Here is a 72,089-nt window from a genome sequence, read left to right as displayed (position 1 = left end):
CAAAAAGAACACAGAGTCAACCATGAAAGAACATTTCTTAAGCTGTAAATAAAGTTTTTCAGTACGCAAAACACCCAAAAGAAGCTTGATAAGAGCCCAAAACTATAGTTTTAACCCCTTAACAATAATACTTTTAGACCAATTATGCGAGTAATAAATAAGAGTTAATGCTAATTACGTGCTTTTATGTATTTCAGGCATTGAAGTCAATTATGTGCAGAAATGTACCACTTTGGCAATATAAAGGAGCAAGGGTTGGTTGCTAAGAAGTTCTGTGATTAAAGGCCAAGACGGGCAGAAATAACACACAAAAATTAGTAGAACTTCCAAAGACCGTATCTTTGGACTCAAGCCTTGGAATTGGGCATACCTTATGTCAAAACGACCGGCTCGGAAAGAGATTTCCAATGGTCCAAACTTTGACCAAATCAGAGGAGCAGGAATGGATGAAAAGTCTATTGAAGTCAAAGCCAGCTGGAAAGGGCCTTGTGGATTGAAGAAATTGGGCTTTGGGCTCGATTTTCCGGCCCAAAGCATGGACCCTCAGCCCATGCACAAAAATGTGGATATGGTCTCCTCCATTTCCACACACAAGACTTAGCTCTTAAGTATCAATTAGTTTTAGGTTAGAAGGTAGCCATTAGAGTAGCCATTAAAGCTTAGTTCTAGATCTAGTTTTTGAATTAATTAATTAGTTTCCATTCCATTAATTAGTTTCATTTCTTGTTTTAGATTAGTTATTTGAATTATTGAATATCATTCATTAGATAAATAAAATAGTTAGTTCTTGTTAAATTCGATCTTGGTATTTAATGATTGTTTAGATCAATTTCGATTCTTGTTATTTAATGATTTCTTAGTTGTTAATTTAGATTTCAATTATTGTTTAGTTAAATTTAATAAAGGTAGAATCTTTATATTATGTCGTATTCAATTTCATATGGAAATGATAGTTTGATGAATCAAGACTAAACCTCTATTAGAGAGGTTTAATGAAGCCTTGATGAAAACTTGATTTTAATAGCTTAGAATTGTTGTAGGAGCCTATTCCACTCTAGAAGGTCGTTGATTCGCCATGAGAATGGGTGGACGTCCTCACATGCTAGTTATGAATTGGTAGAGATGCCATGTATAATTAGGGATTAGAACGCCCAATTCTTACCGTAAGAACGTAAGAATTAGATTACAACAATCTATGCTAGTTTCTTAAGTTGGATTCAAGATGGATTCAATTTTCCCCTAATTCTTATTCTAGATTCAAAACTTAGTATTCCGTAGCATTTCGTAGTATAATTCGTAATTCTCTCATTGACTTTGGTAGGATTGATAGTCGTAGGAAACTTGAATGCTAAAGAACTAGGAGTGGAACGAATCTTCTATTCCAACTCTGCTTTAATAGTATCGAGAGTATAAATCTTTGATAATCACGAGTATAGTTCAGTTTTAGTTTTACTTGTGTTTAGAGTTTCATCGCTTTATTCATTAGTAAAACTATATCAATTTTACGTATATCAAAGCTCAATATGTTGTAGATGTTTAGACTCAGAAGAACTGTATATCAGAATATCATCAAAGTAGATAACACAAAACTTATTCAAATAAGGCCGCAAAACTTGAGTCATAAGATGCATGAAAGTAGAAGGAGCATTAGAAAGATTGAAGGGCATGACCAATCACTCATATAAACCATCCTTCGTTTTAAAGGTAGTTTTCCATTCATCTCCAAGGCGAATCTGAATATGATGAAATCCAGATCTCAAATCGAGCTTGGAAAACACCTTAGCACCATGCAAGGAATCTAGCATACCCTCAAGGCCTGGAGTAGGAAAACGATATTTCACAGTAATCTTGTTAATAGCCCTGCTATCAACACACATCCTCCAACTCCCATCTTTCTTAGGAGTGAATAAAGCTGGCACAACACAAGGGGGCATACTCTCGCGAACGAATCTCTTACTTAATAACTTGGAAACTTGACGTTGTAATTCGGCATGCTCAAAAGGAGCCATGTGGTAATGTGGCAAATTAGGAAGAGGTGCCCCAGGAATCAAATCAATTGCATGTTGGATGTCACGCAAAGGAGGCAAACCTCCCTCGGTAGGCTCATTACAGACATAAGAAAAAGAGTCTAATAATGGTTGTAACACATGTGGGATAGTAGTAGGACATGAAACAAATGATTCTATAATAGCAACAAACATACCACAGTCACGCCCTACTGCTAGAACCCACCTTAACTGGTGGGCTGGGATAAGAGATAGGCCGCACTGGAGCCAATAGTGTTAAAACAATCCTCTCACCATGAGAAGTGAATGTATAAGTGTTATCGCGTCCATTATAAAGGGCAATGAGATCATATTGCCTGATAGGGTTATATACTAAAAGCATTACTTTTGTATTAACTCTACTTTTTTATATTTTGAATGAGAATCATATGGGCAAATGTTATGCATATTATATATGTTATTAGTTATATGCATGTGTCTAATACTTTATGTTGTATATGATATGGTGTGAACACACAGAAGATCATATCATCAGTACCTTATAAAGTATATAAATAATCGTTCACAACCTAGATGGATTTGGACAAACCATTGGTACGGTTGTAGTATCATCTGGTATTAGTCTATCTTGACTATATGATTACACTAGTACACTTTGTGTGTATTGAACAGGACCAAGTGAGGTTGTTTCTCCTTATACTGACTATATAAGAGAACAAACAAACTGTTATTATGGATGCTTGTCCTCCTAATCCGGATATAATAACGAGCACTTACATGCATTGTACATTGCTTTAAATCATCAATGAGTGAGATTCATTTGTGAATCAACAAACTCGATGGATTGGGTAATGACATTGTATGTAAGGTGTGCTGTTGATTATAGAAGGAATCCGTGTTCCGCAAGAAGTCAGGTTGATGATGTCCCCTTGAGGAGCTCAAAAAGATTGTCATGTAAACCCTGCAGGTGGATTTATTCCGACATGACAATGAGGTTGAGTGGTACTACTTAAGGACATAAGAAGTTGATTAATGTAGTTGTCAATAACTTGACTTAATCAACGGACATTCGATATCTTAAATACGAGGAGATCAACGAGCATATAATATGGAGCCCATAAACGCTGACACGTAATTTGGGATTAGGGCGGTAGTGCAACAATGGCCTTTAGTGGAATAAGTCATTTGTTGACGGACTTGGGCTGTGTGTTCTAGGCGAACATGGGAAGCCCAAGCCCGTCAGGAGGCCCAACCCTAATTTCTCCTCATGGTCCCTGTTGTAGCCTATAAATAGAACACTCTCTCTCTGGCCGAAATACACTATTCATTGTTCTGAAAAAGAGGCAAGAAAAGTAGATCTGAATTCGTTTCTGATCTTGAGAGAAAGAAGGGGATTGGTAGATCGTTGCCCACACAACGTCTAATATGTTCTAAAGGAATACAACAGAAGATCAAGGGGTTAATTTCGGATTTAATAAAGCTTGGATTCTCAGAGTTATCTAAATCGGATTCAAAGGTATGTTTTCCAATCACAAATCATGGACACCCATTAATTCCGCTGCGCGTGGTATTCGCGGTTTGTAGAAATAGTCATTCTGAAATAACGGTTCCTACAATTGCCATGGTCGACCAAGTAGCAAATGGCAAGCATCCATAGGTGCAACTGAACACCATACTTCATCCTTGTATGTAGGACCGATAGAGAAAGGAACCAAGCATCGGCGAGTAACTTTGACCGTAGCACCATCCTGTAACCAAGAAAGGGTATAAGGTTCAGGGTGTGGTTCATCCTTAAGTTTCAATTTGTCCACCATATCTGTGGAGACAATATTGTCACTAGAACCACTATCAATGATAACATTACACAACTTGCCATTTGATGTGCAACGTGTACTAAACATATTATGACGAAGCCATGACATAGGATCCTGCTTAACAATTGGAGTGATTAAGGAACGACGAACAATCAACATGGGACAACCAGAATCTGCGGGAGTCAAAGTTCCACAAAACTCAGTGGGTTCTACCTCAAGAAGAGTGAGATGCTCATCATCCTGTGTTAAACCAATGCGCTTGCGTTTAGGGCAATCGCTACAAACATGTCCAATCTCCTTGCACTCATAGCATGTACCAGGACCCAGTCTAGTAGAAGGGGGTGGTTTAGAAGAAGAGGCAACAGGAGTGGCACTAGCAGTAGTGGAATGAGAAGAGCGGAGTAATTTTTTAGCTTTGAGGGCATATTTAATGGCGTCAAACATATCATAAATATCCTTGAAAGCTAATTCCTCTCGAATTGAGCTCCGTAAACCATTCAAATATCTCCCAACTTTTTGATTCACGGACTCAGACAAGTCATGTCGAGTACACAACAAAAGAAACTCCTCAGTATATGCAGTCATAGTTTGAAGTCTCTGTTTCAAGTTCTGAAGATGCATGAACAAATCCCTTTCATAGTCATAAAGAATAAATTCTTTCTTTAACTCACGGCACATCTTGTTCCATGTAGTAATTTTGTGACGGCCTGCCTGTTCACGAGTTAATTGTAATTCATCCCACCAAACAAGTGCATAACCCGTTAATTTAGTAGCCACCAATTTAACATACTTGGGATTCGTCATGTTCTTATAATCAAAGACTTTTTCAATCTTATTCAACCAATCCACAAAGCCATCAGGCTTTAATTTGCTATCAAATTCAAGCACATCCAAACGTATATCACCCATTTGAGTTTTCTCCAAAATTCGCAAATGACGATTAATATCAAAATTACCTACATTATTTTGCCAATTGTGGTGTTGCCTGCGCCTTTGGTTTTGATTATTGCGGTTACCATGATGCGGTGGAGAAGTACCAGATGAAGAATCTGAAGGATCTTGCGAATCAAAATCAGGAGCGTTATGGCGTGGTTGGCGGCGATTTCGTCGCAGTGTACTTGGGGGAGAATCAGACGAATCATGGTCTTGGGCTAGACCATGGTTGGGACGTCGATGGGGCTAGTGGTATGACCTGTTATTAAAAACATGGGCATGGCCTGCGGGCCCATTAGTATTTTGTTTTTGGGCCCGATGGGGAAGTACACGACCAGGAAGGAGTTCATCTTTTTCCCGTCGAACATCTTTTCCTAGTTTCTCTTCTGCGTGTTGTCTTCCTAGTCTCCCTTGCTGATTTTGGCCACCACCTTGCTGATTTCTACCTTGACGGTGAGGTAATTGATAGGAGGAAGATGACGCCGATCTTTTCGAATAGGAGATAATGGGGTCAAAGGGGATTCCTCTCTGTTGGGAATGTCTATTTGTTGTTGTTTGGGGTTGTGAGAAACACCCAAATCGACAACTTTAGAATTGGAAGTTGAAGCTGAGGATTTATGGCGCGATGGTGCATGATGGCGACGATGCAAGAGTGGAAAAAGTGAGGAGCTTGACGAATTGGCAGAGTCATTAGCAAGATTGGAGTCTTGGGCAGGCAAGTTGTCATCTGCTACCTTCTCAATCTCTAAAGTCTGCTCAACGTCAATTGCTTTTGCTTTGCCTTTCTGATTTTGCATCATCTGTTGTATATCCAAAATCACGTCTTCTACTCAATTCAGCCTTGTATTAACTCTGGGAGGTCTACCACGACCTCGTTCTTGATTTACCATAGCAAAATAACCAAGAAAGTTGTTGAAATTGAAGAAAGTTTTTTTTTTTCTCTGTAGTGAATAGTAACCCACGATGAATAGTGTTCTGGTGAACAATAACCCATGATGAACAGTGTTTCCTTAATAAATAAATAAAATCCCAAAAATTGATTGGCTCTTGATACCAAATTTGATGTATCTTGTTGGCAGAAGCTTCAACAATGGATGAACATCAATAAGATTTAATAAAACAAACACCTAAATCTAGGGTTTAAACCTTCAAACATGAAGAACAGTTCACAAAGAATTAATAATCAATAATAACCATCTAACAATGAAGTCCTAAATGCCTTTATATAAGAAAACAACTACTAAACCTAATTGAAAACCAAATAGGAAACCATCTTATTCTTATTCCTAATTGAATTAGGAAACCAAACTCTATTCCTAAAAAGAAACAACTAGTCTAAATAATATAAATATGTAAGCATGTGTGTGGCACATGCTAATCATCGTGTGTCCTCACATCAGGATTAGTTATGTTTTCAGTGTTTGTTTCTTTCTTTTGTTCTAATCGCATAGGTCCACATTCCATACTATATCCCTTCTTCTAATAGATTCAATCCTGCCATACGTTTATTAATTATCAATAAAAGGAGCCAGCTCTTTCAAAAGCATCTGAATTAGCATCCCCATCTGAACCTGATGAGAAATCTATTAAGAACATACAACTTAAATGTACTTACTCTTTACCAATCACCAAACAGTACAAACCTTTTGACTTGTAAGTGTCTTGTACTTCTTTGTTAAATCCGAGCCTAGTGTAGAAACACTATGTCCTTAAGACAGATTTTCTCCCTCACGGTACTTGAAGGTTGATGAGAAACTGTCTCCCAAGATAGAACGGATTTCCTTTTACAGAAAGCTAACACATCAATTTTACAAAATCAGCGAACACAACATAGTATTTGACTAAGAACAAAGGAAGAAGAGAAAGATAAAAAAATGTGTGATCTGGTGTGTCTTTCTCTCCAAATTTGTCCACTATTTATAGGTGAGTAGTGCATTTTCAAAAAAGCACAATGACTCTTTGAAAAAGTTAGGCATCTCTTTGAAAAGTCACATGTTTCGAGAGGACGCACCATTTCGGCATAAAGCACTATTTTGAACTAGTGCTTATTTCGAAAGGTCATACCTTTTCGACATAACGCACTGTTTTCGAACCAGTGCACCTTTTCAAAAAGGTGTATCTCACTTTAAAGTTTCAAGAGAAACTAACTAGCCTGTTGGACCCAATTCAGATTGGGCCTGGTTTAAGAAATAAGAAGTCCGTAGTCTAAAAATAATATACACAGTAGCCAATCCCAAGCCCGAACCCAGACCCGAGCTGAGTCAGTCGGACGTGCAGGAGAGGTCGGACGGCACATGTGTGTGTTGTTGACCTTGACTACGTTCCGTCTCCAAGGAAAATTAGTGGTACCCCTTGGGGCCCAACCCATGCCAAGTAGCCACAATTATGCCTTATAAACTCAACAACTCTTTGGTCTTCTTCCCATGTGGGACTAATTGTTTTTTACACTTTCTCACATTCATTTCTCAATCATTTCATCTCAAGTGGGGTAACTTGGGAGACAAATTCCTCATTCATTTTTGCAATGGATTTGAGTAATTCCAAGTTCCATGTGTTCACGACACTTTGAACTTTCAATTACAACCATTTTTCTAACAAATCAGTCTCAATCAAACCAAACTCTCGAACCCATACAGAAGTTAAGGATGAACCTTATGATGAAATCTGTGTTCAAAAAGGTTTAGCCATAAAGGCGGTTAAAAAGAGTTCTAAAGTGGGGCTACATATGGCATGCAATTGCCCTAAGGTGCTCCCCTAAGACTTCCTAAGTCCTAGTTTCAGCCTGATACACTAACTAGTTACTTAACTGAATTGCCAGATTAACCATCAATCATTCCTTGTGATTCTAGGGGGTTTTGGATAGGAAAAGGGTTAAACTCAACTCAAATATGCTATATTATATAAGGGCATTCATTAGAATTGCTTTTAATGTGCATTGAGCGAGCTGTTAGTTTAGTGTTGTATGAGATCTCTCCTTCCAACAGTTTTTCCGTAAGAGATAAAGTCTCTTGAGCTCTCTTTTCAGGATGGAACGTTGGTTCAGGACAAGCTAGGGTCCCGTTAAATTAGACTTGGTAAATCCTGCTGTTCTGGCTGGCTAGCCTTCATCCGAACCAGGCTATGTACACATTCCCTCATTGCTTCCTTTGTCACAAGTTCTACGGAATCATCAGTAACTTGGACATGAAATTATTCCCCTAATTTGTAGACTCTTTTTTTGTTGGATCAGAATACAAAGCTTCATTGTTCATCTTCAGAGCTTCATGTTACTCATCTATAGGGAGAGTAGGTGTTATGTGACTTGGATATGTCGGGTCATCAAACACTTGAATTTTAATGCCTGGGATGTCCATTAACTCAGGTGGCATAAACTCCTTATGAGTTATTGAAAACTTAGACGCGGAATCCATATACTCACTAGGTGAGTCTGAGTTCCTTTGCTCTTTCTTTTACTTCGTAATCTATGCCTACTTTCTTTGGATCGTTCTGACAATGCTTATTCTTTTCTTTTTGATATAACCTCGTCTCCGGAGCCGCCTGCATAGCAATCAATCATCGTAGGCACTTCCTACTCCTTCGGCTAACTCGAGTGCTCCATTCTCCTTGAATACATCTTCCATCGTATTTTGAGACCTTTGGAATTGCTCTTCCGATGCAAGAACTAGAATAGGTTATGCTTGGTGAGATCTCCACTATCGGGCAAAAGAATATCTCCAACTATTACAAATACCGGATTTGAAGTGACCACAGGTTGCTTAGGAGGGTCCATTTCAATGACACCATCATTTAAGAACTTTTTTATCTTATTTTTAAGAACCCAACAATCTTCTATCGGATGACTAATAACCTGATGGAATTAGCAGTATTTGGGATCTCCTACTCGTCCCACCTCATCAGGTTTCTTAGGTTCGGGAAGCTCGATCAACCCTTGCTCTAATAATGATGTGAAGAAATCTTCAACATCCTCATTTCAAAAGGTAGACTTATTCTCCTCCTACGATTCCGAACTCTGAAACCGAGTGAAAGAACTGGGGTGCCCCTTAAGATCTATAACTCAATAGAATTCTCCAGTCGTCAATCACCCGCTTTGGTAAAGGAATGCTACATGTTGCCTAGCTTAATGAAAAGAAATAAAGAAGTACTATATATACGAGTAACACAAGTGTTCGGGGGCCCTCGCTCTCGGAAAATCGACTAAGAGATGCAGTAAGATCTAGCAACGCATTCTTCTCTGTTAAGTGATTCCACTCCACTTGATCGACGACTTAACTTGCTTTAAGCTCTGTTTACTACCATCTCAGCCTGCATCCCCCGATGCACCGATAGTTTATTACACAGAAAGAAATAGATGGGTAACCCTCATGCCGATTCACTCGTTCAACACAGTAAGTAGATTGAGTTTAGGCCTAACGGTTTCCCTCATCAACAAGCGGACACAATCAATGAGTGCCTCTGGAAGTGACTGAGTTTCAGCCGTATCTTGCTGCTGGGCCTACGCTTGTTAGTTTTCTAGTGGAGTTACGGCAGGGTCTAAATAGAGACAAGGATAGAGGTTTGGCACAGTCAGTTTATATATATATTTGTTGAGAGCATATTCAATGCATACACTTAATTTAGAGTTCAAAGTGATGTCATCAAGTTAAGAGATGGTGTTAATTGAAGTCTTTGAAAATTATCAACACCAACCCACACACTCTATATTATTGTTTTTATAATGAAATTTATCTTATAGACCTATTGGACAGTTATGCTAAAATAGTTTGACCACTCTCAACTTACCAACACCCCACATCTTTCTTCCATATTTGACCCCTAAAATAGAGTGTAGTGATACAAAAGTAATAAAATTGGTTGTTTGCACAATTGCACATGACAAGTTGGAGTAGCGTGGGCAACATGGGCAACTAGTATGGAGTGTCACTTGATAAAACAAATCAAATTCTATATTTGACCCCCAAAATGGAATGTGGTGAGTTTTCCACTTGATATAGAGCATGGGTTGGTGTGGAAAATTTGAGTTGCCCACTTGACACGTAAGACTATAGAGTAGCATTGAATATGCTCTGTGTGCTTATTTAATATGCATCACATTAAGTAGACTCAATGAGCACAATTTGTTGCCTTTAATTTGGCATCTTTTTCACTGAGATTTGGTTTTTTGTGAAAATTTTCACTCAAAAAATTTGCTTTTTTTGCAATACATCCTCAACCCTTGGTTTGAGTGGATGAGGGGTGTGGATTGGTGCACATTGAATGCATTTGACTTTTGGCGCATTGAAGAAAATGTCATATTTGTTTGTATTCATAAACATTATAAGCACTCACTGATTCACGTATCACAAGATGCTAAATGTCTATATAGGCTCAGTGCATATAATAATATTTATTAATCTCATTCTTTTACACACTTAGTGTCACATCCCGAATTTCGACAGAATTCGAAAAAATATTTATTTGTTCCCGACTCTTCGATCTCTGAGGTGTGACGCACTCTCCACTCCCAAAAACCCATAAACAGTTTAAATATGCGGATAATTTAAAAACCAATAAAAATTTCAAATTAACAAAAGTCCTCTTCATTACAAAAATTAACAAATGAAAATGCAAATAACTTTATCTCAACTGAAAATCTATATCACCTCAAAGGAAAACAAGGCCTATCTTGAAATGCGACGCTAACGCAAACCACAAGCAACAACCAATCTTCTTCAACACTAAACATGTCAATACTTATCAACTATGTTCATTTAATGAACACACCCGATAAACAAACATGCAAATCGGGTCAGCATTATAAAAATGCTGGTGTGAGTAACTCTAAAATACAACATATATTTATACATATATTTACACAATCTATAAGGTAGTTAGTTCCTCCACCGAGGCGCCTTAACTCCCAACAACTAATACAACATAACATACGCATAATAAAAATGCATTTAGTTCCTCCACGAGGCGCCTTAGGTTATAACTAAACTACTAACCAGCCAAACATTTACAATCATCTATCTAAAGATATATCATTAACCAACATATTACCATAATTATATTAATTAAGGCTTTCTTTGTGTGTCCCTAAAATTCACGTCGTATCTATGTCTTACCTAGTTTCCCTGCCTACCACAATCGCTTCCCAACGCCGAATATGTACATCCACATGCCTCCCCTTACATAATGAACCACTCCGTGCGTAACTACCACGAAATGGGATGCCGCGACACCGTAACCCTCACACGGAAGCCATTATGTAAATCGCCACTATTCGGCATAAAATATCAGCGTCTCGTTTTATTTTGCGAACGGAATAATCAAGCCACTATTCGGCTACGCCAGGATGGCCATTCAGATTCACTGAAATGCCAGAAGGGCCAATCATATCACATACGCCCATACAGGGCAAATCACATGAGTTGTGGTAGTCAGGTTCTAGGATTTTCGTTAGGTAATTTATTCAGGTGTCATACATTTATGACTCATAATAATTCCACTATATCACGTGCAGGTCAAATACCTTATTGCACTAAGCCACAATATTTAGAAATATCTTAATTATATCTCATAGCCACTTTCATTCTTTCACGTGCCAATATATTATTGTACTAAGCCACAGTCCCGTGGGAAAATATCTACACATACTATACTATCTCATAGTAGCATCTCACATATAAAATAATGGAGCGTTTATACATTTATGTCTCCAAAACTATTGCATTTAATATATATATCCCAACATATTATATAATGTCACAATATCAACATCAAATCTTAATTAGATAATGACCACCAAATTTATACAAGCTTCCACAACATTTTAGCATTTGATTTGTCCATACAATTTACAACATAAAATATAGCACAATTAAATAGTCCACAGTCCACAATCAAAGCCCAATATATATATGTTTTACACACTACTCACGTCAAATCTTAATTAGATAATGACAAACAACGTTATATAATTTCGACAATATTTTATTACTATATTTGTCCATATTCTTAAATATGAGAAAAACTGGAAAAAGTCAACATTCCACAGTCAACGGTCAAAATCAACGGTCAATGGTCAACAGTCAAAGTCAACGGTCAATGGTCAATTGTCAAAGTCAAACTGTCGTTTCCATGTTCAACAAGTTCCTGGTCATAGCCATGGTTCATGGCTAAGGTCAAAGGTGCATGGCTCATGGGCTCATGACTAAAGAAATGGTTCAGACCCAACTGGCCAAGCCCAAACCTTAAAACCCGGCCCCAAAAGTTTAAATGTTGAAAGACCCAATTTGGATCTCTATTCTAAATCCTATGGACTGGCCCCAAACAATATTAGAAACTGGCCCAAAACAGTTAAGTGGTTCGGTCCAAAAATTGAACTGAAACCGGCCCAAAAACTTTAAATTAAACTGGCCCAACTAAACAAATAGAACTGGCCCAAAACAAAGCATATAGAAAAATGGCCCAACCACTTAAAATAAAACCGGGCCCAACCACTTAAAATTAGATTTCGGCCCAGCAAGAAATAGAACCGGCCCAACATAAAATAAGGTGTTTGGCCCAACCGATTAGGCCCAAGCCCAAACCGATCTACTGTTTATCTTCTCCAGGCTTCTTCCTCCACCACCAGCCCAAATTTCGGCCACCACAATCTCCACTCCTCCGCCCATTTCAACCTAGCGGTTTGACTCCAAATGAAAAACCCCACATCTTTAATACATGGAAAAGTCGAGTTCCCTCACCTCCACCAGCGCCAGCATGAATTTTGGCCAAATCGCGCCGCCATTGACGACTTCCATAAGCTTCGACAGCACTACTGCCAAGCCCCCACTCAACCCTCAACAACCCATAACCACCCCATAACCAACATCACCACAATACCTTAAACAATTCAAACTACAAAAATCACCCCACCACAGTATAGCAGTATCAACCTTGGATCCGGCCGCCATTGATGTCGGATTCCAAGCTTCGACCGCCCCATCCATCCTAACAGTCAATCACCCCACTATCACCCATCATAATCCCACAATCATAATCCAATATCGCAACACAGTAAATCTAATACTACGATTCAAAATAAAAAAAATTGGGCGCTTCCTTTCTGTTGGACTCGCGACGCCGCCATTGACGACCTCTTCCGAGCTCCAACAGCACCCAAGCTCCAGCACGCCATCCCCCACTACCACCAAACCAAAAATCAACCCACACACAACACAGTATACCATTTTCAAACCATTTACACGACCACGGTTTGTTTGGGCTCGCGCCGCCATTAACGGCCCAAATCAAACTTCGACAGTTAAATCTCCATTTTCCGAATTTCAACAGATTTTAAATCAGTTTTTTTTATAACGACAGTTTTACCAATGACAGGACGAATATTACTAACAGAATAATTAACATATTTCGTGAAATAGAAAACTAATCTACTCACCTTAATCCCAAGCTCCACGAATCCTCCTAGTCCGAATCGTCGCGTTCCAACGCTCTAGAAATCCAGCTTCTATCTCTGCCTCCATTTTTATTATTTTTTTATTCTCTAAAACTTTATTCTCTAGAACAATGTGATTATATACTTGTGTCTGAAACCCAAGCCCAAAACAGACTCGAGCCCAAAAATCAAGCCCGCGTATCCCAAATCCAATCCAGCCGATTTTTAAATAAATAATTTAATTAATTAATAAATCAATAAATAAATATGTATTTTAAATACGGGCGTTACACTTAGATCGAAGGGTTGTTATGTATGAACAAAATTATATAAGTATGTTTGTGTTCACATAAGCTTAGGAAATATTCCCAATAACTCAATTCATATAGTGATTCAAAGAAACTAACAACTTCATTGTTATAACGTTGACAATTGAAGGTACACTCTGTTATGCTTCTTGTAAATGGTAAAAACTCTGTGGAGAAGTGGTTGCACTTTATTCTGTGGAGCTGCCTACATATCTCGTTCTTCTCTGATAGAAATAGAATAAAGCCAGTCGTAGTTCATGAGATCCAATTTGGGAGATGCATGGTATGAGAAGATGGAGGAGGCAAAGCTAATCTAGCCTCCTCTTGTCTAGGTGGGGAATGAACCTCCTCTGATGTGGTGGGTCCCTTCCTTAATGTCTTAAATGTGAGAAATCAATTCTGGTTTTTCTGTGCCCTTTGGCTATAACCGTCGTCTGTCATTAATATGATAAAGCTAGGATGAACGACCTGCGAAGTAACACATGAGCATCTACTCATAAGTTGGCGTAGAACGCTAGTTAAGATTTATGTTCTGGATGGAGATCACTTGGTAAAGGATTGTGATGGACACATGTCATATATTAATTGAATATGCATGAATATATCGTACTTACACAACCCCCTATTTGTAAGTCACTGAGCGAATAGAAGTGACTTGAAAATAGATAAAAGAGAGCACGTGACCATCACGAGGACGCCTCTTTTAAAGAATTTCTTGAATTTGGAAATTGCCTCGCTCCTTGTAGGTGAAATTGCATTTCTAAGTAATACTGCATCGGTAATGTAACAGATCTTTTTGTGATCTGGAGAACACTGTGAATAGTGTATTGGATCGTTTGTGATATGATATAATGTGTTTGTAACAGACTGTTATGTGATCTGGAGAATTGATAGATCGTTATGTGATATAATTATTTTGGAGATACCGCAGTTTGTTTAGATCGAATTGTGCTCATAGAGATTATTTTGTGATCTGATTTTCATTTGTACCCCTTGCCAAAAACCAATATTATAACCCATGCCATTTTTTTGTTTTTTGTTTTTTGTTTTTTTATTTATTGTTTTTTTTTTGTCTTTTCAAAGGGCAAAATGGTAATTTCACTATTATTTAATTGGTTTTTGTCAAATTTGTGGGTATCGGCGGGCCTTTGTGCAAGGAGAAATGCAAGGATAAAAGTAAACATGTAGGGGTATAATGGTAATTTTATATTTATAACTTAACAAAAAATATATAAAATTTTGGGAATGTTAACATGGCAGAGACACGTGCAAAGTGGCTAGTCGTTTGGTAAGGATCATACTTTAATTTGTCAATTCCAAATGTGGTGGTCTGTGGAATCCAATTTATTGTTATTATTATACAAATATCTATTATAATAAAACACAATGGCAAGATAAAGAGAGGTCGGGATCGCGTGGGTTCTAAGTTAGATTGGGACAGATGTACGATCTAGAGCATTTTGAAACCCCTTTGATGCTAATTCTCAATGACATTTAAGTCGATTCTTTATCTATATTAAACTTATTAAGTGTTTTTAAAGATTGTATTAAAAGAAATTAATCAATTACAAAAAAAAAATGGTTGTATTAATAGTAAAGATTAATACACCATCCAAGAAATTTTCAATTAATCAATTACAAAAAAAACGAGCTGTATTAATAGTAAGGATTAATACACCATCCAAGAAATTTTCTACACCATTTTTGAAATTTTGAAACGCCCGTAGTCTTTTGGAATGACTTTTTACACAATATTATACTCATAATCAATTTGTAACATTCTCATAATTATGAATCATCAATTTACCCATCAATGTACCTACGTTACATTTTAGTCTTTGGAATTATCTTAATTTTTCCACAATTGTTGTTCTTCTTAATTAAAACGGTAAGCAAGCTATGATATGAGGTTAATTAGTATTCTCACATTAATTAGCACCATTAAAAGGCACCTCTAAAATGTAACCACTACTCAATAGTCAATAAAAATGACAATTTCTCTTAGACTAGCTCTTAGTTTTATTTGTTTTTGCCATTGCTTTTCTTCTCTATTTTTCATTTTTCATTTTATTTTCTCATCAACATTTTATGTGTTTTCTTCGTTTATTGCTTCTGATTAAGTTTTAAATTATTTCCATTTAATTCTAACTAATTTGTTTTAGTCATGTTAGCCTTTTTTTTTTTTTTTTGGTGTGTAACTTTGATTTTGGTACTTTTACATATTTTTGTGAAGCTAATGAATACTATTGGCAGGTTTAATGCATTTCTAAAAACCAAGGACAATGATATGGGGTTCAACAATATGACGTAAATTCCATTGTTAGTTTGTTACGTACGTTGTTACTCTGTTCACTCCATGTTGCATATATGGTATTACCAATGTTTAAGACATATTTGTCTTGATACGAATTATATATAACACTAATTAACTATGTTGTTGTTGCTTTAAAAGCAGTACGTACATGTTTCTTCATCAATTTTAATCTATCTCGAGATTCAAGAAACTATGGCTTCATGATGTTCTCAGAGTTGCTAACCATGCAAGGTAAAACTATATTTGTTCATTTCTCTTGTGACTACCCACAAATATTTGTGTATGTTTTTTTGTCGTGCAATTTTAACATTAATAGTAGCAATTAAACATCAACGATTTCTTTATTTGCTTTCAACTTTTTAGCATGTTTGAATTGATTTATTTTGTAGTTTCAATTTGTTGATGATGAAAGTGTCTAGGTGCAAGACAATATAGCTTGATGTACGTTTTTTCTTTTCTTTTCTTTTTTTTTTCTTTGATAAACAACTCGAGGTAGTTAGTATGCTGGTAGAAGCTAGCCATAGCCCATAAGTCTAACACAATGTTATTCACGGAAGAAGAATGATTAATGTTCTCCAATGAGGCAATGAGTACAATATTGGTTTTGAGTTCAATTTGTTTTCATTTCAGTTTGAAATTTTTGTTTTTGTCGTTGTTAAAAATTTATGCTTTTTCCTATTGAGCACCGTTGTGACTATCATTCATTCTTTTCACTAAAAACCTTGCTTGCAATCTCTCTATTGGTAATAATATTATTATTTCTTGACCATATCGATGTGAGTTTCTTTTGTATCAAGTAAGATCGTTGGGTACTTGGGTAGATTTGTACATCTTTTTCAACCCTATTTCTTAAATTTTGATTTTCTATGGTATTCCTATGTTATTGATATTTTATCATAAATTAATTTGCTTATTAGTTTATTTGACCATATCAGTAGCGAGTTTCTTTTGTATCAAGTAAGATCGTTGGGTACTTGGGTAGATTTGTACATCTTTTTCAACCCCATTTCTTAAATTTTGATTTTCTATGGTATTCCTATGTTATTGATATTTTATCATAAATTTATTTGCTTATTAGTTTATTAACAATAATTTCCCCCACCTACTATTATGTCTAATTTGTTCTACCCAAAACGGTTGATATTATAGTTATATAACTACTCAAGTTCATGGAGAATCAATTAATATATATAAATTTACAGGGCGGAACGTACAAAAAATTTAACGTTTATGTTGATTGCATTGCTTTGTGACTTTTAACAAAGTGGCACTACACGGACCTACTTTAATTTTAGACCTACTATTGCGACTCACTATATTTGGATAACGTTAGTTTGCATTGCAATACACACGGACACGTATCTCTATGTAAATCAATGATATGATTAGGACTTTTGACACATCGGTAGGTTCAAATAGTAGGTCAAATAAGTGGGTCGGTGTAGCATTACTGTTTTTAATACCCGACACAATTGTTAAATTTCAAGAGCATAATACAATGATACGATCTATTAGAAGGCTAGGAGCATTCAACTAGCTTGGTTATATATTTATCGTTTGTGTTGAGAGTACTGCTTTTAATACCCGACACAATTGTTAAATTTCAAGAGCATGATACAATGATACGATCTATTAGAAGGCTAGGAGCATCCAACTAGCTTGGTTATATATTTATTGTTTGTGTTGAGAGTTTGTGTTTATTTTCTTGAAAAGTTGCCTCGCAATGACCTCATCTTCAAGGTCCTTTTTCTTAATACTTGATCTTATTTTGCTGATGAGAAGATTGTCTTGAAGTTGTTGGTAAAAAAATATGTAACACAAAAATACAATTTAGCATGAAAGGGTAATATATTGAAAGTTAAAATTACATCACATGAAGAGGTACCAAAATCTAAATATAAAAACGATATAGCGTCCACTAAATTTACAATAATGAAATTTGACACGGTAGGGTACTTTAGAAAGACCATGCACTCAATTCTTTAGAAAGCCTAGCAAACATGTGGCGGTTTGTATTCCAAACGGAATCATTGAAGTTTCCTTTTTCTTTACCAGAAAAATTATTTGATTTTTCAAGACTCCCATTAGTGGCAGTCGTTACTCAACTCCCTCTTCGGCTTCCTCTCCCCGCCCCATTACTAAATCCAAAATTTTCTTTTTCTTCACCAGAAAATTAATTGGATTATTCAAAACTGCCATTAGTATAGTCGTTACACCCTAGCCTCTTTTGTTTCTCCATTTTCCTTTCCCATTCAATTCAATTATTCAATAGAACCACAATTCACGTATAAAACCCCAACTCCCCACTCTCTCTCTCCCAAGATCGGTGGTTTCCGAACTTGCTCAAACTCACTTGTTGTAACCATCCCCCATAACTCTAGAAGGGCTCTATAAGGTATAAAACAACTGCAATTTCCAACATCATTGTCTAAGTCTTCCTGTCTTCGTCAATTTCTTAGAACTAACTTTTTTCAATCATTGTTCATTGGGCGAATCTTAATTCCAATTTCAGAATTCGATTTGGTACTTGCAGAGTTTTTCATTCTTTTTCTTTTTATTAATGATACAATTATATAGTTCCAATTCACTTGGTAGGTTTTCTATTTTCTGATTTTTATAATTGAACAAGTTCAATGAATCCGATCATGTTTGGTAAGTTTTCATTTTCATTTCATTTTGAATTCAGCTAATTTTAGTTTGAATGAAACTATGCAAGCCTTATTTCAGGGTGCGAAATGGTTTTAGATTGCATCGTTCAACTTGGATAACTAATTAATAAACTCCTTCTTTTTCTTTTTATTAATGATACAATTATACAGTTCCAATTCACTTGGTAGGTTTTCTATTTTCTGATTTCTATAATTGAACAAGTTTAATGAATCCGATCATGTTTGGTAAGTTTTCATTTTCATTTCATTTCGAATTCAACTATTTTAGTTTGAATGAAACTATGCAAGCCTTATTTCAGTTCTTAAATGGTTTTAGATTGCATCGTTCAACTTGGATAACTAATTAATAAACTGATGCAGATTGTTTTGTGTTTTCTGCTTACATACATTTCGTAAAGACCATTATGGGAATTAATGGTTTTCGTAGATTTATTGTTTTTTTGGTGTTCTCGACTGTGAGTACAATATTGAGAACTATTGATGCAGTCTGTGTGCTCCATCTTACTTTTATAAACCACATGTCATCAAGGTGTTAAATATACTCAGTTTGTGAGTATATTGGAAGAAATAATAACTAAGTTTAGCTTTTTTGTTGCCTCAAATTCATTGGAGGTTATACTTATGCCAACCGACATGTATATGCAATGTTAGATGCTTTAGTGAAAACCAAGAAAGGTAGGTGATTCCCAAAGTTGATATGCATTGATTTGATTTTTTCTTATTCTGATATACTTGCATGCCGTTTTGTATATTGACTCCAGGTGCAAGTGACGCTTACAAGGAGTGTTGTGAAGGACTGTATGGACTTGGTGTTTCAAGTCCTCATTAGACTTCCTAATTAACAACTAGAAAATTCAAAGGCAAGTATGTTGGAAAGTGGTCCCAGCTCACTTTCACATATTATATGTTACTGATGCTTAATCTTGATCTTTTCTTGGGTGAAAATATTTCAATTATCAAAGAGAGGGTGTGATAGTTGAGACATGTGCTCCAATTCTATGTGAGCAAATGGACATCATGCCAGATCTGCAATGGTGCTGAAGAAATACAAACTTAACATAATATTTTAGTCAAGCCTTTATGTAAAAGAAAACATGTTTTAGTGGGGATTAACCCGTTAATAATGGTGGAATGATTTTGTAATGTTATTAATTTTGGTGTTAAATTTTCAGGGTTACGAGTCAAAGCTTTAGTAGATATATCTACCAAAGGCTTTGCGTGATAACTGACTTAAGAAGCAAACTCATGTGCTCGATGTCGTAGTCTGTTTTTGTTACGTTGAAGCATTTGCTTGGCAAAGAGGCTTTGTTATCTCAGCTACCAAAGAAAGTTAAGACACGATGGATCTTCATAATTATTTTTATCCATGCATGGTCAATTTGAGAATGTTTTTTTATTTTTTATTTTGCATGTTTGCAATATTAATATATTATTATTATGGCATGTAGTCTTTTATTTTGAGTAAACACATTTGAAAATAACTGGTTATTCATCTGGTTGTTTTCACCTTCACTCATCTTCGTCAACACATCTATTTTCACCTCCACTCATCTTCGTCAACACATCTTCATTCATCTCTCCCAATCTTTGCAACTCTCTTACCAATTCTCCTCTACTCATTTATTTATTTATTTTCTTATGCAAATCCTATTTTCTTTCATCTTCTCTAAAGTTATTGAGTTATGAATTGATGAAGAAGAAGCTGAAAAAGCCATTAATGGCTGCTACTAAAAAATTCAAATACTATTTAATTTTTTTGCGTTCCAATTCCACTGTAGTTTCGTTGCAGTTTTGTTAGATAGTTGATTATCCATAATTTTGTCGGTATTCCATATATTTACTCAAAATACCACTGGTGGTATGATGTTTCGTTTCGATTCTGTTTCGGTTATTGTATGATGTTTTGTTTCGATTCCGTTTCGGTTATTTGGAAAACTGAAATAACTGTCAGAATTCATCCGTGATTCCGTTCAAAATCACGAACTATGGGTGCACCAACGTTAATACCACAAATAACATAATAAGCACTTCATAACAAATTGTGTCGTAGGCACGGGTGATACCTAGTCTATTATAATAAAACAAAATGGCAAGACAAATGGTGGTCGGGATTTTCTAGGAATCTGCATTGGATGGGGGACACGTGTACGGTCTAGAGCATTTTGAAACCTCTTTTAGGCTTATTCTCAATGGAATTTATAAGCTCTTATTAAACTCTTATTACCAAAGTAAACGGTTTCACTTTGAAATCAAGTATCTCTCTCAAACTTCCAGCCCTTAATTATTATTTTGGTAATTAATTTGCAAATGTCAAGTATAAATCCCAAAAAATAGCTCAACTTTTCAATAAACTTAAGACAAAACACTTTTTATAAAGGAGTTATTACAAAACGTTTTCCTAATTCTAAACAGCAATCAGCAGTCTCACATAATTCCCTTCACGCACCTTCAGAGGCCACGATTGCAGCTTGCTCATAACTCATAATTGAAATGTTTCAAAGCCAAAACATTCTCATATATATATCGTAAATGGTATATAAAGACACTCTCAAACCGTCGAACTCCCCTCTCCATTCTCTCTCTCTCTCGTTGATTTTTTTTCTTTCTTTGCTTGATGGTTTATTTCTTAATTTCAGGTTATTCATGAAGCATTCAGTTGCACAATTGATCAAAGAATATCTCAGTGAAAGAAGCTATGATATTCACAATTTATTAGTGTTTGGGTGATTGCTTAAGGAATATTTACCTATCAATTCAAAATTATACAACCTCTTGAAAGCTCAAGGTGTTTTTTCTCAGGTATGTTCTTCCATAAGCATCTCACTTACTTTTCTTAATTACCCAAATTCTATTACATAGCAATGAAATTGCATGAAGATGATACTACCTAATCTCAAAAAAAAAATTTGTCGTGTTCCTTTAATAAGCATGTAGTATATACATTTTACTTAATTTGATTTTGCCACAGAAATTGTACATTTGTATGCGTAGATTGTCAAATGAAGGCCTATTGGTGTCTAACAGTGAGTTGTCTTTGCTTTTCTATTATTTTGTTTTAATACTACTGATTTCTTCAATTTAGATTATTCATTAGTAGATTTTTAAATTTCAATTCATTTGTGTTAAAGTTGAATATAGCTGAATACTTGGGTATTTAAGAGCATGTCTCCGGTAGACCCTAGCTAGGTAGATTTTGGTCAACGGACTTGATATCTGATGTTGCCTGAGCACAAAGTCCATGCTCATACCTTGCCCACCCCCAAGTTGTTGGAAAAATTAATGAAAATTTGGCTAGAGTAGGTCCACTAAGGCCAGAAGAGTGGAGCTAGATTTCTGATCCCTAAGAGCACGAGTGTACGTGCACCTAAACCTATTGTTGGCTTCAGGTTTTCACAGCAGGCAAGGGCCAAATTTGGACCCAAAATCTGATTGTGCAAAATGAAGTGAAATTATTAGATTGTGAATTGCCTGCTGAAAATAACATAACAAGGAATCCAACCATTGGAAAACCCACAAAATGGAACATGGTTTTAGTCTCCGGAACTTTGAATTGTCATCAGTTTGAGAAATGCGCATAGATTAAATATCTATGACTGAATTAGGAATGCTCATTGATTGAAATGTGAAAGCTAAAGCTTTAGAGTGCAATTGCAGGCGAAGTATTTGTGTCAAAGCTGAATACTTGGGTATTTAAGAGCAAGTCTCCGAGCAAACCCTAGGTAGGTTCTCACCACTTCAAGAGTAGAGGTGTACACCACAAATGATTATTGCTTTGCTATCCAATTCAATCCATTTCATTTAGTTGGTTGCGTGGTATGTTAGCTGGCTACTTTGTTCTATTTGCTATTGTTACATGAATTTAGTATGTGCACTAGAAACTCTAAAATGTAGAAGTGTATAATCGTAGCCTGTTTCAGTTAATTGGTATGTTTGCAACTTCTGTAATTTTTCTTTTGGATTTTCAGTATAAAATTAGTTGGTGTTGCCTCATTTGGTAAGAAAGTTTGTTTCATTTGATAACCGGATCCAAAGTATTAGAATATCAATAAAACAGGGTAGGCTTTACTGAAATTCTTTACGACCTGGTGTTCATAACATTTAGATCCGAAGACGTGCAAAGATATTTGCCTTCAGCATAAGCAATATCATCTTCATTTTCCGTAATTTCGTTTTCATGTCCTAAACTTATTTGCATTGTTATTAGGAGGGTACGCTTCAAGTCAAATAACTATGATTTGCATGCAGACTCATTGCCCCAAATCATAAGAGTGTACGAAGTAGGTGGAGAATGTTCAATGTTTACACAATTCAAGTAATACCCAAATTAATTTTGATGTAATGAGTAATTTTGGTGTGATAAGTAATTCATGTTGTATCATCATGTCTTTATATTTATAAGAGTAAAAGTCTCGAAACTCAGCTAATAACTCACGTGGGTGCACTTTTTCTTGGCATCAAATCAGACTTGGTGACATTGCCTCCACTGGGATCCTTTTTCTTTGGACTCTTTATGACTCCCATTGAAACTATCTGACTCATGTCTCTCACAGCAAAACAACCATGAAGAGCATACTTGAGAAAGTCACCACCATGGACTAATCATTTTCATAAACCCGGCGCCACTGTTATTGAAGAAATGTGACTCCTTCTAAAGCTCTTACCAAATAGCCTTTCCATCTGGATGAGTAACTTAAAATGTGATAGCGATGTGGCAAATGAGAATATTTAGGACTGGAGCATATCCATTTCCAATCTGCCCCATGATATTAACTTGGGCACTGAAGTTTAGTCTCCCTGGTGGGATCAACTTTGAAATTTGATGCAACAAACCAATTGGATTGAGATCTTTCACATCAACATCCTTAACATTGAACCCGACATGGCCTCCACGGGGGCTCCTAGAGAACTTCTTGATACATCTCATCAAACTTAATTTGGTCAGTCCAATGGGAGCAAAGGTCGCAACCATCACTACTAGGTACTAAGTGCCTAAGGCTGAGTCCAATGGTTTGAACCTCTAAAACACTAAACCATAATAGCACAGTATATGCGGTTAGTGGGATAGCGTTGTTCCACCCAATGGTTTTTCTTTTGTAGCCGCCACTCACACTGGCGTGTAGGAGAGAATTTTTTTTTTAGTAACTGCTGGAGAGAAAAAAAAAATTGTAACCGCCATTCACAATGGCGTGTGGCTTGAAGAGAGAAAAAACAAACTTTTGTAACCGCCATTCACACTATCGTGTGACTCTTTGTTCTGTTGGCCGCCACTCGTTTTGGCGTGCAGAGCATACGATATATCGTTAAAATTGACTGTATACATCACTACACCATAATAGCCATTTTCTAACGGGCCTAAATTTACGTTAGTAACGGTTATATCTGTTATACACAGTATGACGGATATATTCGTTAGTAATGGAAGCAATCGTTAGAAAATATCAATAATAATATTTTTAATATTTTTTAGTAGCTTGGTCACGGTTATTCTAACGTTTACATCCTTGAGATAAATACCCAAAAATAAAATAAATTAACAAAAAAGAAAAAGAAAGAATGACAAATAAATGAAGCAGGCAACATTGGCTTAAGCTCAAGTTCTATTTTCATTCTCTCTCTCTTTGTAAAACCTTTGTAAAACCCTAACTAGTTGAATCAATGAATTTTCGTCTCTCCTCGCAAACCCTTTCAATTCCCTCTCTCTGTTTAAACGAATTCAGAGTTAAGTCTAACCCTTTTAATTCCAACTCTCCATGTAATCGGTTGGAGGAGGAAGACAAACATCTCGATATGCTCACTTACTGTAAAAACCCTAACTTGATTGGAGGAGAAAGTCGACAAATCAGTAGCAGACAAGCCGGGTTAACGAGAGCTTGACGAAGGAAGACGAACTAGGTAAACTCGATCTTAGACAAATTTGTGTCTCCTCTAATTCTTTGCACGACCTAATTAATTGCTTTTCTTTTTGGGTTTTTAATTTGGGGATTAGTGTATCTGACCCCTTGCTAAAAGGAGGTATCTTTGAAATTTGAGGTATGTAACGTACGTTATCTGTCATTTTTCTTTTGTTGCAACAACTCTGGAATAATTAAACCAAGACTTGAAGAAGAACTGAAGAACTATATGTATGTATATTGAAAACAAAATGATGTGTTTGTATTGAAGGGTGGATTTTTTCATGCTGTGACACGATAGGGGTCTCAAAACACGACTAAAAAGTGTCTGAATTACTTAACTTTTATACAAGCTAAGGTTTTATTTTGATGTAGTAGTGTGAAGAATAGGTGTGAAATTATGTGAAGTTTCCTGGAATATTGTGAACGTAATTGTTTGTCCTTAATTTTTTGTTTGGGTGTTAAACCTGCTGACTCAACTAGTATTCTATATTAAACCAATGAGCTTAGTGTCAACCTAGTAGGATGAATTCTATATATGAGGAAGGTTTGATCAATACTGGATGACGCACACATCTGTAGAAATATATGCATTTATGTGAGATACATATTTGTATCACTAAGTTAGTTTCCTTGTATTTAAGGTTGTAGAGCAGATGACAACTTGGGTATAAATGAAGGTGACTTGGAGCAACTAGTAGTCAACCGGCCCTGGTTAGTTTTTCTCTTTTATCGATTTTAAATTAAACTTTTCATTTTCGTTTATGTCACTAACAATGTGTATTTGTTTGATGATTGCAAGGTTCACAAAATTATATTGAAACTTTATTGTTGCTATCTATCGCTATTTGTGATTACGAGAACTCGGTACATACTATCTATCCTTTTGCATTTTTTCTTATTTGACCAATATGGAGTCATGCATGGTATCCTTTTGTTTAGTTCGATTGAGTGCTTTGCTTGTTGTATTGTGTTTGTATCCCCGATCATGTGTAGAACCCCTTCTTCTTCAACTTGAGTTACTTTCTGCTATGTGCCCATGAACTGCTCATCAAAAATCTGTGTAACAATCTCAACATTAATTTTATTTGCATGTTACGGGTCCTTTGTTCGGTGCTTGTTCCCACGACACCATAACAGGGATATTTGGCGATTCATATTTGATTGGGGTTACAACATCATATCTTTTGACATATTTTGCTTAATGAAATTTTGATTGGGGATACTTGTTTAAATTTATTTGTGTATTTTTCTCCCTTTGCATCTACAATGTGTTAATTATTCAACACAAACGTGCTTTCTAAGTGCTTGATTTGTGCCAGATAGTATGCTTCACACTTGTTTATGGCGTAATTACTTTTGTGATTCGTCTAGTTAATTCCTTATGAAAGTTAACACTTGTAGGGAGTTGGTTAATTTATGGAGTAATGGAGAAGATGGTGAATAGGGTAGCCAATAGGGTGTTATGTAATCTTTGTAGTTGGAAGGGATCCATTTGAATGAAACCGTAGCATTGTACAGTGGCTGAATTTAGGCATTAAGTCATGCCAAAGTAAGTGTTTTCATATTTTTTTTCCCTTCACTTAGTCAAGTATTAATTCATGGCTGGCGTAGTTAGATCTAACTCTTTTTTCTGTTTTCCTAGAGGTGGATGGAGTTTTACCCGAAAACAATTCCCACCCCAAAACCGTTTCCATTGAAATTCCATGTTGAAGAATTATGTTAGTTTCTTAAGGAAAGGTGCAATCATACACAATAGGGTACTGAAAGTATGTTAAAATTGGTGCTAGAGATATTTTGACCATTCCCAAGGGGACTTAGTTGCAGTTATGGTTTGCCATCATTTTTTGATAAGTAATGAGTTTGCTCACAATCATTCCCTTGGAGGATGAGGTTACGTGCAAGGCTTGAGCCTGCCATTTGTTAAAGGTACCGAAGTTTTTTCCTTTTAATTTTTATCGTTCAGTTCTTCACTTTCCATGTTCCTACTTACATTGGTTTTAGACTTGCTTATTCTTGACATATACTCTTCTTATGGTTATTCCAAAGCTAACCGTCATTTTTTTTTATCGAAAGTACAGTTTAATCAAATATCATACTGATATCGAGAAAATGAGAAGAGGCCTAAAATTATTAACAAGCCACCTAAGTCTCTCTCTCCCAAATTATTCATTACATGAAAGGATAGGTGTATATACATACTTTAATTTACTAAATTCATTTCTCTTGATGGGGTTGCTTTGGAGCCAAACATGGTTGTTCGAGGGTTGAGTAACATAGTTCTTGGTTGTGTACATGCCCCCGCTGGAAGTTAAAATTTCATAGAGATATTTTAGAAGTTCTCTTAATAATATATTATCATTTGTAGGCGTAATTATATTAAATATATGTGGGGTTGCTGAATTGGAAGTGGGTAGTTTGTTGTTGAAAGGGATTCTCTTGTTGGGGTTGGATTGGATATTAAATTATTGAATTGATCTTTGGTGCAGATATAATGATAGTACTGATTTTCTTTGATCCTTTTTGTCTTTCTCTATTCTTGCTTATACATTTATTGTTGTGCGCATTGTTTGATACACTTGCCAAGATTATCTAATATGCCCCATATGCTGTTTAATCGTCTTTGTTTTTCTGCGTTGGTATTTTGGTTGTGTTGTGCTTGTTAGGTTGGGGGTTTGTTTCAGGGCTTGCTTCTTCATCGAACTACTGATTGCAAGTCTGAGATGGGTTAGGGTACAATAATCACAGTATGCCGAGGCTTTAGATATGATGCAGAAATTTCCTCACTTACATAATGATTGCTAAGGGTAGGTAAGTGGCTACTTTCATCAAATTTTTACTAGCTATAAAACAAATGACAAGCTTGGGTTTCCTTTAGGTTTCTTAAATAAGTGGTCGGCAATTCTGAGATTCAGTTTCGTGTTACTAAAGACAAATGCAAGGTTCTTGGGTTTGTGAGAAATTCTTGTTATATTGTTTCTTTGTTTCAATGTCAAGGACGGAAAACATTTGGTAAGTCTTAAATATCGTTTCACTTTTTCTTTGGCCCAAGTTGCATTGCTTATTAAAGGTTGTTGCTTTGCTGCAAAAATTTCTTAAATTTTTTATGCCAAACTATCAGTTCTGCAGGTGGTTGCAATTGTGGAGCAACCCCTTCTTTTACACGTGAACAAATCAATCTCTAGTTGAGGATAATATGGAAGACTGTTGAAAAGCTAGACTATGCAATTTGATTTTAGTTGTTAATGTTTGTTGATATGTCTATTTTGTATATGGTTGAAATGAATTAAGGAAAGAAGTAGAAATCATTAAGAGTAGGATTTGTTTATATGTATGTAAATTGGGATTTGGATTGGAAGCTTTGTTTCTATGTAAATTGAGATTTGGATTGGTGGCTATATTTTTATAATAATGTTTAATTGATTGGTGGTTTTGTTTATTGTTATTCATTTATTGATCAAGTTTGTACAATGTGATCTTTATAAGTGAATAATCATATGTGCTAGTGCTAGAGCTAGATGTGCAGGGAGGAAAACAATTTTACCCAGGAAAATAAAAATATTATTTTTTAGTTGGCTATACTTTACTAACGGATATTTCCATTACAAAAACAGTTACTAACAAAGTGACACATATTACTAACGGATATATCTGTGACATAGCAAGTAACTAAAGCGCGCTAAACTTACTAACACATACATCTGTTAGAAATTACAAATTTAAACAAGCTATCAATAGTTGGCTATTCGTTACAAAGAATTATAGTAACGGATATAACTGTTACTAAAATTAATTTCAGTAACAGTTGTATCTGTTACTAAATTTGGCCTAAGTGACAGTGACACCCCAGAGCTAACGGATATAACCGTTAGTAAAAATATAAGTAACGGATATAACTGTTAGTAAATGCCCTTTCTGGTGTAGTCCATAGCAAAACTTATACCAATAGCGTTAGCAGGTCAGCGATTTCACGTACCATTGGATCACAATTTACGTGATATTTAGTGTTTTGCCGCACCATTGGACTTAGCCTAAGTGGCACAATATACCATTACCACCTTACTAATCACGACTTTTTGTTTAAGTGGCAATCTCTTTTTAGAAGTTTATAAAAAAATGTATGTGTATATGTAGCCGAAATGTGAATAAGACATTGGAATATATACACGACTTTGTAAAAAGTAAGGATGTTATTGTTGTTTTATGATGGATTGGTGATGGAAGTAGGCAAGTAGTATAGCTGAATAACCAAACCCTAGGATTCTTAACACTGTTAACAAGAAAGCTAGACAAAAGTCTTTGGATGCATCAAGACTTGCAATGGAATGTTTATTTCGATTACTTTATTTTGCATTCGAGTGTTTCGATTGGGGACATGTGTATGGCTTAGATCGTTTTAAAACCCCTTTGAGACTAATTCTCAATAACATTTAAGTGCTTTTACAAGGGTTGTATTAGAAAAAGTTCACTAATTACCAAAAAAAAAAGTTGTATTAATAGTTATTACATTTGAATTTCTACACTAGGCCATCTGAATTTTGAAATGCCATTTCCACACAATTGTCATGATGGGGGGACACAGGTGCAGTGTGGATCATTTTGAATGGACCATTTAATATTGTAAATTAAATGGTTCATTTAATAACACACTTACTGACTCCAGGGGTGTAACTTGAAAATTAAGGGGTTGGATTAAATTTTCCAATAAAAGAAATGCCCAATAACATCAGGTTACAGTGGGCTGGCGGTTTACAAGGGTTTTACGTCTTAGCACTCTCCAAGAAATGTAAAAGAAAAATAAAAGAAAGAAAATATTCTAAAATGGTTAGTTCTCTCAGCAGCTACAACACATGGTTCGTTCCTTATCTCTTTCTGAAATCTGTGAAAGGTCCCTCTCCATTTTTTTTTAATTTAGTTGGGTTCATCTTTATTTGTGATTGAATTTTCCAATTTCTTTCATGGGCGTACACTGTAATGATTGGAATTTCTGATACTGACTTTGGAGCAGGAAGAAACAAGACTACTTTCAGCGATATCTACTCGAAGGCGAACTTCATATAGGACAATGTTTTATACCAATACCCTTTGTCTTATCCTCTTCGGCTCGGCTTCAAAAATTATTGATTTGTAATTAGAATTTGTAATACAAAAGATGACGAGCATTTGATAAAAAAATCAACTTTAGTTTCTATTGTTTTGATTTTTGGTTCATCAATACCATTGTTTTGCATATAGACATGGTTGTTTGCACTCACAGGCCACAACCTTCCATATATAGGAACCAAGTGAGACTCATATATTTTTAATTTCAGGTGCATTAACATCTAAACATTCTTGGTGGTATTGAAAATTCGTGGGTATTATGGGTTTTAAGATTTGGACTTTTCACTAGCTGGAAGTATTGGGTTGATTTATGGTTTTGTTGGGGTATTACCTAGAATTGAAATTGATACACAGTTCGATACTAATCAATCAGTAGTAGTTAGTGTTTTTCATATCGAATATTTGATAAATTTTTACTGCGCTAGATTTAGATTCTTTTTCTTTTCCCCATTTTTAGCAAAACATGCTGCTTCTTTTCCCACTCCAATAGATGTAGGCCATATAGGTGCGTTGTGATAATTTTTTTGCTTCTTTTATGAGTTTTTCTGTTACAAGGTATGGCGATTCAGCCTTACCAAGATCTTGATAGCCTATGTAGAGGAACAGACCAAAGGAAAGTAAGGGGACGCATTACAAGAGTGATGTGATGGACTCCACTAATTTGAAAGATTAAAAACATCTCCTGGGCCTGAAATTTTTGCTATTAGATTCTAAGGTAGACACTATTCAGGCTTCATACTCATTGGTATTTTAAAGTTTGTGTTGCATCACTACTTTATTTTTTCCAGTTGCGGGCAACTAGGGCAACTAATATATTCGTCAAAATTTTCATAATGGATAGGAAGCAGTAGCATAGTTTTTCTCCCTGATTTAATTAGGAAGCAGTAGCTAGCAAGGTAGGTGTTAATGCTCCTTGATAGAGTTTTTTGAGTGGTAGAATATTACATGGACTAGAGGTATATGAGAAGTTATTACAACCATTTTATTCTTACTTATTGCTTTATTGGCTTCTTTGACATAAAGAAAATTTTATTGTTCCAATCTGTACCAAAACACTTGATTTGTTGAATCTACAATGTCCAGGTGCCAGACCCAATTTCATTGTGCCAAATTTGGTTTTTACAAAACAATTTGAAGTTTGGAGATAGATATATGAATTGATTGAATTGGGTGTAAACATGGCTACTCAATGGGTTTAACTAAGGTAGGTATACGTGGATTGAAGTTTGTGGGTAATGAGGAAGGGGTATTATATGTTAACTGCAGTGGGACAATTATCCATTTTTTTATAAAGCGTTGAAGGGTGCAAAACCTTTTTAGTTCCAAGTACTTATAGCTTATTACTTTCCAGTAATGGACACATCTTTTGTTTTAGGCATATAGTGTATACGCTTTATTGGTTAGTTTTTAATAAAATAATGAAGTATGGGAGCAAATTGCAGACTAAACAAAAGCTTGGAAGTTCAATCCCTCTTGAGATAGTTTGCAACATTGAGTAGGAGTTTGAGAGCACTCGAGCAATTAAACAACTATTTGTGCTTACTATATATTTGACACATGTTGTTGTTGTTGTACAACAACAACAAATAGTTTGCAACTATTTGTACGTTGAAATCAAAGGAATTCATGTAATAGGTCATTCATAATCCGTGATGATTATTTTTTCTTTGCTTTGAAATATTGAAGCAATTGTTCTCTCTCTGTTAATGGACTTAGATTAGTTCGATGAAGACAAGTGTACAAGAGAACCAATACATAAACTTGAGGAGTAAGGATATACCAAACCAAAATTAAGGTCCACCTATTCATTTGGCTATCTAATATTCTCTTTTCCTCTTCCAGCAGTTGCTCACATATATTTTCCACTTGCCCTTTTACTAAATGAAGAAGAATGCACTCTTTATTTTTTGTGACATTGGAGATTGCTATGGCAAATAAATCTTCAATTAATGGTAAGTTAGTTGTCTCTAGAACTAATTTTAGCTTGGGAATGATTTGGGCATATTCATTGTAGTCAAGCTTCACCATTTGAAATCCGACTTTTTCTTTTTCTTTTTTTTAAAAGGTGTGTTCGTGACTTCCACAATTGATTTCCAAGATATAAAGTCATTTTCTTTTCTTTATAGATTTTGAAATGGAATGAATGTTTTTTTTTTTATGCTAACTAATTTTTTTAAAAGATGTCACTTTTGTGTTGATGTCATTATTCATCCTCCATTGTTGGATTAATTATACCTAGTTAATAAATATTTCATTCAATATCATGAATTTCTTATCATTAAACTTCCCAAATAAATTATTCAACTCTAGGGTCACATCCAAAAAATTGACAATGCAACTAACACTGAAAAAGGAAGCACATTGACTAAATAAATGAACAGACTGCTTGTTGAGTAAACAAGTGATCATGAAAAGAATCTGAAGGGCACGGAAGGAGAGATGAGGGGTCCTCATCATCATCAAAGTTATCAGCATTGAAACTCATCATAGTTAATTTGATGAAGCCATACTTGAGTTTTAAGAAACTAAACATAATGAATAGCCTCTTCTAGTTCCGGCCGCCAGTTGCCATGCAAGCTTTGCAAAGTTTTGAACCGTCACTTATCATGTGCCCCTTCTTTCTATAGCTGCTACTTCTTTCTCTAGCTTATACGTGGATCAGTTGAGAGTTTCACCCCTCTAGTACTTTGCTTCACCACCTTCTTCTTCTGCTCCTAGTTGTCGGGTGTTCCACTTACACCTGATGAAGATGAACATGGTTTGCTGTAGTCCCATGGAGACGGACTATTAACAAACTCGCGCGCATAGTATTGTAGCGCTATAGTTTAACAATGTGTTACTATCGTGAGAATTGAGGGGTGTACAACATCTTACATAATTAATAGAGGGGTGTAAAACCACTTGTATATAATTAATGGAGGGGTGCTAATACTAGGGAATTCACTAAAGGGTGCCAATCCCATTACTTGGGGTGTCAACTCCTTCTGAAACCCCATGCTTCATTTATGTTTCCTAAGCGCTTAATATTTCTATGATGGGAATGTATCAATGTAGGCATCTTAAATAAAGGTGGAATTTGAGCCGAGCGGCTTGGGCTCGGTTCGAACTCGTTCATTTAATAAATGAGTCAAGTTTGAGCCTATATTATAGCTCGTGTAACAAACGAGCTTGATGACGCTTGACTCGATAAACAAAGCACTCGGGCTCGTTCATATATTATATGAGCCAAGCTTGAAAATAGTGAAGCTCGACTTGATTAGCTTGAATTCCACCCTTAATCTTAAATTGTCTAGCACAAATTATGTATCTAAACATACAATTTTATTTACTTATTTGAACTTTGAAGTGTTATAGTAGAAACTTTTGAATCTAGGGCCTATTAAGATATTATTATTGTTAGGTACATGTTTATCCGAAGAAAAGTATAAAGAAATTAGAGTTAATTTGTCTAATACCAAATGCCGTTGTAGTTTATTATAAATTAGAGATTAGTGTGTAGTTTGTCTAGTGAGGAAACGTGGCGTCGTATTTGGATTTACGGACAGTTAAAAAGTGATATAATGCTGACTATTTATAATGGTTTAGTAAGAAATTTGTCGGTGGTGTTATTAGTTAATCATTAATGCTAGTGACGCACAAAAAGTGTAATTAAGCACCTTTAATTTGGATTAGTGGTTACCAAGTCTTCATCTTCTACTATTAACTGTGGTTAGTTGGTCATCAGCTGCAGAGAGAAGAGAAGAGAAGAGATATAGTGATTCTTGATTTGTTAATAGGTGTTGCTGTAGTAATAAATCATTGTTTGAGTTTGATTCTTTGGAGTTTTTCTAGGAAAAGGAGGATAAAATGGAGGAGAGAAGAGATTTGCAGGGAAATGTAATCAGACCATCGTCTTTACGGCCAGGGGGGAAATTGACTCCAAGAGGTTCACCGTCCTTTAGGAGATTAAATTCTAGTCGGACACCTAGAAAAGACGGTAGAACCAGTGGTCAATGGATTCGGAGTAATAGCGTCTTGCTTTGGTTGCTTTTGATTACTCTCTGGGCTTATTTAGGCTTCTATGTGCAATCTAAGTGGGCTCATGGTGATAACAATAATAAGCGTGAGTTTGTTGGTTATGAGAGTAAAGAGAGTAATACTGTTTCTGATGCACTACGGTATCAGAAATCGGATGCAGTTGCAGTTGACAAGGAAGAGTTTTTGGTTGTAAACAATGTTTCTAGTTATAATCAAACAGGTCAGAGTAAAAAAATTCTTGGTGTGAGTCTGGCCAAAAAGTCTCGCAGGAGCAAGTCTTCAAAGAAGAAGAAAAAGCAGCGCAGCAATACAGGTGGGAAAGTGAAGGTTGTGGCAGATGCTCAAAATGTTACCTTGGAGGAGCAGGAAGATGAGATTCCGAAAAGAAATACTTCTTATGGGCTACTTGTTGGTCCATTCACTTCAACAGAGGAAAGAATTTTGGAATGGAGTGCCGAGAAACGATCAGGTACCTGTGACAGGAAGGGGGACTTTTCCCGTCTCGTCTGGTCCCGAAAATTTGTGTTGATATTCCACGAGCTCTCATTGACAGGGGCCCCGATCTCAATGATGGAATTGGCAACCGAGCTTATGAGCTGTGGGGCCACAGTTTCTGCTGTAGTTCTTAGCAAGAGAGGAGGGTTAATGCAAGAAATTAACAGGCGAAGGATCAATGTGCTTGAGGATAAAGCTGATCTCAGCTACAAAACTGCTATGAAAGCTGATCTTGTCATTGCTGGATCTGCTGTCTGTGCTTCCTGGATTGGTAAGTAATCGTACACAAATGTATTACCACTTTTCCTGCGACTGTTTAGGTTTGCATCCTAGTGCAGGTTTTAATCTTTTCCCTTTTAGGAAGTGCATAGCAGAAAACAATAGGAATCAAGTAATTAACAAAATAATCAAAGAAACTAGAAAAAACATCCATGTAAAACCTACAAAGGACAGGCCACTATGCTCCTTATACAATTTGGGGCAAAGCAATAAGAAAACCTAACATTGTTGATCTCATGAATTTCAAAATGTCTGAAGTGAAGAAAGCAGAAGTGCTTCAAGAGGAGACAAGATATCACCCAACTCAGCATTGTCCAATACATACCTCAGTCAGATTATGAGAATAATTTCCATAACTTAATAGGAAGCTCTCAGTGATCCAAAATATGATTAGCTGACTCCTAATCGCAACACAAAGAGGAAAGAATCAACAATAAGCTCTCTGTTTTCCCCCTTTTCTCCCAAAATTGGATATAGCCAAGTGCAACAACCTTTACTTACGTAATAGCATTTGATAGGCAAAGGTTTTAGATCAAATTGGAGAGGCAAAGCAAGCACTGGGGAAAATTAGCTAAACTGCTAAACAATTCTCTCACACTGTACCTGCTTCAACTGCTCCAAACTATGGACAAATTTCTTAACCAAAAAGAAAGTTATACCAGCTCAGTTTCCCTACCCAATCCTCTAAATCCATAATCAGACACCACCATTTTCCTCACACAAAGCAGACTACATCCTGTAATTCACCAATTTCGCTCTCCCGAAAGTGCTTTAGTGGTTGATATAAAGCAAATAAACTTATCCAAGTGCTATGGCTAACAAGTTTGCTTGTTTCTAACTCATAATAATATAATATGAGGTCTTCATCTGTTTGGTAAGCTGAAAGCTAAACTCACAAACTAAATTTCATGAAAACAGTTTTCAGTGAAGTGAAACATATGGAAAAAATGTTTTTAATACCCAATGCTAAGTTTGCCGTCTTAAACCTAAGCAAGAAAATAAAGACATTCCCTTCCCAACCACCCACCTGTTTCTCTATGTTCCCGAAGCGGTCTGTCCTGCCACTTATCACCAAAAATCCATTATCAGGTATATACATGCTTTGCCTTTCCAGGAGTTTGTGTAATCAAAAGCTTCTCTTCTGTTGGATTAGTTTTAAATGTTTATATCTGACAAGCAGAGTTGGATAGTAATATGGTAACACTGACCAAGTTATTTATCAGTTTTCTTACTCATTTATCCACATACTAAAATGCTCGTAGTCGATTCTTCTTCTTCTTCTTTTTTCTAATTTCTTGGTGGGATTGTTTAAATCTGATATCATATCTATGATTTGTTTCAGAGCAATATAATGAACGTTTTCCAGCTGCGTCTGGTCAAATTGCTTGGTGGATCATGGAAAATAGGCGAGAGTACTTTGATCGAGCAAAGCTTATGCTTAACCGAGTAAAAATGCTGATGTTTCTTTCTGAATCACAATCTAAACAATGGCTAGCCTGGTGTCAAGAAGAAGGAATTAAGCTGTATAGACCACCTGCACTTGTTCCCCTTTCTGTTAACGACGAGCTTGCCTTTGTAGCAGGCATCCCTTGTTCCTTGAATACTCCATCTTATAGCACGGAGAAGATGTTGGAGAAGAGGCAACTACTAAGAGATGCAGTTAGAAAAGAAATGGGATTAACCGATAAAGATTTGCTTGTGATGTCTCTTAGTAGTATCAACCCAGGGAAGGGTCAGCTGTTGCTTCTGGAAGCAACAAGATTGATGGTTGAGCAAGACCTTTCTGTAGATTATTCTAAAAACAAAATGATGAAGGATAATGATACTAGCATCACTATTGGAGAAGACTATTCTACCATGACCGGCAAGAAAAGGGCATTGTTTCAAAATGATGAACACATTGCTAAATCTACAAATGTCTTATACCACTCTGATGAGTCTAGTGGTACCTCAAATAAACCTACAAGAAATTTTTCAGTCTTACCTGTTCAATTTTCCTCCTCTAATCAGACATATAACCTTACCATCAGCAGCATGTACAATATGAGAAAGGTGTTGTCTGACAATGAGGGAACACAGGAACACACTGTTAAAGTTTTAGTTGGTTCTGTGGGTTCCAAGAGTAATAAAGCTCTTTACGTCAAAAGGCTTCTAAGTTTTTTATCCGAACATTCAGAGCTTTCAAAGGTAGTGCTGTGGACTCCAGCAACTACACATGTGGCTTCGCTTTATTCTGCGGCAGATGTCTACGTCATAAATTCCCAGGTAATTAAGCATCTATATTATTTGGTTATGTATGTAGTGTAGAGTTCGATTTTAAGAATTCCATGACGGATTGCTATTCCTTGTTTACTTGAAACTTCACTGCTATGCTCTTGTCATCAGTTAACCATTGAAATTCAATGTCAAGAATTTTTTTTACTTCAAAAGGTCTCAATGTGCAAATCATTAATTAAACCTACGAGCAGTGTTCTAAAAAACGCTAGGCAGTAGTCCGGCGGTGGGAGAGCGCCTAGGCCTTCTAGGCAGTGCCTAGACGGGCTAGGCGCTAGGCGGTTTTTTTTTCCTAATATATCTTATAATATATATAGTAATACACACCTATACTACAAGAAATGAAGAAAATCATTTACCATAACTCAAAAAATAAACACAAACAAAGATACTTATTACAAAAATGTGTAATAGTTGAAGAATATTGACTTCATATAAAAACATACCCTTTCTTATAGTGACATATAATTTACAGTAGACTTTAGTCTTTTAAACTTGTTCAAATCTTAAGTCTATACGGGTCTTTAATTTTCGATATTTAATTATTCAAAAAAAAAAAAAAACTTGACTAGACCGCCTAGCCCACCTAATCGGTTAACCAATTTTTTAAACGACTTGGGCCTAGGCGAGTCGGTTGGGCACCGCCTAGCGCCTAGAGACCGCCTAGACCGATTTTTAGAACAGTGCCTACGAGTTATGAACTATTGGAAGTAATCATCAGATAAACACAGAGTGACAGTTACAGTTTGACCCCGCATGCTTTTGCATGAACAGAAGAGTAACCCATGAGTCTCCACACCTGCTCTTACCACCTCAGCCTTGTTATTCTCTTCATTCTGAAACCATATGTTTTACATCTGTTCTAACTAGGACATTTATGACATAGAGGACGATCGGACCGAAACCTTTTAAATGCCTTCTTCTTAGTTTGTTTCACACTGGAGGAGTCAAGATTCCTTTTCAGAATTAGTCACTTTGAAGTTGTGTATGCAACTGATCCAGTATTACCTACGTAACATAATTTGTTTCATTGCACATTTGGTACAACTAAGATCGTACTTGAAAAAGCTACAGACACTGAAAGTTGACTAACGAAATTTGCTAGGATGGTGCTATTCTCATCTGAAAAAAGGTAAACATAATCCTGAAGGCACATTGTGTCAACAGCATAAAATTCCTTGAGGAAGCACTGGAATCAGTTTGCAGAATGATACTTATGTGAGGAGTGCCAATAAAAATGTGCTTGCTTACATGTTTTACAAAAAGACACAATTATCTAGGCCCTATAGGCTATAGGAATATCTTGCTTCATGCGACTCAGATAGCATTCCGTAAAGAGATATCTCCTAGATGTGAGGTTTCAACTAAATCCCTCTCTTTTCTTTAACAAATGTAATTCTAAGCAACGAAAGCATATTAAATGCAAATGGGAGCAAGAGCCATATGTGCCTTGACTGTACCAAATTGTAGATACAAAATCTGTTCTACGCATTGAATTTTAAGTTGTGGTGACCTTAAACTACTAAGTTGTACTATTAAAAAATTCTTGTCAAAGATCTATAAATTTGGTACAAAGTCCACTGCTTAATGAATAATGAGCACCAAAGTTCTAATTTTTGAGTGTCTCTGAAGCATGCCAATATATGGTGATGGCGTGAGGCATGCTGGAGGCATCCTAACATATGCGGCACATAATTATGCCAGAATGTGTCATCAATTCTTTGTACAGGATACTTCAAATGCCATAGGAATCAGCAACCACGTGGGTGAGGCTCTCCATATGAGAGGCTCACAACCATCAACATCAGTTGATGTTGCAAGATTTATTGTTCCTTTTCATTTTTTTTACTTTTTGATGAATAAGCATTTTTATTAAACACCTCATTGACAATATATGGTGTGTATTTTACTTAGCAGTAGACTAAGTTGCTTATTATTGGTGCATAGGGACTTGGAGAAACGTTTGGGAGGGTGACTATTGAAGCCATGGCATACAGTCTTCCGGTATTACAATCTTTTAAACTTACTTGAGAGAGGAATGAAATAAGCTTAATTTGCATTCTTTTATTAAGTAGTGATTCCATTTGGACTTGATGAATCAATCTGAGATTTTCCTTCCAATATCATTTGTTGCATACTATCAGTTACTTTAACATGCATGTCTTACAAAGCAACAACCCTGTTCTTTTTCTAAGCAGTAAAGCAGTACTATTTTCCTCAGTGTCCTTTATTTCACTCTTTTGGATTACTCTCTGCCATCGAATCCTTTGCTTCTCTAAGACATCTGAAGTGTTATTCAGGAAAGATGTTAAGAGTTTTCCAGTACTAAACTTCTCAAAGCCTAGTATGTGCTCTCATTTGATGGCATGCAAAAATTGTAAATCTACTATTTAGGAGGAGAGTTCTCCTATATCTGGAAGTTTAGTTTCAAACTACACAGTTTCAGCCACCGAGTCATTGTCTTACCAACATGATAGTCGAACATTATGGGACTGATATTATTTGGCTGAGAGAGTGGTTCTGAGAAACGTTCTGTCTAATATTATCCATTACACATCAGTTTGGTTTAGTAATAAAGTTAGGGATTTACAACAAAAAGACTTTGACAGCCTAATCTTTCTGCACTGCAGGTGCTTGGAACAGATGCTGGAGGCACAAAAGAAATTGTTGAGCACAATGTAACTGGTCTTCTTTATCCACTTGGGCGTCCAGGAGCCAGAACCCTTGCCCAGAACCTCATGTTTTTCCTGAAAAATCCTGCTGAGAGGAAGCAGATGGGAATGAGAGGGAAGAGAAAAGTAGAGAAAGTTTACTTGAAGCGTCACATGTACAAGAAATTTGCAGAAGTTCTCTCCAAGTGCATGAAGGTCAAATAAGCACTGGGGTGGAGTCTTTCATCAGAGGATTGTAGTTTGCACAATTATTTCTGGAGGACCAAGTGCTTCAGCCGGGAATTCAACGTGGCTGAAAGTTCTTCACAAAGGTCAAAAAGCCTCCTTTGCAATACTGTTTACTATTTACTGAGGAAAACAGAAATGGCTGCAGTATGACAAACTATTGTCCAGGTCACTGTTCCAGTATAGAAAGAAGAAGAAGATCCCGAGTGTTTGAGAAAGCTCCATTTTTTGTACTAAAAGTTCCATTTAATAATTCTAATCAATCAAGCCAAGCAGGTTTTCACTCTGAAGCGCACATATATTTGGTTTTAACGCTGATATTATTTTTTTTACTTTTGTAAACTGATCAGACTGAGTGACCTCAATTTGATAGATCTTTTTCCTCACTTAAGCTTATTTGTAGCACCTGCAGATAGCTTATTTAGCAGCTGCTGAGGTTAAGGTCGGTAAAACCTTTGGAGTGATGATACCAGAGGTCTGGGACTCAAACCCCACCAGCATTAAAGAGTTACTTATCTCATTTAAAATTGGCTTGCCAATAAAAAAAAAAAACTCTTTATTGTGATTCTTTTCATCTTGGATACCCTCCCGTTGATGCAACTCTTACACTGCCCCCACCACAATTTTCTACATGTTGTAGTTGCATAATGCCTTAATTCCTCCGACATAAATCAGCTAATAATCCTTAAAAAGTACATATGCATTTTGCCATTGTCCAGTTAAAATAATAAACGTACGTAACAACATTACCATCCATTCAAAAAGTAGCGTAACAAACCAATAGACAGAATGACTTTCGTAGGTGTATTATATTATTTGGGCCAATTGCTCCATCATTGGCAAACACTTTCTAAACCAGAGTTGGGGATAAACATAGCAAAAAGGTGAAAAAAAATTTATGTACAAAAATTAACAAGCCAATTTCTACACAAGATTTCCCTCCGGGAGCATAAACCTGAACCCCACCTAACAGAAGACACCTACAATAAAAAAAAAAAAATAAAAAAAAAATTGTGGGTCGACAAATTGAAAGTTAGGCGGAGAAATTGAGTCCACAATCAATTCTTATCTCTGATGACACTGGGCCACCATGAGCACAGAGGATGCCGGTTCTGTCAAATGGGATTCTTGGCTACCAATTGAGAGGTAAGACCAAAAAGTATTTGCTGAGTAATTCACTAGAGATTTCTACCTGTCTTCACTCGAGTCCTCGGATGAGGCTTTTATCGAATCAACAATCATTAAAGCAACCACGGCCTTGTGAACTGCCAGATCAGCCCTATACAGCAACCTTTGAGCTTTTTCTCGTTTAAGCTTAGCCATGTTGGATGCATGCTGTGCGGCACTCGACGCATCACGCAACCTAAACTCATCCAAATCTGGGACACCCAACTTTTCAACTCTGTTCCTTGAAAATACTTCTCGCTGGTATGGATTCTGGTTGGGCCATTCAAGTACGCCAACATTCCACCTGGAAACTCCATTTCTCTGGCCCATCGGACTCTGATTGTACGACGGCATGATCATTTGTGCATCACTATGAGATGTAAACGTCCTTATCTTTTTCGATTTATTTCTGTGAAGTTTTTTAGGTTGACTCCTCTCTGACCCATCACTGCTCATTGAAAGGTATCCAGTGCTAACAGCATCTCGCGGTGATATTACCCTGGACGATGTCTGCCATGAGGATGTCTGCCATGAGGAACCGTACTCGTGATTTGAACCAGAAAGAAACCTCTCCTCTCCACATCCAAACCCATTTGATTTTCTCCCTGGTAAAACAGACGATGAGAAAGGGAAAGGCAAAATTATTAAGAAATTTAACTACTTTCCATCTAGAAATAAAGAGAAGAGAAATTACCAAAAGCATCAAAATCTCTAGAGGAAGCACAACTGTGACCGCCAGCTGAAACCTTCCTCTGCGATCTATGCTTTGAACCTTTGTTTGGCACTTCCAAGCCCCGTGGTCGCAAACAGAAAGCAAACATTGGTGGCTTCTCAAGCAGCACAGATTTCTCCTTAAATCCATTGGAAAGGTGATGAACTTTGCTAAAAGACAATTCCCACTCTTTCAACTGTTTCTGGTACCTTTCCCACATTGGAGGCTGAACCAAACGCAATCAACATAGTTAATTCATAAGAAGATACTGAATAATAATGGTGAATGCCAGTACAGCACTTAAACAAACAACAACATAGATATTGTTAAAATACCTATAATTGACATTCTATAGTAAAAGTGAATCAGTTCTCAAACAATTTTCTCGTGTATAAACTTAGAGATGTGACATTAATTCTGGAAGTATCAAACAATATCACTTTACACTTAACCTGAGATTTAAGCTTATATCAATATTACCATATGGCAAGAGTCTGTCAAAACTAAAAAAGTTGACCACAATTAGGACCGGCTCGGCCCTCACAAATTGGAAAATGTCGAAATAATATAGGAAAATCGTTGATCTGGTGAACGGATTAAACGTCCAAGACAAACATGGAAGAAGTCCTGGAGACTGACTTTTTTTTTTGTTTTAATAAAAAGTACGAAATTTTTTACCTTAACTTTTTTTAGGGTTAACTAGTATTAACCCCCACTAGATGAGCCAATTAGGATTCCCCACACACTAGATTTGGGAAATTAGGGTCTCCCCCCTAAATACACACAAAAAAAAAAGTCAAAGTGGGTTGACCGAAAAATTTTTGTGTGTATTTAGGGGGGAGACCCTAATTTCCCATCTAGTGGGGGGGGGAGAATTCTAATTGGCTCATCTAGTGGGGGGGTAATACTAGTTCACCCCTTTTTTTATAATTATTAATTTATCCATAACTCCCCCAAACAAAAAGAAAAAGGTTCTTGTCTCTGACTCTCTGCCTTCAAAACTGTAAAGATTTAAGAAATTTTAATTCGAAAACTCTGGTCAAGGCGGATCGAAGTAAGGCTATTACACCTCTACACGGACCTAGAATCAGAATCACTACCACAAAAACACATAAGATTTCCATGGGGCATGTTTAAGTGATAAAAAATCGTATATCAAACCTAACAAACAATACAAATCACACCACTTTTTCTACCATCACATCCTTTGATTCTACGATCAGATCGTGACAATATGGATTATAGAGAATATTTTATAAAAAAAAAAAAGGTAACAAAATGAAAGAACGAATTAGAATTGAATGATACTTGATCCTTTTCCAAGAAACAATGACAATATGAATTTAGAAAGTAATCAGGCATTACCTGTAATTGCCGAATCAAAGGCATTCCTTTCCTCTGCCTCTTCTGCTTCCAATATTCATAGATGTCATTAATCACATCAATTGGCTCTCCTCCAACCAAAAGGTCCTCAATTTCATCGCTTGTGAAGTCATCACACTGCTGACTGTAGGCAACCTTTTCGAACGTGTCCATTGTCCTCTCAAACATTTCCTCAGAGATCTCCATTATGTGACTTACACTGGCATCTGAAGAACCACTACGATTTATAATCCACTCGTCATCATCAGTATCCATATCATACAAGACACGTGATGGATTCAAAGCCATGTCAACGTCAGTCTCAACCTGCTGAAAATACTTTGAAGAACTTCGAACAAATGGTATTTCTACACCATTATCATTAATTTCCTCAAAAAGGCGAACTCCGGGAATTGGGATGGTTTTAACAGAAACAACATGAAGATTCCGATTGTAACATTCTTCATGCATTTCCTTAAACAAGGTCCACTGGTTCCTGTCAGGAAATTCCAAAATCCAGTCCTTTCCTCCTTTCCACATCATAGCATGTGTATAACGATTAGTTGTCCCAGGCTGAAAAAACTGGTATGCCTTATATGAATGCTTTGTAACCCCAGCAAGCTTTACAAGGAGTCTCCACTCATTGTGATCTGTGCGCTCCAATACAACATGTACCCCGCATTCTCTCCACCCTCTGTCTCCTGCTGTGCTCAGCAAATTCGCATAACATGACAACAACTCCAAGCGTCTCTGAGGACTTCTAGAACCCTTGGGTACTGTTTTCTCAATGTCAGTTCTTATTCTCCTGGGACGCCCAGGCCCCCTCCTTTGATGGCTTCTAGGTTTTGAGCTGAAATCATAACTTCCAAAGGGCAATAAACATGAAGCCTGATTTCTGGGCTTACTAGAACCATTAACAAGACCATTAGGAGATAATTCTTCCGTCCCATCAGGCCATATTTTTGAGCGGTAACCAAATGACAGAGACCCTGAGCTATGCCTATTGCGATGCCATAAACTTCTGGGTGCTGTGGGGTTAGGGCTACGAATTGCAAAATCATTCACACTCCAAACTGAATCAGATGTAAACTGCTGGGCCTCTTGTCTTTCCCCATCACAAGATGGACTTTCCACATGATTGACTGCTGGAACCTGAATTTTGATATCATTCAAATGAGAAAAACACTCTTTACCACGATTTTCAAGAAAAGAATGACCCCCTGCAACTGGAGGCTGTGAATTCTCAGCACATTGCTCTGACCCTGAAAGGTGGCCTGAATGACTCTTTAGTTCAACAATGTCATTATTCATGCTCTTTCCTGAATCTTGGTTACCTAACAAAGTTTCAGCTACAGTAAGCTCATTCTTTAGGCATTTCTGAAAAGTTTCCAAATCTCCTTCATTGCTCAGGGAGATATCATCTGCTTTTGATTCAACACAAGATAAAGATCCAGACCCAGCAGCAGCGGTGCTCAAAGAGCACTCCATATCATTAGTAAAATTTCTCTGATCAGGGATGTCCTCATCTAGAGAGCAATCATTTCTCTGATCAGGGATGTCCTCATCTAGGGAGCAATCATGAGCCACCAATCTGCCACCATCTTCTGGACCTTCGAGTAACAGCATTGGATTGCAGAAATTGAAAGAAGCCACATTTTTCGCCATAAACAGTTTAAGATGCAGACTAAGAAAGAAAGTAGGAGCAGCAGCAAATGGAAGAAGAAAATGAGGAATCCTCTTGGGCTTTTTGTTACAGCTAGAGCATGAGAGGCTCATATCAACATAAGCTGATTCTTTAGAGATCCCCGTATACATTATACCCTGTCCCTGCCTTGACCTTCTTCGTGACACCTGGGGTAGCAGAAACAATCAAACCTTAAAAACATTCAATAAGAAGCAAAGTGAGACACGTTGATCCAATCATACGAATTTATCTGTTTATGACCTAATTTATAATTAAGTAGGTGACAAAGAGTTTTGTTGGTTTTTGCTATTTATAGTGATAAATTGATGTAACTAAGAAATCCCATTTTTGCTATTTACAGTAATAAATAGTCATTTCCCGTTTTTTCTGTAAATAGCAAAAACAGAATTTCCTAATTACATCAGAAACACAAATAAGGCATTTAACTGTGCACCAAACCCTAAGTAAGGGTCTAAGGGATAATGATTAGGATATTGAATAAAAAAAGCATTAAAGGAAAAATCAGTACCTCGGGCGAAACAGGCTCTCGACACACAGAAGGAAAAGGTTGATAGCTTCGGTTCTGAAGAATCTTAATGTTATGATAGGTGCATTCAGAAAGGGGTAGCTGCTTAGTGACAGAACAGTACCGTTTCAGTTTTTTATCCAAATATAGCCACTTTGAATTTTTTACCTCCACAAAGTTGTAGAGCACAAAAATGAACCGCCTTCCAAAGCTTGGAAAGCCTGAGATCTCAAACCGGATGGAAGTGACTGGAACTTGCCGATCTAAGACCTCCCCATGTTCATCGGGTTGATGAAACGCTAACAGCACCAAACATACAAAAGCAACTGCCTGCATCAAGCAACCTTCGAACAGAAGAAACCTCAACCCAACAACATTATCGACAAAAAGCATTTCCAACTGAACCTTGGGCCACATAACCATCACCACACCATATTGAAGCAGCAATAGGGTGTGAAACAACCAAGAGTTTTCCGCTCTGAATGTGTCATTAACAAACTGAAGAGGGATGCTAAACTTCAACGTCACTTGCCTTGAATTTATAGGAGTAACAGTCAGTTTCAATAACCCAAGATTTTTACCAAACCACGATAAACAGCCCGAATTGAAATCATCCACGCCAACAAATTCATTGGCCATATCATTTTCTTTAAGACGTCGAGGCCTTCCAACAGAACAAATATGGGGATCATACACAACAATACTTCTACACTCGGAGTTCTTAGACGTACAACTCAACTCCTGGCCTCTCTGGCGAAACCGCTTTCTGAAATAAACAAAACGCAGCATTCCATCATTGGAACACTTTGCTTCAGAAGTTTCTTCATTATCTACGTTAACTGGCACAACAGATTCACAACAAAGTTTACTCGTGCCAGTTTTAAAGGTACCATTAACCAAACAACCACGTAATGTGCTAAAAGAATCCTCAGTCACTTTAGATGTTCCAATATCCTTAGATTGAGGATGCATTTTTCTCTTCACTCCAGTAAGTGGCGAAGATTTAACCTGACGTGTAGATCGAGCCAACCACGAGATAATAGGTTCAGTGTCCATAAATATGTCAACACCATTATCATCTTCTACCTCTGCATCTTCTTTCTCCTCGACTACCGTTCTAGCAGCTTGCCCTGAAGTTTCTGAATCAGCATTCCGAGGAGCTTCACCGGGGAGCAACAAGAGCTTAAATCTCTCGTTTTCGAGGTTAATCCATTCTTCATCACGATCATCATACTTGATGTGATGCAAATTTCGTTGGGTGTCATAGCTAGTAATGAGGCCAAGATACCAACTCTGGTCCAAAGGCCAGAAGACTTTGATCCTCCGGTTTATAACCCAGTATGCATCCACATCCCTAGAAAATATCTCATAGAAGTGACGCCTCTTCCTGGTATAACGTTTTTGTTTGTCTTTCATTCTAGGTCGTAATACTCTGTCCGCGGCATCTGCGGAGTTATCCTCCAAACCAACAGAACGATTAGACCGAGAACTAGCCAAACTCCCAGGTGTTGAGGAACCAAACGATAACCCATTTCCAGAATAACCAGTACAGCTTGGGTCAAACCTGGATATCAGCATCCTAGCAGCATTCGCTTCAAGACTCTCCTCATCAACTCGCCTGTTCTTACGAGGCGTTGCAATTTTATCAACTGAAGACTGTAACCTGTCCACACCAGATTGCTCCTGTGATTTCGGTTCCCGCCTTTTCGCACGATTCCTCTTAGCTACTTTTGAGTTATATCCAGAAGATACAGTGTCTTTGGACTTAACTTTTCGAGCTGAATTAGCTCCATCGGAGTTATTCTCCTTGAAATCATCATTCACTTTTGTCCCATTGTCTTGGAAAGACGAAACGGAAGTGGCAGACTGACCATTTAACTTAACCAACTGATCACCAGAACAAACTTTTTCAGAATGCCAAACATCCTTGAACAAATGATTGTTTTGGAACTTCTTTCTCCTAATGAAACATCGCGGCCGCTTTGGAATTGGAACACCATTAGCATCCAAACTTAACAAACTCTTCAAATCTCCCTCATCTAATAACTGGTCATTTCTCTCCTTCTGTTCTAAGTTCAAACCATTTTTCTTTTTCTTATTAACAGACTCAAAACTACTAAGAGAAACCTCTTTCAAACTCCTCTTCTTCTTCCTCCCCTGCCCCAAACCAGACTCTTCGCTCTCCGAAGATCCCCCCTTCCTTTTCAACCCACTACTCTCACCCTTGTCACTCAAACCCTCAGATTTCTCCACATAAATATCCAATGATCTCGAATTCTCATCATTTCCATCAACATCACAACCTTTCAAACTACTTTCCATCTACAAATATTCAACCCACATAACAAAAACACAAAAGCCCCAATTTTTAACATACATAATACATTTTTCCCCAATTCAAACCCTAATTTCAGATCTGAAAGACACAAAATCAAACACAATAAACCCCGAATCAAAATTAAACCAACCAATTAACAATCCCTATTTTCCCCAATTCAAAATGAATACACAAAAAAAAAAAAAAAACATACCTGTATCGAAATCGCCTTAATAACACAAGCCCAACACTCCAATCGTGATCTAATATGTATGAATCATAGATCTAAGGTGTGAATTTGAGAAATTTGGCGATCCAGTTTTTTTCCCCAAAAAAAATAGAGAACTAGGGTTTCGTTTGTTTCTCACAAAGACATTTAGGGTTTAGAAATAAATTAAATAAAATTAATCTGAATTGAAAAAAATAATTATTTTTTTCTTTTTCTTTTTTTAATTCAACCGTTGATTAAGTGGACCTCTTTTAATCCAAGGGTAAATATGAAACAAACATTAAATGGACCTCTTCCAATTCGGGGTAAACGAGGAAAGTTTTGATGGTCAAGATTTTATTGGTTGGACACGTGGAGGGCTGAGAGAGATGTGGGATAGTTACACGCTTTGTCTAATTTTTTGAAAAAAGGCTTATCAACTATTATTCCTTTTTTGCTAATTATGGATAAAAAGTCAATTTTTTGTGGAATTACGGATGTGCCACTGATCTGTTTTAAGGTAGCAAGGAAGAAATTGAGTTGCTACCGAACACTAGGGAAACTTGGAAAGTAAATAAAGTGGGTCAAAAAATTAAATAAAACAGAAGAATGGGACCCTTTCATAAATTTTATTGACTCAAGTGCATATGTTACTAGGAATTTATTAGGATGATATCATAAATCTCCCAAGGTTTTGCTCACTAATCCTTGTAAATTTAAAATTTTATGTTTACCTTCCTAAAATAAATTTTTTTTAGTTTTTGTACTTGATAATGGTAATATTGCTAATTACAATTCGAACTATAATTCGTGATTTCCAACGGAATCTCTAAATTCATTCAAATATCTCGGTTTTGAAAGAAATAAAATAATATTAGGATCTGTAAATTCCGTAAATTCCGAATGTTCAATTGAAAGTTGAAATTCTTAGCAGAATTATACATTTTGGAATTGTCGGAATTTCGGAAATTTTAAAGTCTTGAACTATGATTCCGACTAATCACGAATAGAAGGCGCCGCGTGGTACTCCAAGTATGAAAGAAGCCGTCGCAGGTCCAAATCTCCCCACATTCACTTTTTTACTTTGAGGAGTAGCACAGCTGATCCGACCTTTGGTTTGCTCCTCAAAGGTCACTAGTTCGATTCCCCTTAAGGGCTACTGGCGAGGCAATAACTAGTACCCGACCTAATTTCCAACCGAGATTAGTCGAGGTGTGCAAAAGCTGGTCCGGACATCCAGTCAGCAAAAAATAAAATAAATAAAATTATGATTCCGACTAGATCTTTGTTGTATGTTATATTTGCTTGAGTACAAAAGGAATTAAATTGATTCATGTGATTGTCAGTAGTATTAAAATGGCACTAGAATGCAGTTGAACAATCACATTAATCATATTGATATCATTACAGACTTTTCATAAATTGGGTAATTATTTATCTTCTTGTGCATTAAACATTTAAACTACATGACATTGATTAATGTTCAAAAGAAATGAATCAAGAAAGTATGCATGATCTATTTATGAGATTGCCTATACATTTTTATTGCACAAAAACTTTTCTTTAGTAATATTAATCTCTTATGCTTTTTTTGTTTGTTTGTTTCCTCAGTTCTTCATTACAAAACTGTCATATCCTAACAAACAGTACAATATTTAGTCAAGAAATGGCGAATCAAGACATGGACATAGTACATGTAGGCCCACATCATCAATTTCATGTATGATTTTGTTAATTTCTCGGCAGTCCCAGAGTTACTTTTCTGACATTATATTCCCATTTAATTATACTCAAGTTTTGTTCACTTTTTTGTATTGTAGGAACATAAATTAGGGTTTGTTAGTTGTGTTGGATCAAGAGTAATTGGGGGTGTTAGCATGATTGTTATGGCACACAACTACTCCCATATTTGTGTGACAATGACGGCGTTGACAACCAACGATAAAGTAGATGGCATGGTGGAGCAATAGTACCTTTCTTTGATCCATACCTAGATGAGCTATTAGAAGAATTAGTCGAAGATAATAACCGACTCAAATTTAACAACAATTTGGATGAAATATTGGCCAACACTAACATAATTGTAGTGGCAATCGAAATTCTCTCGAACAAAGTTATGGACCTAAGAAAGTTGAAATTCCGGCCGGAATTATAGTTTTTGAAACTGTCGAAATTCCAGAAATTCAGAAGTCTTGAACTATGATTTGGATTAAATCTTTGTTGTATTTTATATTTACTCGAGTACAAAAAGGAATTATAACCTCATCAATATAATTAATGTGATTGTCAGTAGTATTAAAATGGTACTATAATGCATATATAGATCAACAAGTGTGAGAAGCTTGACAAACCATAATTTGTACGTGCCGAGAATGGAATCCCTTGATAATAAGGTATATTAGAGATTTTTCTCAAAGTATGTTAAAATTTCGAAAGTTTTAGCTTTTAATTATATAACTCTAGCATTTTTTGTGTTGTTAGTAAAATCTTTCACAATTTTTTTTCTTGTGGCATGCAAGTACATACAAAAAAAAAATCAATGAAGGAAAAAAGGGAAACAAGGGTAAAGGAGTTCAAACATAATTAACTTGTGAAAAAAAGGTGAATGTTTTAGTCAAAGAGTAAATATGATAATTAACTTAATTATATAAGCATGCTGAGTGGACGGTGATTTGGTTGCTTATGTCGACAAAAGCAAAAGCGAGTATATAAGTCTTCATAAAGCTACATTGTCGAGGCGATGAGACTACTTAAGTGACAACAACATGTGTCACATTTCTTTATTTTAGACTAGTTGCTTAAGTAATTGTAAATAACAAATAACCTTTATAAATGTCGAACAAGTCTTTTTTGTTACATACAACATAGTTAAAAAGATTAAATCTACGATTGATCAAGTAGGTAAAATGATTTCATTGTCACATCTCTTTAAATAATAATACAATACTTAAATTGTTGGTTCTAAATTAAAGGAATGCTTTGTTTGGATGTTATATTGAAACTAAATATTTTTAAGATTTATTTGAAAATCATTTTAAAAAATGATAAAATTTTATGACAATTATTCCATTGTGTGGAAGAAAACATGATCTTATTCTAAAAGAACATGAGAGATTTTGGTAGAAGAAAATGCGGCATTACTATAGATACAAAAGAGATTATGTTGGTTTAAATTCCTTTTTCATTTATATCTAAAAAAATTCAATAGCGGAGAAGATCCCTTCACATCATTAGCATGTACAACATGAACTGCATTGGCTTGAACAACACCCGCTCAATCAGCATACTATACAAGTGAGTCATAAAGCCGAATGATATCATAGCCGACTAAAGTCGCAAGATGAAAAGATTTTCATTGATGCTCCACCTCTCCCTCTTGAAGAAGATATTAGCCTTTACAAATATTAGTCTTTAAGAAATATGGTTTGAAAGGCTTTTATAGAGGGTGGTGGTCTGCAATGATATGTTCAATTTGGTTTTAGTCTCATGTTAGCAAATTGTTAATTAAAGGAATTTGTTTGTTTGCATGCTATATTGTAACTCAATATCTTTGATATTTAAACTAGGAAAACAACTTAAGGCAAAATAAAATAAAATAAAATAACAACATATATACGAATTAATTATACTAATAACTATAAATTGCCTGACTTCGTCACGATGTTTAATTTTGTAATCTAATTTGGTACCGCATGCATTTTAAATGTTAACTTCCACATACATAAAAAATTTAATTTGTCGTATGATTCCTATTTAAGTTGTTTTGCCTTCTTTCAATTGCTTTGTTCAAATCCCATTTAAATTGCCTTGTATTGTTCAAATGATCGTGTACAATTTGAACAAAATAATGTAGTATGCTTGCTTTAATTTGGAAACATGATGTATGAGACTATGCTCTTAAGGCTACACAAACATAAAATTGAAATCATAAGTGAATGGTTAGAAAACATAAACACGTGTAATTATAATAGTCAGCATGTTATATCAATTAATAAACACCCAAGCTACTTCCACAAGTGAACCATCTAATATATAAACAAAAAGATAAACAGAATATGCATGGTAGTGTATGTTTCAAATATCTATGTACTCTCTAATGAAATTAAGGTTTGTACCAACTAGAGCTGGTCATCGAGTCAAGCTGCTCGTGAGTAACTCGAGCTTGGCTCATCGAAGGCTCAACTCAAACTCGTCCACGCAAAAGTATGAGTCAAGCTTGAGCTTAATTTAAAATTTGTTCTAGATAGTGAGTAACTCAAGTTCAAACTCGAGCTACTCCTGAGCAACTCGAGCTCAAGATCAAGTAGCTCGTGAGCTACTCATTTTATAAGCCCATACCCAGTATATAGTTTTATGATTTGTACTCATTTTATACTTTATACCCAACTATAATTTGCAATTTATACCCATTTTAATGTTTTATACACTGCACGCGCGCTTACATTTTTTTTCGAGTTGAAGCTCGAGTTTGAGTTCAAACAAGCATAACTAAGCTTGAGCTCGAACCTGAGCTCGAGCTTGGAGTGCAAAATACAAGTCGAGCTTGAGCAGGGCAATACTCGACTCGGGTAGCTCGATCGATGACCACCCCTAGTACCAACTATCTTAAAGTCGACAGAATTCACAAAGAGTGCTTCTATTCAGACTTCCTAAATAACGCTATAGGGACTCAATTCAGCTTACCTACTAAAACTCGTTTGAGATCACCTAGGTGAACCTAAATTCACACATTTAGTATGAACTTCGAAAATGAAAGAAAACAAAAAAGGCGAAAATAGTAGAAAAACTAAAAGAAGGAATACGAATGAAAATTCTTTCCAAAACCCAATCTTATGTTCCATTATCTATATTTGGGTTCTACCTAAACCATTACCAATTTACCACCAACACCAAACCATCACCGCCCCACCACCGTCACAACGTTGCTATTTCTTATTCTTCTTAAAAACTAATAAAATTTGAGATTATTGTAATTTGTCATAATACATTAATTACTGCATGGTTGAGTCATATTATTTCAACAATATTCTTGGACTTCCTAAACTTAACCCATTTGTGAAATTTGCCATTTTCTTCCTTTAAAACCTAACCGATTTGACATTGAATACGAAAAGTGCAACTTAATTTATCTTTGGCTATACATCTATAACTTTTTTTTTTTTTTTTTTTTTTTTAGATTTTCAAGAATACTTTCACGATTATTAATTAATCCATCAGAAAAACTCAAGTGTGTTGCTTTAATTTGTAGGCATATAAATGATACTTTTTTTTTATCTATATTTGGTTAGTCCTACTTTTTTTTCCTACGTTTTTGGCTATTTATTTGGTTTGTCCAATTCAGTCCAAATTTTTCCATTTTAAGTTATCTATTTTTGGTTAGTAATGTGATGGAGTGGAGTCCCTAAGGAGCCAACTATGGAGTAAGAATAGATTTTTCAATTCACAAAAGTTACCCATGTTGAACTCAATTATTTCCTAACCTAAATCAACCCACATAAAGGAAAGGACTCCCATAAGTCTTTAACTCAGGATATAATGATAGTTTTTATTTCCTTAACTAGTCATGACCCGTGCCTACGACACAATGCTTTTACAAAAGTGCATACAATATTTTTGCACTATTCAATTTCACGCTAAATAACTATTTTAAGCATCTCGAAAAAAAAAAAAATAAATAAAAAAATAAAAATCTTTAGCATCTCCTAATTCAATTGATGGTGAGTTCAAATTTATGGAATGTGTTTTAATTTGCTGATTTTCGCATTGACGTCTTAAAAAGAAGAATGGTAGTGAAATCATACACTGCAATAGACTTAAAATATAAAAAAGTAGCACACACATAAAATTTTGTGTTAACACGTCTTTTTTTGCTGAAAAATTCCAAAAGATGTCAATACCCAATAACTAAAGTCAAGATCTCCTTATTAGCATTTACAAATGATCCAGATCAAGTCAAAATCTAAAATAGGAGTTCAACAATTTTTAATAGCAGTCGCCAACTTGATTGCTAAAGAGGGATTATCTTTAGACAACTATATAATAATTATATTAGGCAACAACCTATATGATTGTAAGACAAATCAACAATAATAGTGTACCCTATAATAGAATTTGAACTACAAATCTTCTCATCAAGGAGCTAATGATTCATGTGTGTGACCAACTTAAATGAAAGAAAAGAAAGAAAAACAAAAGTTATTGCATTCCTACTTAATTTACTTAAAAAAGAAAAGTAGTAGGATGTATACTATATGCATACCTTATGTAGTAGTTTACAACCTGACATACAAATACCAATCATGTAATAACTTATTATAAGATGGAAAGAGAAAATCAAAGCTTGTAGGATACTTCAACCTATCTTAATGGACCTAAGTTCTCGTAAGATGCATGGAAAAGAAAATCAAAATTCTTCTTCATGGTATGGTTATTATCCCTGACCTTTAAGATGGTCTACCATTAATAGGAATAATATGATAAGAAATACATACAACTACAAACACCATTAATTGGTCTACGTTACTTCTACTATGAAGATATCGATCCAAGGATTGATTTACATAAAACTTTAATTCTACTATCATTTTGTCTTGACATAATACACAAATTAAGAAAAATGAGGGGAAAAAATAATAATAGTAAATAAATAAATAAAGGATAAACTAACTGAGTGCAAAAAATATATATATATATAAATTAAATAATCAAAATACATACATCCGTATTTCGATCTTGCATGATGTGGTTGAAATCCAAGTCGCAGTGCAACTGTGGTTCTCATTCCTGCATGTGGAACTTTAAATGAATTAAGCTATTCATGTCGTATGTTTTGCCAATTAAAAATACCTGTAAACCTTGACTGACATAATCCATTCTATATACATGTAACCTAAAAATATTTATTAACCTAAACATGCAGTACTACGATAAGTGTTGGTGATTGAATTGACCAAGGGCATTTTTTAAGGACTAAACGTGTCAATAAAAGTACAATGTTAGACACTATTCAATTTTTATGTTTTAGATAGCTTAAGTTTTTGTGTTTGGAATGTAATAGATGTGCTGGTGGTTGATTAAGATCTGCCGAAGGGAGGGTAAACTCAAATGAGGATCAGTAAATCAATGAATGATCCGTATGATTCCTTAATTTTTATTGTCATAGGGCACTTTCACCTAGAGAAGCCAATTTACTTTCTCAGTGTTGTTAACCTCCAAACTACTTGCTATAACATTACCTATTAATGTCTTATATTAGCCTCTTTGCCTTTTGGTGTATTAGTTATAAGTTTCAGAAGTTTTATTTCAAAAATAATTATGCGTGGATTATAATTTTTTGTTGGTGTCACTAATTTCTCTTTCAAAATAATTTTATCTAAAGTTTACAACAACTGATCTAATTAAAAAAATTCCAAAAAGTTATTGACACAAAAAATTAAGTGTGTTGTGTGTGTTGGAATAACCAAGTCAAAGATAGCTTAGATAGCTATTGATCACACATGTAAATTAAAAACATGTAGATTTAAAGATACACTAACACTTTATACCTTATTGACATTTGTACAAACACACTATGATGAGCAAATAAAAATAAGTATACGGGTCTTATTACCCAAAAGAAAAAGAAAAGTCATAACACTACATAATATACCTTCACAAAAAGCACAATATTTCACAAAAAACACAGTATGTGGATATTAAAGATATCAATCCAATTTGTTATGTGTATGAATCCAATATATAATTGAAGATATCGATATTAGGTACTCATAGAACCACTTTAATCATTAGAATTGGAGGTTACATATTATCTCCACCGTTTGAAGAAGAACACTTGAAGAAGAACGCTTTTTGGAGAAGAGTTGAACTTGAAAGAAAAATCAAGGTGAAGTTTTTGGGCATGAAGAAAAGAAAAATCATGGGGGTTGGACGGACTTGGGAAGTTTTAGGCGGTTTAACTTGTTTTTCGTAGTAAATACTAAATAGGACTCTTAAAGTATTTTAGCACAGATTATGAGAAAATCATGACCACCACTTGAGCCCTTATAGCTTTGTTGAAAAACTAAGCTAGTTTGTATTATAGATCCAATTTGTTCCGTGTAGCTGTATGGATAGATCCAATATATAATTGAAGATATCGATATTAGGTACTCATATAACCACTTAATGTAATCATTAGATCGAATTGGACTTTACCTGTTATCTCCACCGTTTGAAGAAGAACACTTGATCGAAGAAGAACATTTTTTGGAGAAGAGCAGTTGAACTTGAAGGAAAAATCAGGGTGAAGTTTTTGGGTATGAAGAAAAGAAAAAAAAAATGGGGGTTGGACAGACTTTAAAATTTTTGGGCAGTTTAACTTGTTTTTAGTAGTAAATAATAAATAGGTCTCTTAAAATATTTTAGCACAGATTCCGAGGAAATCATGACCTTATAACTTTGTTGAAAAACTGAGCTATTTTGTATTATAGATCCAATTTGTTCTGTGTAGCTGTATGTATCCAATATATAAATGAAGATATCGGTATTGGATCGGACACTCATAGAACCACTTTAATCATTAGAATTGGAGGTTACCTATTATCTCCACCATTTGAAGAAGAACACTTGAAGAAGAATGTTTTTTGGAAAAGATTTGAATTTTAAGGAAAAATCAGGGTGAAGATTTTGGGCATGAAGAAAAGAAAAAAAAAAAAAAGTGGTTGGACGAACTTGGGAAGCTAGTTTTAGGCGGTTTAACCTGTTTTTAGTGGTAAATACTAAATAAGGCTCTTAAAGTATTTTAGTACAGATTCCGAAGAAATCATGACCACCATTTAAGCCCTTATAACTTTGTTGAAAAACTGAGCTATTTTATATTATGGATAGTTGGAACTTAACACAATTATAAGGTCATTAATTAAGGATTTGTTTTCTATTTAAACTCCGATTGTTTTATTCCATTTGGAATCCCACGATTTTATCAAATTTTGGAGTCCCAAATTACTTGTATACATATCTCGTGGCAATAAATTAGATCTAAGCCATAAAATAACTTTGGGAGTTTCAATTTGGACCACTACTTAACTCTAAAATTCACCAGTCATCTCTATTATGTTAGATGGACTAGTTAGTGCCCGTGCCTTTGGCACGGATTTTATAAAGTTATAATGACATTTTATTATAATTTGCATGAACATATGTGAAATAATTGTTGTAGTTTTTTTTTGTTGCTATATATACTTGTAAATATACATTTTGAGTAAAGTTAGCATACGTATAGTAATAAGCTATATTGCATGGGTACTTCATATTTTCTGCCGTGTCTCGTGTCGCCGTGTTTGACACCATGTCAGCGTGTCCGACGTGGACACACGATCCAGATATGACACCTACAATTTTACAATAAGAGGTGTAGGATAATGTATTTTTTATAAGATATGACCCACAACAATATAAAATATTATAATTGAGATTGTGTAACTGTAGAATTTAACTTATATTTTCAATGATTTTATTGCCAAATAGTTTTTCTAATAAAAAAATAAAAATAAAAATAAATATTAGCTGTGTCCACGTATCTACTTTTTAGACCATACTGTGTTCAAATCTCCGTACCAGCGTCCAAATTGGACACTCGTACCCGTACCCACACAACATAGGCAATAGCTTAATGACTTGATATTGGACACAATAAGAATAGGATTATATTTTAGTAAATATTTTTGTCGTTATATTCTAGCACACATCCCCTAATGTTAATATTGAATAGATGTGTATGTTCGATAGTGTGTAATGTAAAATTACACATGCATTATTTGTAATGGAATTTTTTTTTTGAAATGTAAGCTACTCGGAAAGGGTAATGCACTAAGCAACAATTTATTCAATGATGCAGATTAGTTTACTTTTATAAATTTTGTCACTAATTTATCGAAAGCATTTGGAAGTAGGTAAACAACGTATAACATTTCGGAATAGAGGAAACATTGGTAATTAGAATCCTAACAATTACAAAATTATTCCTGAAGGTAAGATGGTGGCAAGCGAGGCGGACCTACATCGGGGGCTAACGGTCATGGCCCCTAAGTTTCTGTGAAAAAAAAAACAAAAAAATCTACATATAGTTAGATACAGTGATATACAAAACAAAATTATGCGAGACAAACCAATACTATGATCTAAAAGGCCATGCCAAAGCTATAACAAACTGAGCACTATGTCAATTTGAGGCGTACTCTGTGGCGGCATCAACTGTAAAATTGATTCCATCCATGTCCATGTGAGTCTCCATTTTGTAACTTGAGTTGAAGCTCTTCCCATCTTGCTCTAAACTTCCAAGGCATTGGCCTCTTGCTAGAGGCAAGTACAACTGCATGATAGAGTTACTGACCTCTTGTTAGAATTCGGATGGATTATTGAAGAGTATGCGGTTACGTATGTTGACATAGTGAGTGACTGATGGGGGTTCTAAAGGAGTGCAAACCACACCAATGACTCACACATTTTTTAAAACGGAAGAAAAAATATGGGGAAGTTGACCTGCTTTCACCAATCAAACTCATCTTATTCATAAATTGAACAAACACAATCCTATAATATTTGAAGTACATAAGCAAACATATGTCAGTATGTCATGAACACAAACAGACCTTTTAAAAACGGCAAATTTCCTTCCACGTTGCAAGAGTATGAGAATAAGTTACCATAAGTTAGATTTATAGCTTATGCTTCAAATGCATTACACACATTTCGTATCAAATTCTGGGTACATAATTAATCTTCAAAAGGAGCAAACAGTAGGAACTACCCACCAACTTGCACATAATTTTTTCATTTAAGTTAACAGTTGTGCCTCCCTCATCTGGTGGTGTAAAAAAAAATTCATTCCAAAAAAAAAAAATCATTACCGTCAACACTATACTAATTAAGCAAATATGAGCAAATCACAAAAAATGTATAGTACTTCTAAAGATGGTTTGCATTTGAAATGAAATTACATTTTTGCATTATCAAATCAAATTATTGCAAGCGTCAAGCCAAACAAACAATTGTGAAAGAAAATTATATTATACTTGTAGTAGGAATCGGGACACAGAAAAACGCACAAAATAAAAAAGGGGTGTCAATTTCCAGTCATATTAATAACTTGTGAGTTGAACCTTGTATTCATTTTCACTCCTAGAGTGTAGTAGCATATGCACAAAATGAACTAAGAAGCAACACTGTAGCAAAATCCCATGACCACCGGATGACACAAAATGACCAAAAGTAATACTGATTCAGGGTTTTTTTAAGCAAATATTTAGCTCTAGTAGTTGCCCTTACTAGTGGTTAAAGTTTTCCAAAAAGTTTTTTAATGTAAAACATATAGATGCTCCTATCATGTTCACCTGACATGCAAATTTCAAATCATTCATGTTCATATGACACTGAGTACAGTAAGAAACACACCTACACATTCCAATGACCAAATTTGGAAGCACGTTGCAATCTCGCAATTAAAATAAAATAAAAAAAGAATACAACAAATAGATGGATTAAACAAGTAAGCTTCACGTAGGGTAGGCAAGTCATATTACCTTAATATGGATTATTCTTGAATTGTGTTACATATGTATATTGCAAGATGCCTTCCCCATCCTTGGTCATGAGCACGCGACTACTTGGCTGTTTAAATTTCCTATGCAGACTCCAACATTAAACATGGAAATTTTCTGGATATAAAAAGCTAACAAAAGCTTATCAAATTCAATAAGCCTTCCCACTCCACAAAACACACACACACATACAATTTCAAGTCATGACCGTGTATTAAGAAAGAGACCAAGTATCTAAAGAAATTTTTATGGCGCAGTCTTCATGTCAGTATGTCCCCAATAATTAGCACTGGACACCAAATTGACAATAGAAGCTATGTTTACATAGAACTGTAAAATATTTAATTTAAAAGATTTCATTTAGTAGAATCTGAAACGCTAGAAAGAAACAGAGAGCAATATAAAGAGCCAATCCCTTCAAACTGAATGGATATCTAATCTATTTCTTTAATGAAAACCTACATCTAGAAAGCTCAATTTGTAGTGCATTATAATAATTTAAACCGGAATAATTTAGGCTCTAAAACAACAATGAAAATCATAGAAAGATAAAAACCACTATACTTCAATTGTGCAATAACGGAAAGTGCACCATGTTTCGTAGCTTTACATGCAATGCTATATAAAGAAGATTTCCTTCTAGATATGGATTTTGGAAGAGTTAAATATTTTTTTTTGGTGGCATCAAGATGCAGAGCAATATACTCACCTAGTTATTGACAGTGGCTCTCACCTTAGTAAGTCAGTAGCGTTCAAATAAAAGATATAGCTAACGGTTGTGTACATGTTGATCTAAACTTAAAGATGGAATTACAATGAAAATTGCATACAATCGGTAGCCCATCATAAAAAATTGAAAATGAAATAAGAAACAGGGTCCTCAGTCACTTACCCCAGCAGTAGGATGAAATTTTCTCTTCTAGTTTTGTTCTCTGCAAACCAAAAGCATTGTTACCAATTCGCTATTTCATTTTTTGCCGTACATGCAACCTATTTCATAAACCGGAAGAAACAAAATAAGGAAAAATTGAAAAAAAAATAAATAAATGAAAACATAAGATAAAAATCGTAACACTAAATAAGAAAAAAAAAATAAAAGGAGGAAAAGGACAAAAGCAAGGGGGAGAAGGAAAAAGGAACCCGGGATCTTCTCTTTATAAGAATTGCAATAGATAGTTAATGGGTGTCAGTGTGAATGGGTGTGAGAAAGTGAATCCAAACCCTCCACACCAACTATCTAAGAAATTTTAATGTTAAACCAAAATAAGGAATTGAACATATGCAAACACAATGAAAAGGAAATAAAGTGTATCATACCATGGTTCTGTTATGTTTCTATTCTGAGTAATTTTATTTGGGTCACAAACCTCACCAAGAGAATCATATCATAGTAATTAAATAAATGAAAAGACTAACGTGAACCCAATTATTACTTTAATCACAAAAAAAATACAATACGTTGCATAAAACAAAAATTACAGCAAAATGACAATCATTAGAAAAGTTGTTTGCACTCTTTGAGTTTTGAAAATCATAAGTGATTTATAAAAGGTTAATCACATAGCATTCATTCCCACTTCCTCACAACTTTCCATGTATATATATTGAATCTCATAATTGTGGCACAACATGGGTACATACCCATTTCTGATAACCCAGAGAGAGAGAGTACATACCGTTTCATTCCTTTGAGAGAAAGCTATGAATGATTTTCGATTCTGAACAAATAACCATCAACAACCACTCTATGGATGATTTTCGAAAACCAAAGTTTCACACATAAGAAAAAAAAAACACACACACACGTACCAAATAGTTTATAAATTTTCACGCTAATTGCTTTTTATTTGTCGTTGAGAATGTGAAGTCCAACACTGGGAGCATTAAGCTAAACGACAGTCTCCTAACCCCATTTTTGTAACTGCATGACTAAAGTCATTGACACATTCTACATATACTTTGCGTGTAGTCCATCTCACAATATTGCTCATTTGAGTGTGCAGACAATGTCTAAAACCTAGAGTGTACATACTAACCTAAAACTCAAGAGAAGACAATGAAACATAAAGTGCATAGGGAAGACAATGAAACATTTTAAAAAAAAAAAACTATATATATATATATATATATATAATATATAAAATAAAATTTATATAAATAAAATATATAAATAAAAAAAACTATATTTATATATATATATATATATATAAATAAAATTTTAAGAACGGAACCTAAGAGATACATGGGGACTTCTTGGATATTGGAGACACATTGCAATGCTCAAATTCAACCACTAACATACAAAGCAACCAAATTTTCTGAAATGATGTCCTCTACATAAAGACTATTCTATAGGAAAAAAAACAGCACCTGAAACTTCAATATTAATCGTCAAACATGGCATCAGTGATTGGCCTCTTCCTTGAGTAAGCAGTTTGGATGGTCACAAAGGTTACTGAGATCATGCATTGCCATCGAAAAGGTCTAAAATAGTTTCTGCAGTGGTTCTAAAACAATGAAAACAATGTTGAACATATTAATTTTGGGGCCAAGAGTTCAACCCAAAAACAATCATTAGAATTAGAAGGCAATAAAGGTACTGAAAATACCTAAATCCTTACCAATTATCAAAAGCTTTGTGGACCGTTCGTATGATAAGGGGGTAGAGTATGCCTTGCCAACAGTGGCTGTAAGCAAAGAATCCAACCCCATAAGCCTGGCTACAACCCCAGGAGCCTTTACTCCATTTCCTTCATCGTCGGTCACTGAAGAAGAACAACTGTAATCATTTGCTTCCTTTTTATACTTGATCTTCCAATATCATCTTCATCAATCTAAAACAGTAAACAGTAACAAACTTAAGCATAATATGAAAATATTATCAAGTGCAGAAACTCAATGATGCAAAAATGTCCACCTGATGGAACCCTGTCACCTGCAAATTAACACTGCTTCTCTTTCCTTGGTTTGATCCTTCTACATAAGAGTAACAAAAATCCATTAAAGTCAAGATATTTTCAATAGTTTCATGGGGTTAAAAATCTTAAAGTAAACGAAGTACCCTGAAATAGTTTTTACACACAGAATATCTCTTTTAATTTAGTTCGAGTTCTAAAACATGCATATTATTTCTTTTGATTCTTGAAGGATCTGAGTGAAGTACTTCATGGAGTTCAGAGAGCAATAATGTAAGGGGTTTTGGAGATCTTTTTCAGGCACCCATTATAAAAACATTTAATTCGATACTGTGTTCTATGTTAATAATTGTCAAAACTGTTTGCATGCTGATGAACACATGACAATTACATCACATTAGGTAAACAATGATGATATGAGAAGATATATTAAGCATTAACTCGGAACTTCATACAACAAAGTTACCTGGAAAATCAGACTTATTGGAGAACAACTTCTTCCACAACTTTCTATTCCAATCAAATAAATGAAGGAAACCTCCACTTCCACTTTTTGTACCTTGTTTCTCCATCCAAATTTATCATGCAGCGAAAACATATAACTTAACACATAAATAGTCTACACATATTCAACCTGCATTCGAGTCAAAAGAAGATTACTTCATATATTCAGACATCAGCCAACACAATATTTATGTACGTTCATCTCTTTCTTCCCAAATCTAACAATGTACTATATAAACTTTAAATTCAATTAGCTTGAACCACACAAAAAAAAAACAAAAAACTTGTAAACACCGTCCACATTTTCCAAAATGCTTTTAAGCTATTTATGGCTTGAGAAAAAGCTTATGAAGTTGCAATCTAAGAGATTTGTGAATTGTGATACCCAAACAAATTAGTGAGACATGAAAAAATTTCAACTCAACAGTTCTGTATATCGGTGATACCCAAATGTTAGCTAAATAAAACAAATCAGTAGTTTTATTGAATCAAAACATAAACCATTTAAAATTTGGGAAAAAATAACAACGGAGGCAAAAGAAGAAAGTCTGGTAGAAGTTTTACCCGATATGCATGCGTTGGGTTTGAATCATGGTGTGATAGATATTAGAAGTGGAATTGAGCAGAACTGGAGTTAGAATTGAGCAGAACTAGAGTGGACAGAGAGGAAGAAAATGAAAATAGATGGGAAGTTGGAGAGAGGGCGTTGGAGAAACCCAAACGACGGTATTATTATTATTATTATTTTTAATTGGAGAGAGGACGTATAGAGATAGAAAGTTACTTGGAGAACCGAAGGGTTTATTGGAATAAAGAAAGGGCAGGTTTATTGGAACCGAATTGATTGTGCTAATTAATTGCTCATTAATTCTTTTCTAATCTGACACGTGTCTTTGGTTTCGGACCGTCGATTTATACTCCCTGAAACTCAATCCCAGCCGCGAGTCAGGAAACAGCTTTGTTTTGTTAGATTGATAGATTAATATAATAATCCAACCATATTCGTGTTGATACTTCATTATTAGCAGAGTTCAAGCTCTTAAGTTGGGATTACCTGTTGTGGTGGCTCTTAACATCAATCAAGTAGTTATTGAAATAGACTCCACTATTGTACTCTATCTTGTGAATTCTCAGTGTGAAAAATGCTCGATGGAGATTTCATGCATCATTAATGATATAAAGAGTTTGATAAATAAGATACCAACATCATCCATACAGAATAATTAAGTTTGTGGACAGGCAATTGTTTGCTATCCACAAGACCTCAGCTTCTGATTGGTGGAGTGGCTGCCCAAAAAAATTGTTGAACTCACTGAAAATGGATTTAACCAATAGAAATGTGTTGTTTGTGGACTGTAAGTACCCTCCATTCTGCACTACAGTACACGTGTCCACACACCAGGTCGTACCAATCCATCAGCTCGTACCTATCCATTAGGACGTACCAACAACCCAACCCCAGGTCGTCCCCAGTATCAGTTACAGCCATTTATGGAAGCAAATCAACTAGCACAATCCTGGAGCTCAGTCAACGCAACAATCAAGGAGACATTTACTTTGTAACATCAGAATATTGGCGAATCATCAAGATAGCACACAAAGTGGATCTACACATCATAACGGCCCGGAGCAAATAAGGAAAGTCAACTCAAACATCTATAAGTAGAGATAGATGAACTACGTAAGGCTTGATTCAAGTTTACCCCAAGAAACTTGATACGTAGGCAACTCTTATCCCAAGAAGAGTGCAGTCATTCCCTATCAAACAGATCATCAGGTCGTTGTCCCCCAAACACCAAACCTCTACATTGGTGCCGTCTGCCGGTTCATTTCCTTAAGAAAAGAACACATACTCTTTTCTCAAGCCCACGAAGCTGGTCAGAAAAACCACCATGGACCCCTCACTCCAGGTGTTAGCTGATCAGATGAAGACGCTCTAGGAGGCCTTCATCACATTACAACAAGAAAACCAAACGATGTGAGAACAAGCCACCTCCAACGCTAACAACGACACTCCAAACGTAGTGGAGAACAACGCTGTCACAACCCTCACCACCACCACCAATCAAAGGTTAGAAGACTTCTCCCAAAGGTTGGAGAAGTTGAACGACAAGATAAGCACGATCCAGATTGCTCAGAAGATACTCCATACGTACAAGGCGTCACCATTCACAACTGAAATTAGGGACAAGCAACCTCTTTCAAAGTTCATCCAACCAAAGTTCCCGCTGTACGATGGTAGCTCGTGTCCAGGCCAGCACGTAACTCGTTTCAGCCAAACTCTCACACTCTACAGCACTCCAGAGTAGGACTACCTGAAGTGCAAGCTCTTTCTAGCCAGCCTGAAGGACGGAGCTTTAGAATGGTTTTACATGCTCACTCCTAACTCAATCAGCAACTTCGACAAGCTTGCTGAGACGTTCACAGCAGAGTTCGTCCACAACAGAAAGAAGCAAGCCGACCGGGACTCCTTGTTTCAACTAAAGCAAGCACATGGCGAGATGATCCGCGTTTTTCTAGAACGTTTCAAAAAGGAGCTCCTCTCAATGGAGCCAAGCTTAAAGGATAGCTTTGCGACTTCTGCATTCACCAACGCTATCCTAGATGACTCCGACCTAGCAGGATCCCTGATGCGCAACAAGCCAGAACGCTTAGACGACCTGTATCACAAAATTGACAAGTACATCAAGTACGAAGAATGACTGGCCCATCGCAAGGGCAAAGACGTTCTCGCAGTAAGCGACAAACGAGAACCCAAAGAAAACAATCACTACTCGGGCAACAACAACAACAATAACATGGGCTCCAGCTCCCACAAGCCCTCTTACACAAAAAGAGAATTCTCCAGGAAGTCGAGCCAGATCCTGAAGAAGATAAACAGCACCATACTTCAAACCCAACATCAACAAGGTGATTGCCATACCAAAATGTCCATACTGCCATTTTCACAAGCTCTACCACTGATAAAGACAAATTTTACGTTAACTAACTATCTATGCGCAAACACAAATAATCAATTAACTAAATAAGTGCTTAAATCAATATTTCTATTCTCAATTCATTATGCAATATATAAAGAGTATGGATTCGTTCCACTCATAAACCATCAAGACATAAATAGAATTCAACTAATCAAACAAAAGGAACAATGATTAGAGTAATTATAATAATATGAAAACAATCATTTTAAGAAGCTAAAATAATGTTTATAATGATGAAAAGAATAATTAGAGGGGAAATTCAACCATGCAATTCGATTGGCTATTAGTTAGTCATCGAATCGAATATTGATCCCTAGTGAATACCAAGTCCTCTCGAATCAAGGTTCCATTAGCATGAGAGTTTAGCTCCACCACAAATATCTTTGATGGTGGCTATAAACTCTAGTTTATCATTATGAGGTTTATCTCTAAACACTCATAATAGTAAACTTGAAATTCTATTCTAACTAACAACTATTCTAACAAGCAATCATCCTCACATGGCTTCTTTAACCTCCTCTAATGAAGGTTTTAGCCTTGCTTCATTGGATGAACAATATCAAAACAATAAGATGAAGACATTCAATTAAAGAGGTAAGAATTGAATATTAAACTAAGGGTTTTTATTGAAGGATTTAATAGAGGCTACAAACTAAATTATTCTAACCTAAACTAAACTACAAAAGAGGAGAGAGAGAGAGAGAGAGAGAGAGAGAGAGAGAGAGAGAGAGAGAGAGAGAACCCTAAACTATATTAAAATAAAGTGGGAGTAGCCAATCTTTATTTTAGCCTTAACCCTCTTTATATAGGAGAGGGTTAGGTTACAATTTCATGTATGGGATTTTAGGTTAGATTGTGGACCCATAAATCAAGTCCATAACCCAATTGGTTAAATCCAAGACTTCCAATTCCGGTCGTGTTACTGTAGCACGCATTCTCACCAATTTATACTACTTTTATCGAGTCAAGGCCTAGACCATTTGAAAGAGCTTTCTGAGCCGGTCATTTTGATATAAAATGGGCCTAATTCTAAGGCTTGAGTCCAAAAATATAGTCTTTTGAAGTTCTGTTGACTTTTTTTCAGCTCTTTAATCTAGTTTGACTTTTACTTAACAATGTTAATTTGGTGTTTTTAATCCTTTTAACGCCTAATTAGTAACGAATTGACATTTATTCAACTCCGAAGCCTGAAATATTTAAAAGCACATAATTAGTGATAAACCTATATTATTAATAACATAATTGGCTAAATAGAAATACTATTAAAGGGTTTAAACTACAGTTTTGGGCTCTTATCAACCACTATGACACCAATGAATGTTGGAGCCTTAAGCACTACCTCCAAGACTTAGTCGAGGAGGGAAAATTGAAAAAGTTCCTACCAAAAAGCGACCTTAGGCATAAACTGGATGCCAAAAGCCAAAGAAGCAGGAGCCGCAATTATGAAGGACCTACTAACAACATAAGTAGGAGCAGAACAGTTCGACGATCTAAATCTCCAGGTCGGTCGAGGCATAACAAGAGACATCACTCCTCCGACCACGACGAGGAAAAAGTAATCAACATGATTACAGACACCTCCAATGACGAAACATTAGGTCGGGAAAAGAGCAGACAGATAGGCGCGCTACAAGAAATCTACCACCTCTCCCACAAAGCTGAAGTAATCACTCCTACCAGCTCTTAGTCAACGACCTCCATAGCATTCACGGCAGACGATCTAGACAAGGTGTGCCTACCCCACAATGATGCCTTGGTAGTGCACGTCAAAATCAATGGGTGGACAGTCAAAAGAGTCCTCATCGATCCAGGTAGCTCTTGCGACATACTTTTCTATCAAACATACAAGGACATGCACCTGCCAGACTTGGTGATGATAGAATCAAATGCACCGCTCTATGGCTTAAACGAAGATCGCACATATGCCATTGGAGACGTCATCCTACTAGTCTCCATTGGAGAAAAAGAGGACATGGTCAAAACTTCAACACGCTTAAGTGTGATCGATGTCAAGTTGTCCTACACTGCCATTCTAGGACGCCGATGGATTCACAAGATCCAAGCAATTCCATCAACCCTACATCAGGTACTGCGATTCCCCGGATCCCGAGACATCATGGAGCTCAGAAGCAACTAACTAGAAGTTTACCGATGCAGTCACGTCAGCACAACAACCACACCCAAGCCTCAGGTCGTCGAAGGCAAAGACGTCCCAAAGAAGCAAGATCCTCAAACTTCCAGCCTTCCACCAGCAGCAGTAGACAAGCTCAAAGGGAAACAAGCACAAATAGAACCATGAGAAAAAGTCAATCTGGGCACAGATGATGACCCAAAGTTTGTCTATGTCGGGGCTGATTTAGACCCCAAGCTCAAGGAGCAACTTGTCAAATTTTTATCTCTCAATAAAGATGTTTTTGCTTGGTCGTATATCGATATGCTAGGAATCGACCCTCAGGTCGCTTGCCACAAATTGAATGTCAATCCAAATGTAAAACCCATCAAACAACGACCTAGGAAGCTACCACTCAAATTTCAAAAAGCCATCAATGAAGAGATAGAAAAACTCAAAAATATTGGATTCATTAGAGAAGTCGAATACCCGACCTGGCTAGCTAACATCGTAGCCGTTCCCAAGAAGAACGGCCAGGTATGACTCTACATAAACTTCACCAATGTCAACAAGCACTGCCCCAAGGACAGCTTCCTCCTACCAAGAATTGACATACTGGTAGATCAAACTTGCGGCCACGAACTCCTATCATTCATGGACGCATATAGTGGGTATAATCAAATACCACTTGTAGATGAAGACCAAGAAAAGACGTCCTTCATAATCGAACAGGGAACATTCTGCTACAACGTCCTACCATTCGGCTTGAAGAACGCAGGCGCGACCTACCAAAGACTGGTCACAAAGATGTTCAAAGACTTGCTGGGCGATACTATGGAAGTCTACATAGACGACATGGTAGTCAAAAGCGAAAAGGCTAAAGATCACATTTCTCACTTACAAGAAGCCTTTGAAAGGTTATGCCAAAACAAAATGAAGCTCAACCCAGCCAAATGTGTATTTGGAGTAGCTTCAAGGAAATTCCTAGGCTACCTCGTTTCACAAAGGCGCATTGAAGCAAACCCATAACAGATACGAGCTCTCCTCGAGATGCCAGAACCAACTTCCAAGCAACAAATCTACAAGTTATCTGGCATGGTCTCAACCCTCAACAGATTCATTTCACATGCATCTGACAACTGCAGACCATTTATGCAAATACTAAAGAAGGGTGCAATATTCACATGGACAGACGAATGCCACAAAGCTTTTAACGACACGAAGCTTACATCAACTCAACTCCTCATCGCCCCGTCCAAACCAACTGAAGGAGAGACACTGGGGCTTTATTTTGCAACTACCGACTTTGCTATCAGCTCGGTTATCTTTCCCGAACACGAAGGAATCGAAAAGCCAGTCTACTTCACCAGCAAGACGTTAGCAGATTCAGAAAAGCATTACTCTCCAATGAAGAAAACGATGATGTCCTTGCTGTACTCAGCTCGAAAGTTCCGATCTTACTTCCAAGCTCACAGCATTAAAGTCATCATAGATGTACCAATCAAACAGGTCTTGAGTTCCAGCAACAAAACAGCCTGCATGGCCAAATGGGCTAAAGAACTCGGAGAGCACCACATTGACTTCGTTCCTAGAACGTCTCGCAAAGGACAGGTCATTGCTGATTTCTTGGCAGACTTCCCCGTCGAAGATGTCAACTAGGAACCCGAGCCAATCACTTCATTTCATCAACCAACCACCCCAAACACATGGCAACTCTACGTAGATGGAGCATGCAACAATAGTGGTAGTGGACTGGGGGCTATGTTAACTTCACCAAAGGGAACACAGCTACAAAAGTTAATCAAGATCAACTTTGCAACATCCAACAATGAAATGGAGTACGAAGCATTAATCACAGGCCTCCATATGGCACAACAGCTACAAGTCCATAAGCTCAAAGCTCACAGTGACTCACAGCTAATCGTCAAGCAGATCACCAAATAGTATGTAACAAATGGAGCAAATCTTGCCAAATACGCTAAGGTCGCGATGACATCATCAACTTGTTCAAAACATTCTCCTTGGAACACATTCCTCGAGAAGACAATAGGCATGCAGACAACCTGGCTTTCTTAGCCTCGAAGACACAAGAAACATGTCTAACAACAGTTAACATTGACATCCTGGAGAGGCCTACATACCAGCAAGAAAGTGTCAACAGCCTCATAGACTTTCAGCCCTCATTCGAAGAAGAGATCACTCAATCTTGGATATGCCCATTTTTGCAATTTCTCCTACATAGAAAGCTCCCAGCAGACACAAAGAACGCTCATGCCATAAAATTCAGAGCTCCCAGATACACCGTAATCAACGGTCGATTGTTCCGTAAATCCGCAGGAGGACCTCACCTAAGATGCATAATTCCACGCGAATGCCAACTCAACTTTAACAAGATTCACAAAGGCGAATGTGGCAACCATGCAGGAGCAAGATCTCTTACTCATAAAGCAATCGCCCAAGAGTATTATTGGCCAGGCATGCACATCGAGGCCAAGAAGTACGTTATCATATGCCACCAATGTCAAATATTTGGACACAACCATCTAAGTTCGGCACAAGAATTGATCAACATAGCCAACCCATGGCTCTTTCATATGTGGGGGCAAGACATCATAAGACCATTCATCCCACAAAAGAAAATAGGACTCAAATACGTCCTAGCAGCCACATATTACTTCACCAAATGGGTTGAATCAATCCCACTAGTTCAAGTCAAAGAAGTCCACGTCATTAACTTTATATGGACCAATATTATCACAAGATTTAGTCTACCCCACACCCTTGTCATGGACAACGGAACGTAATTTGCTGGCTCACAGGTCAAGACATTTTTACAAAAATGGCGCATCATTCAAGCATTTTCTACACCTAGATATGCACAAAGCAATGGTCAAACAGAGGCTACCAACAAAGCAATCAAGGAAAATCTCCAAAAGAAGTTGGAGAGCAAGAAAAGTCAATGGCCAAAACAACTCGAGAACATTCTATGGGCATATAGAACAACAACCAGAGCCAGTACCAATGAGTCTCCTTTCACACTTTGCTTCAGAACAGAAGTAGTCATACCATCAAAACTCACAGTCACAACCACACGTTCTGACATTGTCGAATCAGGAGAAAATGACAACATCTTGGCAAAAGAAGTCGATCTTCTAGAAGAGTGAAGGGAAACAGCGACAATATCCCTAGCTTGGTACCACCAAACAATCCAACGATCTTACAACAAGAAGGTCATCCCAAGATCTTTCCAAGCTGGAGACCTAGTCCTCAAGAAGACACTAGCTCCAGCCAAGCTCGACCCAACATGGGAAGGCCTCTACATTGTTGACAAAGTCATTGGAAATGGAGCATACTGGATCAAAATGCAGCTCGGTGATATGCTTCCCCGACCTTGGAACACAGCTCTCCTCAAGTGTTTTTTTTAATAAGTTTTCTCTAGATGTATCAGTCAATATGAATACAATTTCATCAGCATTTTGCATACAAATGCCATCTTCACATTACATGAGTACCACGCATCTTGCAATAGCTACCCGATCTGGGACGAAAAATGTCAGGTCGGACACCAAAGACGGAGTCAATAGCAATTCACCTACAATTACCACGCAGTGGTTAATTACCAATCAAATCCAACCCAAGGTCCCCTAAAAGGACCTTTAATCAACTTAACGCCAAAAAGACCCAAAGTCAACTTAAGTCTTTGAACAGGGTTAATCTTAGCTCAACTATAACTACCACTCAAAGGCTAGTTATCAGTCAATAGGAGTTCCCCCAAAAGGAACAACCCAATCAAACACGCACAAGGAGACCTAGGTGACGACTAAGCTCATCTAGTCAGGTCGTGAACCAAACGATTATGACCTTCAAACATTAGACGATCTATCATAGTCCAACAAATCGTCATGACTGCCACTATGCAGCATAGGTTGTCATACAATCACATTCAAACAAAATTCAAAGACAATATCAATGAAGAACAGGTAAGTAATTTAAATATTTTACTACTTACACAATTTGGTTAGATGCTAAGGCCCCAAGATTATCATGAGAAAATGACCTCAGTACCCCCATCAAAAATCAAAAGTCATCAATATCGATATTAGTATCAACTACAACAAGAAATAGAATATTGTTCAAACATTTCATCTATCATCAAAACGACTGACAAAGACAAGAGGATCAATTAACACAAGAAAGATTCTCCACATTCAAGGGCTCCAGTGGTCCGCCCTCTTCACCAACAGGGACACCAGCTGGATCACCACTTGCATTTACAACCTTTGTGGAGACCTCTTCAGTTAGCTGAACGGCTGGAGCAGCACCAAGGTCGGACGGTAGATCAGGTCGTCTACTAGCATCCGCAAATAAAGACTATCCACGACTTTTTTGCGCGCCCCCACTTTCGACCAACCTCTTCAGGGTTTTGTACTTACGTTCTAGCTCCAAGAAGTCATCCACCATAACGTAAGTATCTCCACTCTCTACCAAGTCAACCAGGTCATTATATTCAGCTTGGGCTCATTCAGCAACGCCTTGCGCTTTCTTGCATTCACCAACCTAGTGTTAAACCTCCAGTTTTGAAGCATCAAGAGATGGTTGCAATAAGGC

General features: G+C 36.2%; 2 protein-coding genes and 3 long non-coding RNA genes across 6 annotated transcripts; 3 read left to right on the top strand and 2 right to left on the bottom strand.

Moving 5' to 3' along the window:
- The first annotated feature begins 17,902 nt into the window (after positions 1–17,902).
- LOC147510906 (uncharacterized) lies at positions 17,903–19,424 on the top strand. The gene is made up of 2 exons (XR_015216897.1): positions 17,903–18,189; positions 19,225–19,424. It is a non-coding gene; the product is annotated as an uncharacterized LOC147510906 (long non-coding RNA).
- Positions 19,425–27,176: 7,752 nt separating this feature from the next.
- On the top strand, positions 27,177–27,787 carry LOC147510905 (uncharacterized). The gene is made up of 2 exons (XR_015216896.1): positions 27,177–27,366; positions 27,484–27,787. It is a non-coding gene; the product is annotated as an uncharacterized LOC147510905 (long non-coding RNA).
- A 5,274-nt stretch (positions 27,788–33,061) lies between these two features.
- Positions 33,062–39,805, top strand: LOC147510904 (UDP-Glycosyltransferase superfamily protein). Its single transcript, XM_086602743.1, has 4 exons — positions 33,062–34,240; positions 35,591–36,513; positions 38,470–38,526; positions 39,153–39,805. The coding sequence occupies exons 1-4, from the start codon at positions 33,304–33,306 to the stop codon at positions 39,396–39,398; spliced, it is 2,163 nt and encodes a 720-aa protein (XP_086458869.1). The 5' UTR covers positions 33,062–33,303; the 3' UTR covers positions 39,399–39,805.
- A 397-nt stretch (positions 39,806–40,202) lies between these two features.
- Positions 40,203–47,654, bottom strand: LOC147510903 (Enhancer of polycomb-like transcription factor protein). Its single transcript, XM_086602742.1, has 5 exons — positions 47,402–47,654; positions 44,874–47,286; positions 42,664–44,511; positions 41,281–41,524; positions 40,203–41,191 (listed from the first exon to the last, which is right to left on the bottom strand). Exons 2-5 carry the CDS (start codon positions 47,190–47,192, stop codon positions 40,608–40,610), a joined length of 4,995 nt encoding a protein of 1,664 aa, XP_086458868.1. The 5' UTR covers positions 47,193–47,286; positions 47,402–47,654; the 3' UTR covers positions 40,203–40,607.
- Positions 47,655–57,531: 9,877 nt separating this feature from the next.
- On the bottom strand, positions 57,532–62,668 carry LOC147510902 (uncharacterized). 2 transcript variants are annotated; one of them, XR_015216895.1, is made up of 6 exons: positions 62,353–62,668; positions 61,889–61,947; positions 61,593–61,805; positions 59,864–59,903; positions 58,954–59,054; positions 57,532–57,913 (listed from the first exon to the last, which is right to left on the bottom strand). It is a non-coding gene; the product is annotated as an uncharacterized LOC147510902 (long non-coding RNA). The 2 variants fall into 2 exon arrangements; XR_015216894.1 differs by lacking the exon at positions 58,954–59,054 and having other exon boundaries at positions 57,625–57,743.
- Between the last annotated feature and the right edge of the window lie 9,421 nt (positions 62,669–72,089).

The sequence above is a fragment of the Coptis chinensis genome, chromosome 3 (genome assembly GCF_015680905.1).
Source record: "Coptis chinensis isolate HL-2020 chromosome 3, ASM1568090v1, whole genome shotgun sequence".
NCBI classification, from domain to species: domain Eukaryota; kingdom Viridiplantae; phylum Streptophyta; class Magnoliopsida; order Ranunculales; family Ranunculaceae; genus Coptis; species Coptis chinensis.
This window is presented reverse-complemented; position numbering and strand designations above follow the sequence as displayed.

Coding starts and splice junctions, on each gene's coding strand:
- LOC147510903 (XM_086602742.1), bottom strand. CDS start 47,192: ATGGAAAGTAGTTTGAAAGGTTGTGATGTTGATGGAAATGATGAGAAT. Junction 44,512..44,873: donor GAGAGCCTGTTTCGCCCGAG/GTACTGATTTTT, acceptor CTGCTACCCCAG/GTGTCACGAAGAAGGTCAAG. Junction 41,192..41,280: donor TAGAGATTTTGATGCTTTTG/GTAATTTCTCTT, acceptor CTGTTTTACCAG/GGAGAAAATCAAATGGGTTT.
- LOC147510904 (XM_086602743.1), top strand. CDS start 33,304: ATGGAGGAGAGAAGAGATTTGCAGGGAAATGTAATCAGACCATCGTCT. Junction 34,241..35,590: donor TGTCTGTGCTTCCTGGATTG/GTAAGTAATCGT, acceptor GATTTGTTTCAG/AGCAATATAATGAACGTTTT. Junction 38,527..39,152: donor CCATGGCATACAGTCTTCCG/GTATTACAATCT, acceptor TCTGCACTGCAG/GTGCTTGGAACAGATGCTGG.